The sequence below is a fragment of the Chenopodium quinoa genome, unplaced genomic scaffold (genome assembly GCF_001683475.1).
Source record: "Chenopodium quinoa cultivar QQ74 unplaced genomic scaffold, ASM168347v1, whole genome shotgun sequence".
Taxonomy (NCBI): domain Eukaryota; kingdom Viridiplantae; phylum Streptophyta; class Magnoliopsida; order Caryophyllales; family Amaranthaceae; genus Chenopodium; species Chenopodium quinoa.
The window spans coordinates 2843164-2914439 of NW_018744502.1; the positions used below are offsets into that span (position 1 = coordinate 2843164).

At 37.6% G+C, this 71276-nt stretch overlaps 7 protein-coding genes across 7 annotated transcripts in view; 4 read left to right on the forward strand and 3 right to left on the reverse strand.

Annotated features, from left to right (window-relative positions):
* Positions 1-3318: 3318 nt before the first annotated feature.
* Positions 3319-6314, forward strand: LOC110697994 (CSC1-like protein At4g35870). Its single transcript, XM_021875394.1, has one exon. It carries the CDS (start codon positions 3769-3771, stop codon positions 6169-6171), a length of 2403 nt encoding a protein of 800 aa, XP_021731086.1. The 5' UTR covers positions 3319-3768; the 3' UTR covers positions 6172-6314.
* A 114-nt stretch (positions 6315-6428) lies between these two features.
* On the forward strand, positions 6429-8658 carry LOC110697996. Its single transcript, XM_021875396.1, has 3 exons — positions 6429-7228; positions 7884-7944; positions 8042-8658. Exons 1-3 carry the CDS (start codon positions 7074-7076, stop codon positions 8189-8191), a joined length of 366 nt encoding a protein of 121 aa, XP_021731088.1. The 5' UTR covers positions 6429-7073; the 3' UTR covers positions 8192-8658.
* Positions 8659-10379: 1721 nt separating this feature from the next.
* Positions 10380-20875, forward strand: LOC110698223 (coiled-coil domain-containing protein 186-like). Its single transcript, XM_021875621.1, has 2 exons — positions 10380-10895; positions 19715-20875. Exons 1-2 carry the CDS (start codon positions 10380-10382, stop codon positions 20873-20875), a joined length of 1677 nt encoding a protein of 558 aa, XP_021731313.1.
* Positions 20876-22527: 1652 nt separating this feature from the next.
* On the forward strand, positions 22528-34723 carry LOC110698224 (probable rhamnogalacturonate lyase B). The gene is made up of 18 exons (XM_021875623.1): positions 22528-22656; positions 23316-23448; positions 23522-23940; positions 24048-24122; positions 30409-30530; positions 30620-30667; positions 31918-32031; positions 32207-32323; positions 32418-32553; positions 32644-32817; positions 32916-33074; positions 33159-33265; positions 33344-33434; positions 33530-33671; positions 33792-33951; positions 34052-34168; positions 34249-34375; positions 34487-34723. The coding sequence occupies exons 1-18, from the start codon at positions 22528-22530 to the stop codon at positions 34721-34723; spliced, it is 2607 nt and encodes an 868-aa protein (XP_021731315.1).
* A 121-nt stretch (positions 34724-34844) lies between these two features.
* Positions 34845-39856, reverse strand: LOC110698188 (rhamnogalacturonate lyase-like). Its single transcript, XM_021875590.1, has 15 exons — positions 39741-39856; positions 39101-39185; positions 38468-38589; positions 38209-38265; positions 37714-37818; positions 37497-37616; positions 37106-37412; positions 36855-37010; positions 36638-36744; positions 36453-36534; positions 36223-36364; positions 35968-36127; positions 35770-35886; positions 35550-35673; positions 34845-35455 (listed from the first exon to the last, which is right to left on the reverse strand). The coding sequence occupies exons 1-15, from the start codon at positions 39833-39835 to the stop codon at positions 35189-35191; spliced, it is 2046 nt and encodes a 681-aa protein (XP_021731282.1). The 5' UTR covers positions 39836-39856; the 3' UTR covers positions 34845-35188.
* Positions 39857-57946: 18090 nt separating this feature from the next.
* On the reverse strand, positions 57947-59731 carry LOC110698225 (uncharacterized mitochondrial protein AtMg00310-like). The gene is made up of 2 exons (XM_021875624.1): positions 58916-59731; positions 57947-57997 (listed from the first exon to the last, which is right to left on the reverse strand). The coding sequence occupies exons 1-2, from the start codon at positions 59729-59731 to the stop codon at positions 57947-57949; spliced, it is 867 nt and encodes a 288-aa protein (XP_021731316.1).
* Positions 59732-68217: 8486 nt separating this feature from the next.
* The window catches only part of LOC110697997 (probable mannitol dehydrogenase), an 8126-nt gene continuing 5067 nt past the window's right edge, over positions 68218-71276 (reverse strand). Inside the window, exon 5 of the mRNA XM_021875397.1 lies at positions 68218-68478. Within this exon, the coding sequence (XP_021731089.1) occupies positions 68264-68478 (215 nt within the window). The 3' untranslated portion in view covers positions 68218-68263. The remainder of the gene's footprint in view (positions 68479-71276) is intronic.

The window sequence follows — 71276 nt, forward strand, 5'->3', positions numbered from 1 at the left end:
ATGTTGAGATTGAATATGGACGGTTAGATCAACTGAAGTAAAACCTAAACCTAGAAAAAAAACCCACTCTCACTCTCTCAACCATTCTCATTCACTCATTCAGCCGTTTCTCTCTCAATCTCACAATCTGTCATAGTTTCTCTCTCTAACTTCTCAGTTTCTCACTCTTTCGTTCTGAAATTCTCAAGAATCTCAAGCTCAATTTCGTTTCATTTGTGTTTTGGATCTACATTTCTGATTTCTAGCTTTACATTCTCGTTTTTTTTGTTAATTTTTGTTGTTTTCGTTTTGATTTTTTTCGTTTTTGTTCCGGTTTGTTTATTTAGGGTTTTTGTTTTCGTTTCATTTGTGTTTTGGATCTACATTTCTGATTTCTCGCTTTACATTCTCGTTTTTTTGTTAATTTTTGTTGTTTTCGTTTTGATTTTTTTCGTTTTTGTTTCGGTTTGTTTATTTAGGGTTTTTGTTTTCGTTTCATTTTTGTTTTGGATCTAAGTTCTGATTTCTAATTTCTGATTTCAAATCTTCCTCTCCTTCAAGCCGTCAAACCCTAAGGTAATTTTTTTGTTAATTTATTCGATTTTTTTCGTTTTCGTTTCGGTTTTTTTTTTTTTTTATTTCAAGTTCTGATAATCTACATTCTTGATTTTTTCTTTTGATCTCCAGTTCAGGTAGTTCTCCATCTTCAAATCTCCTTCAAGCCGTCAAAGGTAATTACTTTTTCCTTTTTGTTTTTTTTAATACAGTTTTTCTGTTTTTGTATTTGATTATTGTTGTTGTTCTTGCTTGAATATAGTCGAAATATGCCTAAAATGAGTAAAATCTGTTGTTGATTGTATTTTTGTTTTTTACGGGAAAATGGTAGATTTGTGCTGTTTTGTTGTTTATTATGCTCGATTTAAAAGTAATGATGATGGGTTGTTCAGATTATGTGATTATTATTGTTGGAATACATGCATTGTTTATTTATTGGGATTTTAGCTTTATATTTTTAACCCATATTGTTGGAATACAAGCATTGTATATGATTGGCTTAAAGTTAGTACTTAAAATGTACACATATGTGACTGTATCGTATATAACTTTCTATATTCTGTTAGGATATATGTTGTAATAACGTTTGTTGTATAATTCTGAATTTTGAAACATTGACTAGTGCAAATAAAATTCTGAAATATGAACTATCTATTTAGTTGAATTTTGGTATTGAGTGAATAGGATTCACTGTCGTGACTTCAGTGTCAGTCACATGAGACAATGCATGCTTAATTGCTCACTATTAGTAGAATCTGTCACTTAATTTGGTACTTATAAGTTATAAATGCTATTTTTTTTATTTCAGTCATGTCTCGCGAGTATGATGAATTTGACTATGAGAGGCAATCAAATTTAGATACTGTTAGCTCTCAAGCTGCCTCTGTCTCGGTTGATGATGCTAGTAATACCGGCACTATCAATCCTTCTGTTAATAAACGTCAAAGAACCGCAGGTATATGGAAGCATTACACTTTTTTTGTAAAGACGATAGGTAATGAAAATGTAGATTATGCTCGTTGTAAATTGTGTGGCAAAGAATATAAAGCACCTGGTAAAGCGGGTACTTCAACTTGTAGAGCTCATATTAATGCATGTTTGGAAAAGCATGGTCTCCAGTCCGGTAACGAATCACAATTTGACCAAAAAACTTATTTACAAAAGTTTGCCCTTGTCATTTATTTTCAGACTTGCTGGCAGTATTTCTTAAGTTTTTGTTAAAATAACCATTGCTCGGTGATGTAAATCTGAGAGCAATTTTAAAAAACAAAAGCTATAATTTTGAAGTTGCTTGAACTTGTTATGAGCTGCTGCCTGCTGGTAGTGCTTTTGCCTTTTGGTTGTTGTCTCTGCTGAGTTGTTATTGCCTATATTGTTGCCTGCATGAGCTGGTTCCTGCCTCCTGCCAGCTTGAGGTGTTGTGTTGCTGCCTTTTGTGTTATGAATTTATGATAAGTTTTGTTGCTGCTGTTTCTTATGCTTGCTGTTTTAATTTTTCTTGAATCATCGTTGCCCTTGTCATTTATGTTGAGACTTCAATATATATGTACTTGCTGGCAGCATTTTTCAAGTTTTAAGTTAAAACAGCCATTGCTCAGTGATGATACGATAAACGTAAATCTGAGAGCAATTTTGAAAAACAAAAATAAGTTCCTGCTGAGTCCCTTCTGCTTATATTATTCCTTGCTTCGGATAAGTTGCTGATCTGTTATTGCGTGTGCTGGTTCCTGCTTGTTGCTGCTATTTCCTCTGCTCTTGGGTGCTGGGCTGCTGCTTCAAGATTCTGCTTCAAGAATCTGTTCCCAAATCACTCACATTCTCACTCCTCCCTTCATCTTATCATGTATCATTTTTTGCAACCCTAAACTTGATGATGTTTCAGTTGATAAATCTGAAATCTAATCTGGGTAGTAGTGATAGTAGTTTCATTATGTATTGGTATATGTATTGTGAATTTTAATCAATGAAAATGGTGACTTTTTTTAATTGCTTGTTGATATTACTCTAATTTTAATGTTATTTATCTCCAATCTTATGTTATCTTATTGGATGATCATGAATATCAAGGAACAATGAAGATAATTTGGGTGGACTTTATTACTGGAATGAAAAGATACAAATGATATATCTTGTAATTAAAATAAATAAGTAATCTAAAACGATATTAATAATGTCGTTGGCCTAGATCTAGGTGATATAAACCTTTGTATAAACCTAAGCCGTTTGATTAGATCTACATTTATTAACATTAATTATTTAATTGTATTTACTATTTAGCCATTTAGGTTGTAAATAATTCAATTTGAATTAAGCAGTTTGTAATTGGATAAGTTTAAACAGGTTGCGATTCGAAAACAGTTCGATTTTAACGGTTTAACGGGTTATGGCAGTTCTGTTTAGACGGTTAGCGGATTATAACGGTTCGGTTTATACGCGCGGTTTAAACGGTTTCGGTTCATAAACGGGTCGGTTTAAACAGTTAGCGGATTACAAATGGTTCGGTTTAAACGGTTTTTTTTTCGGTTTAAACGGTTTCGGTTTATAAACGGTTCGGGTCATTAACGGGTTTATAAACCATTCGGTTCGGTTTCGTTTCGGTTCGGATTTGCGCAGTTTGGTTTGTTATCGGTTTACGGTCCGTAACGGGTTGACATTGAGCGGTTCAATTCGGTTTCGGTTTGATATTGAACGGTTCAGTTCGGTTTTCGGTTTACATTTATCGGTTTATAAACGGATCGGTCCGTGATGGTTCGGTTCGGTAACGGGTGGTTTCACGGTTCGGTTTGAAAAGTCCCACCCCTAGCCAAAACTGTTTATTGTATGCCGGTGTTACTCGTTTTTGAGACTTTGAGTGTTTGAGTAATTGAGTTCGCTTTATACCTGCTATGCACTCGTAATTTGTAATTACTCGTATGTAAAGGTAAGTCTGTAGTTAGATTTTTTTATTTTTTTATTTTTTATTTTATGACAGGAAGTCTGTAGTTAGATTAGAAACACAAACATATTTGTTTACATCCTTTCCTCATCTAGCATCTCTCTCTGACTCTCCCATCTTCTAATTCAATCAAAATCACAAAACCCCTAATTTTTCTTTCCTGAATTCCCAATTCTACTACTTCTTCAATCAATCTTATGATTCCCTCTTTTCTTCTTCCCCAATTCAAACCCTAATCACTTTTCCACTCTCTCTCCCCCCCCAATTCACCATTCTTGGGAGGAGAGAACCTTTCAACAATGGTGGAAATTTCACCCTCTTTACCTCCTCCATCCTTCGACGACTTCACATGGTACGGCAACATCCAGTACCTTCTCAACATCTCCGCAATCGGAGCTCTTTCATGTCTTTGCATCTTCCTTCTTGTTAAGCTGCGCAGCGATCACCGCCGTATTCCCGGCCCTTTCTCTCTCCTGTCGAAGCTCCTCGCTGTTTGGCACGCCACTGCGCGCGAGATCGCGCTCCATTGTGGCGCTGATGCATCACAATTTCTCGTTATTGAAGGCGGTACCTTTGCCACCCTCTCTGCTACTTCTATTGTTGCTTTGTTTGCGATTTTGCTCAATATCTATGCAGGGAATGCGGCGATGGATGATGTTTTCTCGAAAACGACGATTACCCATATCGCGAAAGGTTCGTTTCCTTTGTGGGTTCATTTTGTTTTCATGGTTTGTATTGTGTATTTGGTGCATAGAGGTGTTTTTAAGATTGAGGAATGGTTGAAGTTCACTAGGTTTAGAGACGGTTATGGAAATCCTAGTGACCCTAGTGCGATTTCGAGTGCGATTTTTACTATTATGGTGCAGGGTGTGCCTAAGAGCTTGGCTACTGATAAGACTCCCTTTGAGGAGTATTTTCAGTTTAAGTATCCTGGGAAGGTTTATAGGGTGATTGTTCCTATGGATTTGTCTAATTTGGATGATTTAGTGGAGGATTTGGTTAGGGTTAGGGACGATATTTCAAAGTTAGTGGGAAAGATGGATGCTCGTTTCGTGTATGGTGAGGACGAAGAGGAGGGTGAGTATATGGGATATTATGAGGGAGGGGATGGTGTTTGGGGGAAGGTGAAGGGGCTGTGGGGGGAGGTGTGTGATAGATTGGGTTGGACCGATGAGAAGAGGTTGAGGAGGTTGCAGGAGTTGAGAGCTGATCTCGAGACTCAGGTGGCTGCGTATAAGGAAGGCGCAGGACCAGGAGCAGGGGTTGCTTTTGTGGTTTTTAAGGATGTGTATACTGCAAACAAGGCTGTTCAGGATTTTAGGACGGAGAAGCGAATGAGGATTGGGAGGTTCTTTTCGTTAACTGAGTTGCAGCTGCAAAGGAGTCAGTGGAGAGTGGAACGAGCGCCTTTGGCAACTGATATTTATTGGCGTCACTTAGGTTCAACAAAAGTATCTTTGAAATTACGGAGGGTTATTGTGAATACCCTTTTGTTATTGATGCTCTTGTTCTTCAGCTCCCCTCTTGCTGTGATATCTGCTTTACAGAGGGCAGGAAGGATTATCAATGCAGAAGCCATGGATAATGCTGAATCATGGTTATCTTGGCTGCAAAGCTCAAGTTGGATCGCAGCAATATTCCTTCAGTTCTTGCCTAATGTGCTTGTGTTTGTGAGCATGTATATATTAATCCCAGCAGCTTTGTCCTACCTCTCCAAGTTTGAAAAGCACCTTACAGTTTCAGGGGAACAAAAGGCAGCACTGATCAAAATGGTTTGCTTCTTTTTGGTAAACCTAATAGTTTTAAGGGGTTTGGTTGAGTCTTCTCTTGAGAGCACAATCCTGAGCATGGGGCGATGTTATTTGGATGGGGAAGATTGCAAGCGGATTGAGCAGTATATGAGTGCTTCCTTTTTGGCTAAATCATGCCTTTCGTCGCTTGCATTTCTGATTACTTGCACTTTCCTGGGTATATCTGTTGATTTACTTACGCCAATTCCATGGATAAAGAGGAATCTGCAGAAGTTTCGGAAGAATGACATGCTTCAACTAGTACCTGAACACACTGAAGACTATCCGCTAGAATCCGATGTAATTGATACCCTTCGCAGACCTTTGATCCCCGAAGAAGAATTTGAGCCTGCAGTTAGAAATGGTGGAAGGTTGAATGTGATTGATTTACAGGGACATGATCTCTCTGTCTATCCAGTTAGCGGAGCTTCATCCATGCCTAAGCAAAACTTCGATTTTGCTCTGTATTATGCTTTTAACCTCACCATATTTGCCCTTACAATGATCTACTCCTCATTTGCTCCTCTTGTGGTTCCAGTTGGTGCTATTTACTTTGGTTACAGGTACATGGTCGATAAGTACAACTTCTTATTTGTTTACCGAGTTCGGGGTTTTCCTGCTGGTAACGATGGTAAACTGATGGATACAGTATTATCAATCATGCGTTTCTGTGTGGATCTTTATCTGATCTCTATGCTCATCTTCTTTTCAATCCATGGGGACTTGATGAAGCTACAAGCAATATTCACTCTGGGCGTTATGGTGATGTATAAACTGTTACCATCAGTAAGTGATGGCTTTCAGCCTGCTATCTTACAAGATGTCCAAACTGTTGATCGTGTTTTGGAAGGGCCGATTGATTACGAGGTGTTCTCACAACCTAGGTTTGATTGGGATACAATTTATAGTTGATACGAGGTTTCAACACTTGCAGATTGAATTCCTCTTGTTCATAATGTGTAAATCTGTCACGGGTTTGCAAGTGAGTACACGGTTACTACTTTTTTGGTTCATGTACATAATTCTTATTGCTTATTCAGATATATTCTTTTTTACTTCAGTCGTGCATACATTTCTTTGTTTTCTGCTTTCGGTCATTTGCCTCCTTTAGAATACCAAATGCACAAAAAAAAAAGGGTTCCAGGAGAAAAGATTCTCCCCAGTCATTGGATTGGAAGAATGAAAGAAAAACACTTCATATTGTTAAACTCCTCCCATAAGGCATTAACTAGATCGTCCTGTTACTAGAGAGGATCTTGGTCTTTTCACTAATTCCGAAATGCATTGGATCTGTTTTTGGTATTCTATTCAATTATGCAGGGATTGCCAAGCCATCCATGTGAGATCTGAAGAAACTAGCTGTCTGAGATGGTTTTTTTTGGTAATATAAGGTGGCCGAGACATTTATACTGCGAATTTGTTAATGAAATTCATGTGCAGAACGAGTTTTAATATACTTATATATAAGTGAAAAAAAGGTGAAAAAGAAAATGAATAGAAGAGAAGAAAAACAGAAGTTTCCTACTATAAATGAGGATTTGGTCAATGCTTCTCCCTAAATCCACTCTCAACCAAGCAAAACATTCTACTCTTGTTGCTTTAAGAGACCATTATGGCCAACTCCTACTAATTCCGTACTTATAAAGCATAATTATCTCTCTAAAATGTGGCTAATTTTAAACTTCAACACTCCTGTTTATATATGGCACATGAATGTCTTATGAATAAAGGAGTTAAGTGGCATATAAAAGTCATCACCACAACGTTTTCGAGCTTCTTGAGGTGTGTTAAATTTTCAGAGGAGATCAAAGAGAATGAGAGGTAAAGTTACGAAGAACAGTCTTAGGGATTCAGTTGATTCAGAGCAGTCCAATGGTGGAAGCAAGAACCGGCCTGTTTGTCCGAAGCCACGTCGGCCTGTTACCTACATCCCTGAAGTTCTCAAGCCTCCCAGATGCACCAAAAACAGGTTCGTATCTCTAATTCTCTATATTTCGTTTGTTCGTATACATAAGATGCCCTGTTCACGTCAAAATAAGAATTCTCATTCAATTTTAGAATAAGGTGTTATGAGGATTTCTCGATTTATATGGATTCATCGCAGGATGTTCTTGAATGATTTAAATTTTATTGTTTGATCATGAAGTATGTTAATAGTAATTCAAAAATGAGACATAATATGATGAACGTAAGTTTCCGTTTGCTTTAAAATTACTTTGCAAATGATTTGGAACCTAAGCTTTCTAAAAATACAACTATCTATATATCCTATACAAATAATCCTAAAAGAGTAATTAAACTTTTATAAACTCTGTTATCCGAAACTTTAATTAAGGGCATTAAGGGGGTGATTAGAATTTAGAATTCTTAATACTAGTAGATAAATTAAAGAAGTTAAAAGATAAAGAAACTATTTTTATTTATTGAAAGATATTGTAGATAAACTTCGAATTTCAGAAGTTATCTATTTACTACTATACCATAATTATCTAATATATCACTTTTGAAGATCTTAGAACTCACATGAATTCTCAAGTCCAAATATGATTATGCTTTCATAATTGTTAATCTTTTATCACCCCAAAAAAGGGCAAAAGTTTCTTAGTTCTTATGTTGCATTATAGGCAAACAAATCAGTCAAATAGTGATGGAAAGAACGCAATTTTGAGCTTGCTTGATGAAAAGGTTAGTGATTTATGACTATTATCAAGTGATTAACATTCTTAATAAATTATAATAATCTTAAAATCTTATCATATCATGTTTAATTATATTTCTGCAGAGGTTAAATGAAGGATATGCGTCTACTTGTGGTGGTTGTTCTCCATCCTGTTCTGGATCTCCACCAGGAAGAACGGGTAACCCGATTATCCATGATGTACAGTTCATCCATCAAATGGAGCTTTTCTCTCCTTTGTACAAAGCTCTCTAAAATAAAAAGTTGGATTCAACTCTCTTTGCCTCACCAAATTGAACGGCATTTATACCATGATTTTGTTAGGGTAAATAATATAGATACACACACAAAAGTGGTACGTGTAGATGTGATTTGATCTCACATTTTAAGTATTACACTCTAAAGTTAATACTCGACAAGGTAAATTGGTAAATAATTAGTATAACAAGAAACTATTGTATTCTTGTAGTCTTATGACGAAGCCAATTTTTTATTTATTTTTTTATTTTTTATTTATTTTTTTTTTTATGTGTGTATATACAAAGTATATAATAAGGTTAATAAACTTTTTTTTAGATTACGCATGTGTTTTTATGTGTATAGTACAAGAAATATATAGTAATCTCTGCAATGTGTTGCAAATTGCAATTTATAACATAGCACAACTAAAACTGAGGATCATGTCGATCAAGGATTAATCTGCAGTAAACAAATTGAACAAATTTTGAGATGGAATTAAAACAGAAACTTTGAAGGTAACCAAGTATGAAGTAACTTTTTTACAGTAACTAAAATCAACACACAGACAACTTCGAACAGGGAAAGATAACCCAGGTTTTACGGTAATAGGCCTTGCTTGACCGTGCATGGAGCGCAACAGTACAATAGCTTTTTCACATGAACTCCATCGGCGTAAAGATCTAAAACCAGGATGTTAAAAATCGTATCATTGAGAGCACCATAAAACTGAACATCAAATCAGAATTACTTAAACGGAATTGAATCAAAGTTGCAATATAAGGATGGATCACTGCAATAAGTATCAGATTTATGAGCAGCATAATGGTTGAGGTCCAAGAATATGTTTTATACTCTATCACGCCTCATGTAGATGAGGCATGGGCCTCCCGCATACCCTGCGCGATGGCTCCAATACCACGTTAGAAGACTAAACAACTAAAAGCTTAAGCTTATGGTTGAGGCCCACGAATATGTTTTATACTCTATTGTTGAATTGACTACCTTAATATTTTGATGATTGACATACATAAAACAAACTCTGACTAATGATGTGTGTAAGTCTTGGTTGAACAGAAGATTCAGGTACAAAGCTAAATGTTCCGGAGTAGGAACAAAAGAGTTTGGAAATCTTGACGTAACAAGCAAGCTTTTAAGATATCCTCACAAGCTCCAATACTTAGAATATTTTTGTACGTACTTGAGAAACAAAGTGTTGGAAGGAACTAATAAGAAACTTGAAGTTCCTGAAGGAACCTGGAGTCCCTAAAGGAACTTAACGTATGACTCAGAAAAGATTTTTACGAAAGATTTTAAAACAGTTTTTGAAATCCTTAATTTAAGGAAACGATAAAAATCAGTGTGAAAAGATTTTGTTTTAGAAATAAATAAAAGTTAAATAATTCTTTAATTTAAAGATAAGTTTATTTTAAATTAAATAATTATTTGAATTATCTTTTTGTTATTATTCTTTCTTAAATAATTATCTTTTAATAAATATTCTTTTAAACTGATTTGACCGAGTATTTTTCGGTTGCCTAAAATTGTGGATTCACGTTGAACTTGGGAGACAAGTCAGTGAAGCATGTTTCTCCACTCCTTCAACGTACATCCTAACTCTCCAGTTAAGGTGAACGTGGGATAGAGGGGGAAGGGGGAACATGGTTGAGGCTTAACTAATCTCCCAAAAAAAGCATTCAACATTGCTGTTTTAAAGTGTGGAAAAACAACTTCAGTTTTCTGAGCGTAAAAAGTTTCTAAGCGTTTTAAAGTTGAGTTTCTTTCATCATTGAGTTCCTCGAGTGCATTAGGAAAATCCTGTAATTACTTTGTAATTGGGATTGGGGTTTGTGAGAGTTGTAAGTGTGAGGCTTGAGAGAGTTCTTCACATTGTACAAGTGATTCGGAGCAGAATAACAAAGAGTGAGAAACTGCGATTGAGGGATCGTAGTTGGGAAACTTGAGTTCCTCACGGAACTTGAGTCTAGGCAGAATATTAGCGATTGTAATTCATCTTTACATAGTGAAATTATTCATTGCCTATCTCGAGTGTCTTCTCTCTTAGTAGATAGTTTAATTCCGCAAAATTTTCTATAGTCTACAATTCACCCCCCCTCTTGTAGTAGACATTGTTCTCTCAATTGGTATCAGAGCAAGGAACTCCGTATAGCAGGAAGCCCTGTCGAGTCAAGTTCCTGGAGGAACGATGTCGAAAGATGAAAGATTAGCAAAAGGATACTCAACCCAACGACCTCCACTCTTCAATGGAAAGTACTACGCCTATTGGAAGACAAGAATGGAGATGTTTATTCAGTCTGAGAACTATCGAGTATGGCGTGCTATCGAAGTAGAAGATTATGAGGTAACAAAGACAAATGCAGAAAATGAGGTAATTCCTAAACCTATCTCTAAATACGATAGAAGCGATTTTGAGAAGAAAGAGATTAATGCCACTGCCAAAAAACTCCTAGTTTTGGGTTTAGGGCCAGATGAGCATACAAGTGTTATGGGATGTAAAACAACAAAAGAAATATGGGATTTACTCGAAATAACCCACGAAGGAACTCATGAAGTCAAACGTTCTAAAATTGATATACTTCTTTCTGAATATGAACGATTTGAAATGGGTTCAAAAGAAACTATTCAAGATATGTTTACTCGTTTTAAAAGTATTACTAATGAATTAGTTTCTCTTGGTAGAGTTATTCCTATGGATGAACAGGTACACAGAATTCTAAGGAGCCTTCCTGAAGACGAACGTTGGAGATCCAAGGTGGCGGCTTTACAGGAATCAAAGGACTTTACAACTTTTAATCTTGAACAACTTGCAGGTTCCTTGATAACTCATGAGCTTCACCTATCAAACAAAAGTCAAGAAAGCTCAAAGAGCCGGGAAATTGCTTGATATACGTGTTTTATACAATGGTTTTCCCCGGTTTGATTGCATGATTTTACATGGTTTTGAGCTCTACGGAGCTATTTCTTGCTAACAATCTCTTCTTTAGTGTATTCGATTGTTTTAGTAAGCTTTTCAGGAATATGAAGCGTTTCTAGGCAATTGGACGTGTTTTTAGTAGATTCGGAAGAGTTGATAGCCAAGAACTGCAATTTATGTGGAATGCCCGACCGGGCATGGCTTGCCCGGGCAGACCGGGCAATGAGGAGTTCACAGGAAGAAGCCCAATTCTGAACGGTGCAACGCGCGCCCGATCGGGCAGGCTTCGCCCGGTCAGACCGGGCGATGAAGAAATCAAGTTATGAGATGCAATTTTGGAAACGTGTTACGCGCGCCCGACCGGGCGAGGTTCGCCCGGTCAGACCGGGCAAAGAAGGAAAACTGTCGTATTTTACGCAGCCTTCCTCCGCCCGATCGGGCGAGGTCCGCCCGGTCAGACCGGGCAAAGCTCAAGAACGCGTATTTTCTTATTTTTCCGAAATATTATCTTTTGGGGGTATAAATACCCTTTTGTAATTAACTTTTAGACAGTTAGTTTTTCATTAGTTTTCTCCTTAAGCCCTAGAAAACTCTCAAGAACCCTAGTTTTATTTTCTTAAGCAATTTCAATCTTTAATCCTAGTTTTATTAATTGTTCCTCAAGAATTCAAGATCATCAATTGAAGTATTTGGTATTTCTTACTTTCCATCTCTTTTATTTATTTTATAGTTCTTTAATTATGTGTTCTCTATTAGATCTTGTTTTTGATTTAATTATGATTTGTGAGTAGTTTCCTTAATCCGGGATCTTGCTAAGCCCGATTATGATTGATGTATAAAGTAGATCTTTAAATTCCCCAATAATAATCCCAATTGACATGCTTAATTGATTGTGTTTATGCCAATACTAGATTAGGGATAATTAGTATTGTTATCATCCCTTTGTTCTTATTGCAACGGAAGTTGGGTATTAACGGGATTAGGTTATTTCAATTAAGGGTTTGAAGATCATCACGGAAGTAGATGATTGAATAATTAGGAATCTAGGCATGGTGTTTAATGTCCCTTATTCGCTTGATTCCACGGAAGTAGGCTTGATAGTTAATTTGGGAAGCCATTGATAACTCGGAAGAGACCTTTGGTATTATTATTAGGGATTGCTTTTCTTCTTGTCAATTGATTTATATATTGGGGGTAGATTTATTAGTTTATCAATCATAATCGTGGTGATGCTTGATCTTGGATGCTTTAGTTTATTGATTAATATTTCCTCTAGTTAATTGTGTTATTTAATAAATTAGTTGATTATTATCATCCATTATTGATTGGTCACGTGCTTAGTGATTAATTGAGTCTGATTAATTGAATGAACCATAGTCTCTTGGGATTCGATCCTTACTTGCCCTACTACACAGTTAGAAGGAATAGTTAGGTTATTTTTGTTAGGTACGCGATAAGCCTATCAAATTTTGGCGCCGTTGCCGGGGACTAACGGTTTCATATTGATTTTTCGTGATTCGTTTATACTAAGCGTTGTTTGTTGCTTCGGCTATTGTCTCCTGTGTTTTTGATGTTCTTTGCCTAGTTCTTTGTTGTATGCAAACACGTCACTCAGGGTCAGACGACTTAGTGCCTCTCGATTCAGAAATTGAAGCGACTGCAAGAAGACGAAGAGGTAGAAGAAGAGCAGGTAACAGAAATATGGAAGACCAAGCAACAAAGTCTCTTTTGGAGTACGGTATCCCTGACACAACAACCGGACTCCTTTCTAGCATTATTAGACCACCTATCACCGCTCAGAATTTTGAATTGAAACCGCAATTTATTCAATTCATATCCAATGATTCATTTGCTGGCACACCTCTTGATTGCCCAGTGAATCATATAGATGGTTTCTTGGAAAAGTGTGACACTATGAAGCTGAATGGTGTTACAGATGATGCTCTTAGACTTCGCCTTTTTCCATTCTCATTACGGGATAGGGCGAAGGAATGGTTAAGAGATGAGGGTTCTGGTTCCTTTGATACATGGGATAAACTAGTAAAAGCTTTTCTGGTCAAGTTCTTGGGACAAGAAAAGACTGCAAGATTAAGGAACGAGCTATCCACTTTCAGGCAATCAGATGAAGAATCCTTATATGACGCATGGAGGAGATTCAAGAGGTTACAGAGACAGTGCCCCCATCATGGCATACCTGAATGGATGTTAATCCAAACATTCTATAATGGTCTAACCCATGAGTTCCGGATCTATATCGACGCCGCATCTGGAGGCTCCCTTCTAACTAAAAATCCAACCGAAGCAAAGGAGCTGGTTGAGAAGATGTCAGCCAATGACAACTATCACCCAGGCGGCCGAAATAATGTCAAGAAAGGAGGTAAATTAGATGTTGATGCTCTAACTCTTTTAACTAGTTCTGTGCAGGCACTTTCAAGCAAGTTCGATAGACTACAAACTGGATCTTCCAATAATGTGCTAGAAACTTGTCAAATGTGTAATACTCAAGGTCACATCGCACCTAATTGCCCACGAAATTCGAATGAGGTATCAATTGAGGAAGCCAATGCCTTCTACAATTCCAACCCTAAAAGACCATACGATCCCCATTCTAATACTTATAATGAAGGTTGGAAGAATCACCCAAACTTCTCATACAAAAACACCCAAGCTCAGCAAAATCCACCTCCGCCCCCACCTCGAAACAACAATTATAATCCACCTGGTTTCCAACCAAGACCACCCCTAGTACAACAACCCATGCAACCCATGCAACCACCCCCTCAAAAATCCAATCTCGAACTAATGATGGAGAACTTCATCAACACCACAAATAATTCCATCCAACAGTTACAAGCCCAGAATAAGCTCATGGAAAATCAAATAAGCCAACTTGCTCATCAAGTCGGCCAATCTTCAAAAACACCGGGTACGTTTCCTGGCCAAACAGAGCAACCACAAAAGGGGCACATGAATGCTGTAATTTTAAGGAGTGGAAAACAGTTGGAAGGCCTTCCCGTAAGGGAACCATCAACGATAGATATTGAGGGAATGAGTGAAAAACAGGGAAATCGGCAAAGTTCTTCTTCGCCCGGTCAGACCGGGCAAGGTCGGCCCGATCGGGCGCGAGAAGCAGTCGACGAAAAACAGGGGAATGTGCGAATTTCTTCTTCGCCCGGTCAGACCGGGCAAAGTCCGCCCGATCGGGCGCACGAAGAAATTCCAGACAAACAAAAGAACATAAGCAGCTCTTCTTCGCCCGGTCAGACCGGGCAATCACTGCCCGACCGGGCGCGAGATCCAGACAGCCCAATTCCAAGGAATGATGTTCAAGAAAAGCCACGGGAATACATTCCAAGCGTCCCTTTTCCACAGAGGTTAGCCCAGGCTAAGTTAGAGAAAAAGTACGGTAAATTTCTAGACATCCTTAAGAAACTTCACATTAATATACCGTTCTTGGATGCAATTTCTGAAATGCCTTCTTATGCAAAGTTTTTGAAAGACATGCTATCTAACAAGAAAAAGCTTGCAGAGAATGCTACTGTTTCTCTAACTGCAGAATGTAGTGCCATTCTGCAAAACACTCTTCCTAAGAAACTAGGTGATCCAGGCAGCTATTCAATCCCAGTGAAGCTGGGAGATATAGAGATCAATAGAGCGCTATGCGATCTTGGTGCAAGTGTAAGCCTTATGCCGCTCTCCATCTGCGAAAAGCTTCAAATGGGTGAGCTAAAGCCTACAAGGATATCTCTGCAACTTGCAGACAGGTCAGTTAAATTTCCCCTCGGTATACTTGAAGATGTTCCATTGCGAGTTGGTAAATTCTTTATTCCATGTGATTTTGTTGTTATGGAAATGGAAGAAGATGCCCATGTCCCTATTATTCTTGGTAGACCATTCTTAGCTACTGCAGGTGCAATTATTGACATGAAGAATGGGAAAATAACATTTGAAGTAGGGGATGAGAAAATGGAGTATTCATTACTGAATGCTATGGGAAATCCGTCTATGGGTGAGACTATTTGTCAAGTGGATGTCCTCGATGATCTACAACAAGAACAACTTCCCCTGATCAAAAAGGAAGATGCTCTTGAAACGGTGTTGATAGGAAGTATCCATGATGAAGATTGGGAAGTAAGGGAGTACACGAGGCTACTAGAAGACGCAAAAGCTAATCCAATCATCGCTCCAGTCAAGGAAGTCCTTAGTACATCGAGTGTTGGGGAGAGTTCAACGCCTCCCGAGGTAGAGTTGAAACCCCTTCCATCTAATCTTAAATATGCATATCTTGGTCCCAAAAATACATACCCTGTTATTGTTAATGCTGAGCTTAATAACATTGAATTAGAGAAACTTCTCGCTGTTTTAAGAAAATATAGAAATGTTATTGGGTATACCATTGATGATATCAAGGGTATTAATCCCTCTTTTTGTATGCATAAGATCATTCTTGAGGACGATCATGCCTCCTCTAGAGAACCTCAAAGAAGACTAAACCCAACTATGATGGAGGTAGTCAAGAAAGAGGTTCTCAAATTGCTTGCTGCAGGAATAATCTACCCTATCTCAGATAGTAAGTGGGTTAGTCCTGTACAAGTAGTACCAAAGAAAGGAGGTATGACAGTTGTCAAGAATGACAAAGGCGAGCCTGTTGCCACAAGAACTGTTACAGGGTGGCGGATGTGCATTGATTACAGAAAATTAAATAAAGCCACCCGTAAAGATCATTTCCCCTTGCCTTTCATTGATCAAATGCTCGAACGATTGGCTAACCATTCCTTTTTCTGTTACTTGGATGGATATTCCGGTTTTTTTCAAATCCCCATCCGCCCTTGTGATCAGGAAAAGACTACATTCACATGTCCATATGGCACCTTCGCATATCGCAGAATGCCATTTGGACTGTGTAATGCCCCAGCCACGTTCCAACGGTGTATGATGGCTATTTTCTCAGGTCTCATAGAAAATTCTATGGAAGTTTTTATGGATGATTTTTCTGTTTATGGTTCATCTTTCGATATTTGCCTTGATAATCTAACAAAGGTGCTCCATAGATGCCAGGATGTCAATCTGATATTGAACTGGGAGAAGTGCCATTTTATGGTACAACAGGGAATCGTTTTAGGCCATGTAGTTTCAAACAAAGGGATTGAGGTGGACAAAGCCAAAGTAGAGGTAATAGAGAAACTTCCCCCTCCAAATTCTGTGAAAGAAGGAGAGCAAGTCCTTCTATTCAATTCAAGGTTGAAACTATTTCCAGGGAAACTCAGGTCAAGATGGTCGGGCCCTTTCACGGTCTACAAAGCATACCCTTATGGCACCATTGAATTATGGAACAACACCGGGGGCACCTTCAAAGTCAATGGACAAAGGGTGAAGCACTATCGAGCGGGAGATCCTATTGAAGAAAAGTCAGATATCACATTCTCTTCCTCACCACAAACTCAATGAGGATGAATACGGTCAAGCTAATGACCTTCTAAACAAGCGCTTGCGGGAGGCAACCCGATTCTTTTTGAGGAGCCGTCGAGATTCCTATGCTCTCCTTACGCTGCAATGAGGCCATTGCCGCATTTAGCTTGGGGGAGTTGCTTCGTACATGTGGTACTCTCTCTCTCCTTATCTCTCTTATCTTTCTTGTTTTATTTTAGTGTAGTTATTTTAGTTGTTTTTTAAAAAAAAAAAAAAAAAAAAAAAAACATACAAAAAATACGATCCAATGAATAATAAATCATGCTTCCCTGTGCCCCATTCATGAAAATTGTTTTAATTCTTGGTATATGATGACGAGTATTGTGGATAGGTTAGCCATGATTTGATGTTTGATTACTTGGATGTCTTAACATGAGTCAATTTTGCCCAACTACTTGTAAATATAGTGCTTGACTAGTTGATTTGGTTAGGAATGTGTGTTAGTTCCTGGTATGTCAATGAAGTTGAGTATTGGTTTATAACTTTGAGTAATGTTTGCATGACTCATTAATATGCACATTGAGGAGGACGAAGGCATTTGTTCCTCTAGGTGGCTTTCAGACGATATTAGATACATTTGTTCCCTTCTTGCTACCCATGTTGTTGCTTGTGCCCTTTTATTGTTTATTTTGCCACATTACAAGCCTATTTAAGCCCCATTGGTTACTAGTCCCAAGCTTAGCTTGGGGGAGCTAATAGTGAGTGAGGCGAGGGAGTTGTAGTGTGCATGTAATTTGCACAATTTTGGGTGGATTTGAGAAGTTTCTTATTTGTTCTTATTGTTGTGGATTGAAAAAAAGAAAAAAAAATTGAAAATTTATTGTGCAAAGAAAAAAAAAAAAATTCCAATGTGAGAGAAAAGAAAAAGAAAGAGCAAAGGAAAAAAAAAATTGTTTCAATGTTCAAGTGTTCTAATTGAAGGCTGCTCAAGAAAAAAAAGGAGAGTTCAAAGTTTGTTTGTTTACTCAAGTTCTATAATTTTATATTTTGTATATATGAGTGAAATTTTAAGTGTTGGAAATTTTTAATATAATTGGATGTTTGGTGAATTTTTGGTAGAGTTGAGTTGTGTTGGAGATGATTTGGTCATTAATTCATTTTGACCTTGGTTTTATTTATTAGGATTTTGGCTCCCTTAAGCATAGCTTTACTCTTACATTTTCCCAAATATTTCCTACCTTTTATCCTAGCCTTACATTACAAGCTTTGAAGACCTTCTGACCTTTGTGCATAGAGTTGTGTGAATGTGAAATTAGTTGTTTTCCAATGCAAAGAATGATTTGATATATTTCGAGTCGACTGCTAGGTTGAGTGCTTGTTTTCTTTAAACACACGAGTGCGTGAGTTTGGGAGGGCATTGTTCACATTTAAAGGAGTTGGATGGAGAGCGATCGAGTATATCTTTTACTCGCCACATAAATGAGAGTTGAGTGTGTGAACACTAGTCTTGAATTCTATATGCTCTTGTGGTTTGCTCTATGTGACTATTGTCAGACAGGATGAGTAGTCAGATGGATTTGATTGGTTGACTTTGATGCATAACTGTCGAGTTTACCTTTAATCGTATTTATTGATTTGAATTGCTTTTGGGGTGAAGTATTGATTTATTTATTCATTGCTTTGCTTAGGGACAAGCAAAGGTTTAGCTTGGGGGAATTTGATATACGTGTTTTATACAATGGTTTTCCCCGGTTTGATTGCATGATTTTACATGGTTTTGAGCTCTACGGAGCTATTTCTTGCTAACAATCTCTTCTTTAGTGTATTCGATTGTTTTAGTAAGCTTTTCAGGAATATGAAGCGTTTCTAGGCAATTGGACGTGTTTTTAGTAGATTCGGAAGAGTTGATAGCCAAGAACTGCAATTTATGTGGAATGCCCGACCGGGCATGGCTTGCCCGGGCAGACCGGGCAATGAGGAGTTCACAGGAAGAAGCCCAATTCTGAACGGTGCAACGCGCGCCCGATCGGGCAGGCTTCGCCCGGTCAGACCGGGCGATGAAGAAATCAAGTTATGAGATGCAATTTTGGAAACGTGTTACGCGCGCCCGACCGGGCGAGGTTCGCCCGGTCAGACCGGGCAAAGAAGGAAAACTGTCGTATTTTACGCAGCCTTCCTCCGCCCGATCGGGCGAGGTCCGCCCGGTCAGACCGGGCAAAGCTCAAGAACGCGTATTTTCTTATTTTTCCGAAATATTATCTTTTGGGGGTATAAATACCCTTTTGTAATTAACTTTTAGACAGTTAGTTTTTCATTAGTTTTCTCCTTAAGCCCTAGAAAACTCTCAAGAACCCTAGTTTTATTTTCTTAAGCAATTTCAATCTTTAATCCTAGTTTTATTAATTGTTCCTCAAGAATTCAAGATCATCAATTGAAGTATTTGGTATTTCTTACTTTCCATCTCTTTTATTTATTTTATAGTTCTTTAATTATGTGTTCTCTATTAGATCTTGTTTTTGATTTAATTATGATTTGTGAGTAGTTTCCTTAATCCGGGATCTTGCTAAGCCCGATTATGATTGATGTATAAAGTAGATCTTTAAATTCCCCAATAATAATCCCAATTGACATGCTTAATTGATTGTGTTTATGCCAATACTAGATTAGGGATAATTAGTATTGTTATCATCCCTTTGTTCTTATTGCAACGGAAGTTGGGTATTAACGGGATTAGGTTATTTCAATTAAGGGTTTGAAGATCATCACGGAAGTAGATGATTGAATAATTAGGAATCTAGGCATGGTGTTTAATGTCCCTTATTCGCTTGATTCCACGGAAGTAGGCTTGATAGTTAATTTGGGAAGCCATTGATAACTCGGAAGAGACCTTTGGTATTATTATTAGGGATTGCTTTTCTTCTTGTCAATTGATTTATATATTGGGGGTAGATTTATTAGTTTATCAATCATAATCGTGGTGATGCTTGATCTTGGATGCTTTAGTTTATTGATTAATATTTCCTCTAGTTAATTGTGTTATTTAATAAATTAGTTGATTATTATCATCCATTATTGATTGGTCACGTGCTTAGTGATTAATTGAGTCTGATTAATTGAATGAACCATAGTCTCTTGGGATTCGATCCTTACTTGCCCTACTACACAGTTAGAAGGAATAGTTAGGTTATTTTTGTTAGGTACGCGATAAGCCTATCATTGCTCTAAAAGATGCCCAACCAAGTGAAGAGGATTCTGAGTCTGAAGAGGAAAAAGCTGCTATGCTAGTCAGGAGGTTAAAGAAGTTGTACCGCAACAAAAAGTTTGGAGACCAAAGGAAAAGGAACTTCAAGAAGAACCAGTATTCCAAGGAAACAGGAGGATGCCATAAATGTGGAAATACTGATCATTTTATCAAGGAATGTCCCCTTTGGGAGTCAGAAAAAGGAAAGGGAAAGATGAAGGAACAAGGAAAAACCTATACTCCTAACTTCTCCAAATATTATTACAGGAAAGCTATGATAGCAGCGTGGGGAGACACAAGTTCCGAGGATGAAGAGGAACCCACGGAAGAAGAGACGAAAAACCTTTGCTTGATGGCTAAGCACAGTGAGTCTGCTAAAAAGTCTGATGAGGTAAATCTCAAACCAAAATTTCTGAAATCTCTTTCAAAAGACAAACTAATCTCTTTGCTTATAGAGACTTTAGATGAATACAAAGAAATGTGTCTTAAGCTCGGACAAAATGAAAAAGCACTAGAAATCTATAAGGATCATATGAAATATTTAAACAGCTCAAGAACCGATGTTCAGGGAAGATTTTTCGATCTACTTGATAAAAATACCATGTTAAAAGATTCTCTAGAAAGAGTCAAAAATGAAAATATTATATTGAATGTTGAATTGACTCAATATAAATTGTTATGCACTAATATTGATTCTAACAATGCTCTTCAATTGTCTTTAGTAACTTTTAATGATGACCTTGAAAATTTGAAGAAAGAATTACAGATTACTAAAGATAAAAATGAATCCCTTGAAAAGGATCTAGAAAGAGCTAGAAACAACAAAAGTGCAATCCACATGGGAGTTCCAAAGTGGATATTCGAAGCTCAAACCAGAAGGACAGAGGGTTTGGGTTTCAACCACAAAAAGAAGAGTAGTAGTAAAAAGAAAAAATATGTGGAACTTCCTAGTGAGACTGTGTGTTCCTTTTGTGGCAAGTCAGGACACAAAGACACTGAATGTAAAAGAAAGGAACTAAAGTCTACTAAAAATATGACATATGTATGGAAAAAGAAAGAGTCTGCTGTATCAACGCAGGAACCCATGAAAGATGGGGTTCCTGAATCTAACCCTTAGTTTCTTTTGCAGGTCCTAGTGAGGGGGAACAACCAATGGTACCTCGATAGTGGTTGTTCCAAGCACATGACAGGAGATGAATAAAGATTTCTCTCACTAACGGCCTATACTGGAGGAACTGTGACCTCTGGAGATAAAAAGAAAGGAAACATCATTGTTATCGGCAAAGTTGGAAGGTCAAGTTCCCAAGCTATTGATAATGTTTTTCTAGTCGAGGGCCTCAAACATAGTTTATTGAGTATATCACAATTCTGTGATAAAGGTAACTCTATAAGTTTTTATTCTGAGAAATGTAGCATCATTCAGAATGACACTGAGAAAGTTTTGCTGGAAGGAACTCGGAAAGGAAACACTTATACAATGGATCTTAATATAGTTCCAAGGAACAACTTAACCTGCCTCAGTGTCATTGAGGATGATCCTTTGCTTTGGCATAAATGTTTTGGTCATGCAAGTTTTTCACTAATTGATAAATTGAGAACAAGGAACTTGGTAGAAGGACTTCCTTCAATTAAGTTCCTATGTGATAAAATATGTGATGCTTGTGTAAAAGGGAAGCAGGTTCGATCATCCTTTAAATCCAAGAAGATGGTGAGTTCCACGAAACCTTTAGAATTAATTCATATGGATTTGTGTGGTCCAATGAAAATTCAAAGTAGAAGTGGAAAGAAATATGTCTTAGTCATGGTTGATGATAAATCTAGATTCACATGGGTTATTTTTCTATCTAGTAAAGATGAGACTATTGACGAGTTTGTTACATTTTCCAGGAGAATTCAAAAGTCCACAGGTCATCAACTGATACATCTTAGATCCTATCATGGCACTGAATTTGAAAATTTTAAATTTGATGTTTTATGCAGGGAGGCTTGAGTCATAATTTCTCGGCTCCTATAACTCCACAGCAAAATGGAGTTGTTGAAAGGAAAAACAGAACCTTAGAAGACATGGCTCGAACCATGTTAATAGCCAGTGATCTTCCAAGGAACTTCTGGGCAGAAGCCGTGAATACAACCTTTTATATTATTAATCGTGTCATGCTAAGGCCTTTATTAAATAAGACACCCTATGAGTTATTAAAAGGAAGGAAACCAAATATATCTCACCTGAGAGCGTTTGGTTGTACCTGTTTTGATCATAATAATGGAAAAAGGAACATAGGGAATTTTGATGAAAGGAGTGAAGAAGCTATATTTCTTGGCTATGCTATTAACAGTAAAGCTTATAGAGTTTACAATAAACGTACTATGTGTGTTGAGGAAAGTGTACATATAATTTTTGATGAAACTAACCCTTTTCCATGTACATAGGAACATGAAGACTATGACTTTGAGATTGGTCTAGTTTGCTCTCAAGATCAAGAAGAAGATGCAGTACTACCAAATAAGCAGCCAACTTGAGTAATTAAAAATCAGGAGGAGGAACTCGATGTACATACTGAAGTTCCTACACCTGAAAATCCTCAAAATGAAGAAACTACAGAGAACCAGAATCAAGAAGAAAATGAAGCAGAAGAATCAGAAGCCTCAGAAAATAACATTAATCGAGTTCTCGCTCAAACCTTCTAGCCCAAACCTTGGAAGCACCAAAAGTCACATCCACTGGACAAAATCATAAGTGACTTGAGCAAAGGAACTCAGACGAGATCGCAAATGAGGAACTTCTGTGCCTTCAACGCTTTTCTATCAACTCTGGAGCCTCGCAATCACAAAGAAGCCTTAGAAGACTCTGACTGGATCATTGACATGCAAGAGGAACTCAAAGAATTTGAAAGAAATCAGGTATAGCATCTTGAACCTAAACCATTAGATAAAAAGGTTATAGGTTTAAAATGGGTCTTTAGAAACAAACTTGATGAATATGGAACTATTGTTAGAAACAAGGCTAGATTGGTTGTAAAGGGCTATAGCCAACAAGAAGGAATAGATTTTGAAGAGACTTTTTCTCTTGTTGCTAGACTTGAAGCTATTAGAATTCTAATCTCGTTTGCTCCTTTCATGGGTTTTAAACTGTATCAGATGGACGTAAAGTGCGCTTTTCTAAATGGTTTATTAAAAGAAACGGTTTACGTCGATCAAACCCCTGGATTCGAAAATCCAAACTTTCCTGACCATGTTTTTAAACTTGACATAACAAGACTCTCTACGGGCTAAAACAGGCTCCAAGAGTATGGTATGAAAGACTATCCAAGTTCCTTCTTGAAAATGATTTTAAACGAGGAAAAATTGATAAAACTTTGTTTTTAAAATCCAAAGGAACTCATCTTTTAGTTGTACAGATTTATGTTGATGATATAATATTTGGTGCAACTAACGAATCTTTGTGCAAGTATTTTGCTGAGTTGATGTGTAGCGAGTTCCAAATGAGTATGATGGGGGAACTCAATTTCTTTCTCGGTTTGCAAATCAAACAAACTGAAATAGGCATATATATCCATCAGCAAAAATACGTCAAGGAACTTCTGAAGAAGTACAACCTTGATACAGCAAAGATTAACCACACTCCCATGGGAACAAACTCTAGACTAGATGAAGATCCCTTGGGAACTTGTGTGGATCAAACTAAATACAGAGGTATGATTGGTTCCTTATTATATTTAACTACGAGTAGGCCTGATATTTCTTTTAGTGTTGGTCTTTGTGGTAGGTTCCAATTTAATCCTAAAGTCGCATCTCACTGCCGTCAAAAGAATACCGAGATATCTTAAAGGGACGGATGACTTGAGTTTATTCTACCCAAGAAGTGATACATTTGACCTTTATGGATTTGCTGATGCTGACTATGCTCGGGATTTGGTAAATCGCAAGAGCACTTCACGTATGGTTCAATTCTTAGGCTCTTGTTTAGTTTCTTGGAGTTCCAAGAAACAAAATACTGTTGCTCTATCCACAGCCGAAGCAGAGTATGTAGCTGCTGCTGCATGTTGCTCACAATTGTTGTGGATAAAACAACATCTGCGTGACTTAGGCATAGTTTTAGAATGTGTTCCTATATACTGTGATAATACTAGTGCAATTTTCATATCAAAAGATCCAGTACATCACTCTCGTGTTAAACACATTCATGTAAGGCATCATTTCCTAAAGGATAATGTAGAAAAGGGCTCAATAAGATTAGATTTTGTTCAAACTGAATATCAAATTGCTGACATTCTTACTAAGCCCTTGAGTAGAGAAAAATTCGAGAAGATGCGATTGGAACTCGGAATGATAAAGCTAAACTGAGCAGTTCTTCATGGAACCCCAAGGTATGTCTTAGTAAAACGACTGAGCATTTCTATATATAACCTTGGTGTGAAAATCATAATCTTGAATCTTGCAATGAAAGAGTGTGCAATTCTATTTTGTGTGTGATCATATGATTATGTCGATGAAGAAGACAAATTGAGCCATGTTGTTTCCAAGTTCCTTTTTCTAAAGTAACAAACCTCTGTACATGTTAACCAGTAAATTACCTCACGTAATTTCCTGGCAAACTATTTAATTTTTTTTATCCTATTATTCTTTATCTTTTTCTTATTTTTTTATCATCATTAATTTTCTTTTTATTTCCGTAATTTTCTTATTCTTTTTATTATCATTAATCCTATACTCAAAAATACAAAAAGATTTTTTTTCTTCCTCCATTAGAATTTTTTTATTTTCTTTTTAATTTTTAATTTTATCATTGTTCAATAAAATTACAAATTAAAAACCTAAAACCCCTCCACTCAACCCTCAACCGTCATATCCTTTCACCCCACTCACACACTTACCCAAATTCATTCCACCTAAAAACCGTCACTTCACCATCGATCCATCTTCACCTTTTCAATTACCACCCAAACCACCATAAAAACTCCCACCATACCACCACTCCACCTACATTGTCCCTGATGTGCCTGCAAACTTTCCTACTGCTCATGTTTCTTTTGAACAGGAACCTACCTTTGTTTCAAATACACCATACCATATGGCCCCTTACTTTATTTCGTATTTCAGTGTTTTGGAATTAATCTTGCAACATCCCACCATATATCTCTGAAACTGAAAATACTTTAAGTGAAAGGGCACTGTTTGAATTGAATCTTAAAGTAGAAAATGGTGTAACTATTTTTGTTGGAAAACCGAGGGAACAAACTGAGGGGGAATCAAATATTGTTGAAGAAGATGAGGCCAAAAGTGTGGCTGATCTTTTTGAGGGAGAAGATGAGTTAGAAGAGGAAGTTGATGGTATATATATATATATGTATATATATATATGTGTATATATATATGTATATATATATATATAAAACGAAATACAGAGGAGGAATTGAGAGAAAAAGTTTAAGGGAGACTGAGGAACACAAGGAGACAAAGAATATGATGGAGACGAAGGGGTGAATTTCATATAAACTAAATTCATCAATCTGACTCAGAGGACAAAAATCCCAATGAAATTCTAACCACCATGTTCCTTTTTCGAAAGAAACATCCCCAAGTTCCTTATCCTGACCTACCTTACTGCATTTCGTGAAAATCTACCCTTGCCTAAACCTGAACAACCTCCACAACACCCTCAGTCTAACCCTACATCACTTAGCCTCTTTTGCAATTTATATTGAACAGTGATGTTTTGTTTTAGTTTTTATTTTCTATTTTATCTTGCACAATTTTTTTTTCTTTCGGTTTGTACTTAATGGAACTGGCTCTGTTTTTCTATGAATTAGATGTCTTCATTTTGGTTGCATATGATCTGTGTGCGCATGCTTGATTGTTCATGAATTCGGATTTACTACTCCCTCCGTAATTTAGTACTATATATAGCATGCTTTTTCTTTTATTTTGATAATGCCAAAAGGGGGAAAACGGAGAGCAAACTCAGAAAGCCAGACTCAAATCGATTCCATTCAAGTCTTCATCGTTTAAGAAAAGGTATAAATTTCACAATTTATTATTTTCATGAATGATGCAGACTTCTTTAAACTTAGTTTGTTTTATTTCTTTAATAATTTAACTGTTTTACTTAGTTATTGGTTACTCTGATTGCCTGGATGTTTTTTTTTAGTTTAACCGAGTTTGTTTTTGTTTGTCATCATCAAAAAGGGGGAATATTGTTGAATTGACTACCTTAATATTTTGATGATTGACATACATATAACAAACTCTGACTAATGATGTGTGTAAGTGTTAGTTGAACAGAAGATTCAGGTACAAAGCTAAATGTTCCGGAGTAGGAACAAAAGAGTTTGGAAGTCTTGACGTAACAAGCAAGCTTTTAAGATATCCTCACAAGCTCCAATACTCAGAATATTCTTGTACGTACTTGAGAAGCAAAGTGTTGGAAGGAACTAATAAGAAACTTGAAGTTCCTGAAGGAACCTGGAGTTCCTAAAGGAACTTAACGTATGACTCAGAAAAGATTTTTACGAAAGATTTTAAAATAATTTTTGAAATCCTTAATTTAAGGAAACGATAAAAATCAGTGTGAAAAGATTTTGTTTTAGAAATAAATTAAAGTTAAATAATTCTTTAATTTAAAGATAAGTTTATTTTAAATTAAATAATTATTTGAATTATCTTTTTGTTATTATTCTTTTTTAAATAATTATCTTTTAATAAATATTCTTTTAATAAATAAGTTTATCGGTTGCCTAAAATTGTGGATTCACGTTGAACTTGGGAGACAAGTCAGTGAAGCATGTTTCTCCACTCCCTCAACGTACATCCTAACTCTCCAGTTAAGGTGAACGTGGGATTGAGGGGGAAGGGGGAACATGGTTGAGGCTTAACTAATCTCCCTATAAAAGCATTCAACGTTGCTGTTTTAAAGTGTGGAAAAACAACTTCAGTTTTCTGAGCGTAAAAAGTTTCTAAGTGTTTTAAAGCTGAGTTCCTTCCATCATTGAGTTCTTTGAGTGCATTAGAAAAATCCTGTAATTACTTTGTGATTGGGATTGGGGTTTGTGAGAGTTGTAAGTGTGAGGCTTGAGAGAGTTCTTCACATTGTACAAGTGATTCGGAGCAGAATCACAAAGAGTGAGAAACTGCGATTGAGGGATCGTAGTTGGGAAACTTGAGTTCCTCACGGAACTTGAGTCTAGGCAGAATATTAGCGATTGTAATTCATCTTTACATAGTGAAATTATTCATTGCCTATCTCGAGTGTCTTCTCTCTTAGTAGATAGTTTAATTCCCCAAAATTTTCTATAGTCTACAATTCACCCCCCCTCTTGTAGTAGACATTGTTCTCTCATCTATCAATTTAGACCATTATTAAATCAAATTTATACAATTCACAAGTATCAAAGTTGTGAGTAGAATATTTAGGGGGCTTTTGGTATGAAAATTGGAAATGGAGTGGAAAAGAATTAAATAAGGAGAAGGAAATGAATCATTTAACAGTTACCTTTTCATTTGTTTGGTTTAAACATGGAAAGGAATCACTTAAACCTAACTCTCTTTATTTTTGTTTGAGGAGGGTAAAGATATTTGTTACCTTAGCTTTTAGAGAGTTAACTAATGGGTGGAAATCATTACCCTTAGGTAATGATAATTGTTACATAAGCATTCTAACTAAACACTTGATAACGGTAATGGTTTAATTGAATCCGTTCTAAACATACCCTTACCAAACATGGTCTTACAGTAATTTTGGCAATGAAATAGAAATGTCAGCTGAGAATAGGGCGGATTTTGACGAGCACAAACATAAGCATAATCAATTATTTTGGCTTAGAATAATTAATGGAGGAAAATAAAGAAATCATGAGCACAAAAAAAAAAAAAAAAAAAAAAAAGATAAAACAATGTTTGACCGATTAGTCTAAGATAAAACTTTTGAAGTCAATAATGGTTTGGACTTTCCAAAATTACACATTATTTCCTCTTTCGTCTTATTTAGCTCCACAATACCAATTAGATAGATTTCTTGCCTCAATATTTTACACGAGTAAAAATATAAAGATATCCTAATTAACTTCTACTTAATCATTAACACAAACTAATAAGATAAAATTATTATAAATCTCATAAACTAAAGTGGTTTTCTGTTAGGATTGGGAAACACCCTAATATGATTTATGTTATACTGTAAATTATCTAATACGAAGTAGGCGTTATTACTTAACAGACATAACAATTCAAGAAACACAATTTACACAAGTATTTATCAATCTAGCCTTGTATACTTTAGTCATCACTAGCCTTTTCTTCAACGTAAACACCTTTGAGGTACGTACGTGTATGTCCCCTCTATTGTTGATTTTTTTTTTTTCCCTTGACATTGTCCATATCTTTTTTACGTAAAATATGAAGATCATAATTTTTGTGAAAATAGTTAAGAACATTCTCAATCATATACTTTGTATAATACTAAGACGAAAGTTTTTGATCACCATCGACCAATAAATAAGAGGTTTTTTTTTTTTTTTTTTTTTTTTTTTTTTTTTTTTTTTTTGAGTATAAAATAAGACGGACAAATTTTGTTTTGTACTAAAAATAAATTATAATCACCAAAAAGACATTGTAAATTTGTGGTGAATGTCTTGATTAGCATTGTCAAGTTGGACAAGTGTATGAACCCATCTCTATAAAACCTTATCAACGTATGGATTATTAAGTTATTAGCAACCCTATTTCAATATATATATAAATAACGCAACCTCTTATGGGAGAAAAGAAAAAAGATAATTTCAGTTGAATTAGCAATACCTAAAAATTTGCACAGTTAAATCTAACTAAAAAAATCACACCATAACTAAATCCAGGTGAAATAGTAGCTTAATATCTTTAGCAATTAAATTAAAAATGCTCTAAAATCTTAAGATAAAATTTCAAGCGTCCTAAGTTGTGTAGCTACTTCTGTTTTTTTTTTTACTTGATCGGTTTCTTTTATCACACTTACCAATGTAAAACTTTAAAATTATTAAGACGAATTCAAAAAGATTTCATATGAACATGTTTTTCCTTACATATTATTCACAAAAGACAGTCAAATGAGGGGTGATGAATAGTGTAAAAGTCAAAGCGGGTCAAGTAAAAAAGAACGGAGGAAGTATATGATTATTTGGCTGCATACTTTGTGCATTTTTTAATTTTTTCTTTTTTTTTTCTCTGTAGTTGAACAATTGTAAGATAACTAAAATCATATTATAGCAAAATTTGTAAGGTAAAGCTCTTACATGTTTATATTTCATGCTTGAATAGAAGCTCTTCAAAGAGAGAATTTTTTTTTTTTTTTACAATTAGACTAAAATTTTTAGTCTTTTGTCAAAAAGATTTTTTTTATTTTTTTTATTTTTAAATTACGAAATTTATCCCTAGAGGCTTAGATTTTAAAAGCAAAATCTCACAATTTTGATTTACTCTTCTTTGGTAAATAAATTTAAATCTTTTTTATTCATTTTTTTGTTCTTTACTACTATTTATACGTATTTGGTGAGGGTTGATAAATTATGTACAAAATTTAAGCTTTAAACAACATATTAAAAAAAAAGTTATTACTGGTGTTTATTTGGCAGTAACTTTTTTTTTTTTTTTTTTTTTTTTTTTTTTTTTTTGTGTGTATCAGAATTTGCATGTTCTTAATATTTTGTAATGGAGCTTCCAAAGAATACGACCATCTTTTTCATATTTCTTTTAATGGTGCTTGGAAATACCAATGCAAGAAAACTTCGGTACGTTACTTTGTTTATTTTCATGATAATAATAATAATTGTTAAGCTTAATTGTCACTGCAAAATTGTTTTTAATATAATCAATTTGTCTAAATATCTGTTTCTTAATGTTTCAAAAAAAAAAAAAAAATCAGTTTCTTAATTGTCACTGCAAAATTGTTTATATATATATAATAAATTTGTCTAAAAATCTGTTTCTTTTTTCATTCATTAAAGAAAAAAAAAAAATCAATGTTAAACATTTTATGAAAACAATCAATATTTTTTTTTTTTTTTTATCTATTAAAAGAGTGATTTTGTCCTTTATACTCATCTCTTTAGTGCATCTAGTTGTATTTGGACCTCGTGGCAAACCTGAATATCTATAATGAAAAAAAATTCTTCACATAATTTTACTTATATTATTCTACCTCTTTAATTAGCAATTAATTAACTTTACCTATGTTATCCTTCTTTTTTTATTATTGAATGCAGTGATATGCCGAAGAAAATCAATGACAATGAAGGAACAAAAGACATTGCCCAACCCGTTACCTTAAGCGTTAATCAACAATATGTACGTCATAATATCTATATCTTCTTTTTTTTTGGTCTTTAATCAACTAATCAACCATATGTACGTTATATATCCAAATCATTAGACTTTAAATATTTTTCACTCCAAAAAAAAGTAAAAATAAAGATAAAAACAAGACAAAGAACTGTTGTAATACTTAATTTCAAATATAAATTTTGCGTCCATCATGTAATTAATGTTTGATGAGTTAAATTCATATTTTGACTTTTGATGATTTTTACATGTCATAAAAATATAATGTATCTGTTATTAAAAAATAAATATTAAATAATTTATTACATTAATTTGAAGCCTAATTTAATATTATTATTGATTTAGGTTGTTATGGATAACGGAATTGTCCAAGTAACTATAGCAATTCCGGGAGGCCACGTGGCTGAAATTCAGTATGGTGGAATGAAAAATGTGCTGGATTCCAGTCGCAAAGTAAACAGTAGAGGGTGAGTTTTTCGCAAATAATTTTCAATAATATAGAAATTTCATCATTTTAATTATTTTTAATTATATTGGAATTTGATATACTATTCAGGTACTGGAATATTTTTTGGACAACAGAAGATACCAAAGGAGAGGATTGGTATGCTTAATTATGCTAATAATTGATGTTTTATTATTTTCACAATAATAATTTTTTTTTCATTTATGTAAATATCACAATTTGAAATAATATATTTTTGAAGTGAAATTTTAGGATTATTGAATTGAGAACGCATGCAGCGGAATTAAATTAATGATGTAAGAGATTGAGTAGTAACAATAAAGAGAAATAAAGTCAAGATAAATAGTAGAAAGGAAATGAACACAAGATATCGACGAGCACTCGAAAAATAATCCATTATATAAATATAAGAGAATATAAAGAGAATATAAGAACAAGCACTTGAAAAATAATCCATTATATAAATATAAGAGAATATAAAGAGAATACAAGAACACTCGATTGATACAAGCAAACTTTCACTATAACTCGTAAAGGAGTATTACAAAATAAGAATTGTGGAATTTACAAGGATGGTAGATAGGGAGGAAGTTTTGTGTATAGGTATGACTTCTTGCGTGTATGCCTCGGTTGAATGCCCATGACCTATATTTATACTTGAAGATGGAGCTTGGAAGAAATGGCCGGAAGCTTTCTTCATCATACATGTAGTCATAATATTCTAGAATGCTCACAAGCCATATTTCTAGTTGCTTTCAATGTCAAGAATTCTTTAGATACTTTAAGTAGATAATTTTAGAGAAAAAATGAGCTAGTACTAACCTTGTTTGATTTTTTGGAAACTTTTAGAATATATACAAATACTCCAGCAAATAATTTATAGGACACAAAATTTCATATACTCGTATTTAGAGGTGGTTTTTGAGAATTTAGGAGCATAGGCAAAAAAAAAAAAAAAAAAAAAAAAAAAAATTTACGTAGGAGCTCTTTCATACAAGCATTGATATGTTATTCCCTCCATTCCATGATTTTTTTTCTAACATTTTGTACTTTTTCGCTTTTTTATTTTTATTAGCCATTCGGCACTTATGGTAAATTTTTCACTTGTTAAAACACAACTTTGAATATTAATTTCTATATATTCATCATTAATAAACAATTATAGAAAAAATATTTGGAGTAACCAACCCAACATATTATACATATTATTCAAATTTCATTCATATATGAGTGAAAAATGTAATTAAAACGAAAAGTTGATAATTAAATAGTGTAAAAAGTCAAAATAATGCATATATTATGCAACGAAGTAGGAGTAGTGTATATGATGTGCTTTGCTATAACAAAAGAATTACAAATCAAATTCTCATAATTATTTGATGATGCAGGTTACATATGGAAAATTTCAAAGTGATAACAGAAGATGACGATAAAGTAGAACTTTCGTTTTCAACACAATGGAGTGGAGATCAAAATTCGATTCCAATCAATATAGACAAGAGGTATACGGAGTAATGCTTTTAATAAAAAAAATTGGTTTGTTTTGGTTCATAATTTTGAAGCAGTCATTAATTTTATTGACTAATGTACTATAAACTTATCAAATGTACCAACTGATAATTAAAAATCGACAAAGGATTAGCTATACTAATTCTGTGTAATGCTCGGATGTTGTAGATTTGTAATGCTTCGAGGTTCCTCCGGCTTATACAATTATGTCGTCTTAGATCATGATCAAAGTTTTCCCGCTACAACACTTTCTCAAATAAGAGTAGCCTACAAACTTCCAAACAAGTAAGAAGATTTAATTTAATTTTTTTCTATCACTAATTTGAACAAGTATTTTGTTGCATTCTTCCTAATCATAATTATACACGTTTGATCTTAGGTTCAATTACATGGCTATTTCGGACGACATACAAAAATTCATGCCAATGGAACAAGATTACAAGAATGGTCAACCTCTTGCTTACAGAGAAGCCATTATATGGACAAATAGTTCTGATCCAACAATGAAAACCGCGGTACATATGTATATTTGTTGTTGGTACATATACAAATTCTAATATGGTTTCGAGAATTATGGTTAATTAATATCTTATCTAATTAATCAGGTCGAGGACAAATATCAGTACTCACAAGACATGAAAGATCAACAAGTACATGGATGGATATCCTCTGGAGAATTTCCGGTTGGATTTTGGCTCATCAAAGCGAGTACTGAGTTTTATTCAGCTGGTCCTTTCAAGCAAGAGCTCACTTCTCATATGGGTCCAGTTAGCCTTATTGTATGTACACAAACCTTTTGTAAATTATACCGAAAAATACAAAGTTTATGATATCATTAACTTGTTGGGTTATTAACTATATTGTTGATAATTTTCAGGACTTTTTCAGTGGACATTATGCTGGCCAAAATTTCCTACTATCAGTTCAGGATAGAGAACGTTGGCAAAAGGTTATCGGTCCTTATTTTGTTTACTTGAACAAAGCTTCTACTTCGAATGATCCTTATGCACAACTTTGGAGCGATGCAAAACAACAGGTAGTATAAAAAGTTCCTAAAACTTTATAATTCACGTTTATGTGTTATTTATGGAAAAATATCCTAACAAATTTTACGCATCAGTTGCAAAAAGAAATTGAGAAATGGCCCTATGACTTTCCATCATCCGAGATTTATGCAAAAGTTCATCAACGAGGATCTGTTGGAGGTCAATTGCTCATTCGTGATAGGTATTTAATGATTTTGTTGTCACTTTCTCTTAGAATCATACTTCGTATAGGCTAACTTATCATAATTTGTGGTTGTAGATATTTGAGTAACGAATTGATACCTGCAAGTTCTGCTTGGGTGGGGTTAACCGCGCCTGGTGAACAGGGTTCATGGCAAACGGAAACAAAAGTGAGAAAAATTGAAACAACATAGTTCTTTACTGTGTAATGTGTATAGTACTCTTTTTACCTTTGATGAACATCTTTTGAATGATGATATAACAGGGCTATCAGTTTTGGACTAAGGCAGATAATGATGGAAATTTTATTATTAAAGGAGTTCATGAAGGGGAATATAGTCTCTTTGCATGGGTTCCTGGTTTCTTAGGAGAACATAAACATAATTCAAACATTTTTGTTCATCCAGGTTTGATTTCTTCCTACACTAAGTCTGTATTTGTATGATCAAAATTAAGCTCGAGTATAGTAAGTTCATAAGAAAACTACTACAGAATGTTTATGATTGATTTGTTATGTTAATGTATAGGCGACCAAATCAATATGAACGAGATTGTGTATGAGCCACCACGAAATGGACCTACGCTTTGGGAAATAGGGATACCTGATCGTACAGCAGCAGAGTTTTTTGTGCCTGATCCAAGTCCTGAATACATAAATCCTGCTCTCCTCAGCAATGAGAAGAATAAGTATATATAACATCTTCTACTAATATTACTTATACTATCATGCTAGATACTTTTAAAATAGTTGTACTAATTTTAAAGTCTGAATTTTATACAATAACAGGTACAGACAATATGGTTTATGGGACAGATACACCGATCTATATCCTGATAATGATCTGGTTTACACGGTTGGTGTTAGCAATTCTACAAAAGACTGGTTCTTTGCTCATGTACCAAGGTAATAATCTTCCACTTCTGTATGTTGATGTTTAACAATTTTACGGGTGTAACAATCTAAAATCATATATTATAATGCAGGCGAACAGAGAATAAGAATTTACAGCCAGCAACATGGCAGATTCAATTCCCACTTAACAATGTAAACCCTTATGGAAGTTATACATTAAGAATATCATTAGCATCAGCAAGTGCTGCTCAACTTCGAGTAAGTATGCTGTCAGTTTGACAGTCCTCAGACTTATACAAGTAAAACAAATTAAATAAATTATATTTTCTATGGAATTTCGTTTGATGTAGTGATCATATGATTTTGAAGGTTCGATTCAATGTTAATCCTACATCTAGACCACACTTTACAACAAGCAAGATAGGACTTGATAACGCGATTGCAAGGCATGGAATTCACGGCTTGTATTGGCAGTTCAGCTTTGATGTTTCAGGCACATTGCTTCAGAATGGAATGAACACTCTGTACCTCACCCAATCGATTGCTAGTAGTCCTTTCTGTGGTGTTATGTATGATTACTTACGTTTAGAGGGTCCTAGTTCTTAGTCTAAGTACGAGGTTTAATTTGTAAATAACATTGATTTGTTTTCACAGAACCATCATTTTTTGAACTCTTTTGTATAATGATAATTATAATTATTATACACAACTAATTAATATCATTTTTCACAGAGCAATATGAATTTCTACCATTGTCATGTACGGAATCTAGTAAACTATTTCTAGGAAACATACACGATTTTTCAGAAATTTGGACACAAAAAAAAAAAAAACCAAAAACCTGTAAACTTGAAAGCCAGAAATAGTGATAAAAGCCACTATGAATTGATATTATTAAAACTATCAATTTAGGGCTAAGGGATGTATTTATATTTGGTGATAAGTTTAGCTCGCCAATGTTATTATATTACATCTTCCTATTAAAAGTGCCACGACAAATTTGGGCACTTTTTAGGAAATGAAGCTGTGTTTAGAAATTACAATGTCCTACATCTAACTATGAAGAACCACTTAAAGTTCTTGCAACAATTTCCTAGGAGACGCCGAGGGTCCTTCTAATCGTATGTAGTCATACATAACTCCGCGGAACATTTCCTTGTTCCTGGACTGAGTCAGAAAAATTGTATTGTCTCCAGTCTTAAGAGAGTCACTCTTTATGCCTATGCTATATAACCGATAGATTCCGTGTATCCCATGCCTTGCAATCGCGTTATCCCTGCCTATAAGCAGTGTTGTAAAAACAGGACGGGACTTCACGTCTGGGTTGTTGACTCTAACCTGAAAAGCACAAAACAATATTTACACTATTTGTAGCAAAACAATGTACATATCAAAATTTTGTTGATTATATTATATGAACTATGTTTCTCACCTGTAATTCAGATTGAGTTGCACCTGCTAGCGCGATATGTAATGTATAGTTACCGCTAGGCACAACTTCCTTTAAGGGGAATACAATCTGCCATGTAGCTGGTTCATACATTTGTCCTACCCTCCTACAACACGAACTTTCACCTCAGTAAAGCCGACAAATAGAAAAGAATACACAACTATGAAGTTCAGAGGTTATAGCAAGCTGAATCATGAAATACCTGAGTACATGAGCAAAAAACCAGTGCTTTTTATAGTCACTGACACCAACAGTGTAAACAAGATCTTGTTTCGGGTAAAGATCGGTGTATCGATCCCACAGACCATATTGTCTGTACCTGTTAATATAACAGAACTGACTGTCAGTATAACAATCCATAGTTATACAAAGAAATGGAAAAATGAGTGGAAAAACTAACTTGTTCTCATTATCGTGTAAAAACAATGGGTTGGTGAGGTCTGGTCTAGGGTCAGGGACAAAGAATTCTGCTGCAGTACGGTCAGGGATTCCGATTTCCCACATTGTCTGTCCGCTTCGTGGAGGTGTAAAAACTTGATCAGCCAAACTAACTTGTTTCCCTGCAAAATAAGCAGCCATAGAGTAGCATAACATGAGAAATCAACCTTTTGATTTGTCAATTAGAGTGAGCATTTCAGGACATCAGGGTCAATACCTGGTGCAACAGTGACAGTTGATGTAGATTTATAGTCCCCTATGAATCCTGGAACCCATGCATATAAATTATAAGTGCCAGGATGAACATTTTTTATCACGAACTTTCCATCGCGATCAGTCTGAGTCCAGAACTGATAACCCTGCAGCAGTAACAAATAATTAGTTCTCTGTTTCACATTGTGTGGTTTACCTTACAGCAGTCATACACAATTGTTATTTCTTTCTTACTTTCATTTCATATTGCCACGAGCCTGCGTCACCAGGTAGAGCCAAACCAACCCACCCAATATTTGCTGGTATAGCTTTTGCTCTATGATACATAAAACGAAAAATTATCACCTTAAGAACATGTATATACTCTGCTGGATTTCAAGTTTAGGGGTTACAAGAAAAGATTTAGGGAATTGAAATACCCATCATTGACGAGCAATCTTCCTGCGACAGATCCACGTTGATTAGCCTTAGGAAAATCTAATGACATTGGGAATTCATAAGGCCAACTCTCAGTTTCTCTGAGCATCTGAAACAACCAAAAGTTGCAGGGCATATGACATGAAACTGATTAACTAATAAAGTTCGCTTGCATAAGAATATAAATAAAAACCATATGGTAATTTTTTGTATATATACCTGATCTTTTGCATGTTGCCATAGCATATTAGGATCTCCTTTGCCAGGTAGGGAATTTAAGTGCACATAGTACGGTCCAAATACCTTTTTCCATGGCTCTCCGTCCTTGAACTTCATTATCAGATCGGGACCAGCATAATGAGTACTATGAAACATCTGTCAAACATGATAATAACGGATCATATCTTGCTTGCACAATTAGCAGTAAAAAAATATAGGAAATTGTTGAAAGTTCTGGCTTGAATACGTACAGCAAGCATGGTCGGACCAACATGAGATGTAAGGTCTTGTTTAAGAGGACCTCCCATTCGGAATTCATCAGTTGGTGTTATCATCCACACTCCAATTCCATGATCAGTGCTAATCCACCCATGTACCTTGTTATCTTTGTCATCACAAGCATATTGGTACTTATCGTCAACTTGTCCTTTGATCTTAGGATTGGTTGGTCTTGTCAAGAGAACAGCTTCTTTGTAGGCTAAAGGTTGTCCGGTCTCACGGTCTTGTAGCATTGGCATTAACCTTTGTAGCTTATCTGAAACTGCCATGTAACGGAACCTAACAAAAAAGTTGATGTCACCTCAATAAGACATAACAGTTACATAAAAACTATTGTATACAAGGTACAGAAGATTATAATACTTGTCAGGTTGAAGCTTGTAAACAGTCCTGATCTGATCCACGTTCAAAGGCGGTGATCCCTTTTGACGCTCAAAAATAGCATAAGCATAGAACCCTGAGCTACCTTGAAGCATCACATACCTACATAATCAACAATCAAATAATTTTTAAGCCTCAACTATCATTAAATTGCATCTTAATCTTGTTCATACATCGTAAATTTGTTCACATACAATACCTAATATCTGCTTGTAGTGGAAGTGATTTAGTCTGCGGACATACAAATGAAATTTCTGCCTTATCCGGAGTTTGGCTTATGATTTTGAAACTGGCTCCTACGACACTGTAAATCAAAGTAACTTGTTAGATTATTGCATAAGTGCATTAATTTGATATATACGAAGTATAAATTTAATAACACACTCAATCAGTAGCACAGCTAGCAATCTTTTCAAATCAATTTTAACTAATTTTGAACAAGCTAAATATGTTTACTTGTAAAAATAATTGAAGAATATAATTAAAAATATATTTGTCAAATATTTAATAAATTATATTTGAAATATAACAGTACAAATTTATCTCATAGCTCATAATTTATTGTACATATGTTGCACTTATACATCAATTGATCCATATAAGTTTGTGTATGTTAAATTTTTAGATTGAACAAACATAAATTTAACTGATTTGAACATTTCTCTACTCATGCTTGAATAGTAGTCGAAATTACCTTATTTCATCCGAGTCATCATTGTCTGGGTTACTGGCTGATGCTATATCCCAGTACCTGTATAGATTAACCATATATGAATTAGAAAAATATTACATGTCACGCGCAATCCAAAATACTAGTTATGTCAGCTAATTTCTACGAAATAGTTGCATCGAAATATAAGCAGTTGTAAAATATTATGCAACATTATATTCCATATTAGGATATCTACACAACTTAAAGCTGAATTAATCATGTTAAACGAAGTAGTATGTACCCTCTATCAGATATCCTATTAGTGACATCAAGTATATTGTCTAGGCCACCAAATCGGATCCCAGTAACGTATCCCTCCGGAACAGCAAAGGTGACTTGAATCATGCCATTGTCCAACACAACCTACAATAAAATGTTGCAGTTAATCATAATCTCAGTTCACATGTAATTAATATCATTGACGTATAGTCCAATAATAATTTCTTGGACAAACGAGAAAATATTTAAGCAAGAATTGCAGTGGATTTGTATAAGCTAATTTGTTTTGTGTTTTTTTTAAAAAAAAAAAAAAATTAAATAAAAATAAAAAATCTGTTTGTTGAGCTTATTTTGAATCTATTGATATGCATACCTTACAATACAATTTTACTCAAAATACCTTACAAAAATACAAGTAATATTTTGTATGTTCAAAATTCTTGAGTTTATCAAGTTCATTACTTAGGCCAAGCCCATTGGATTCAAGGCCTCAAATCTTGGTCTAGTCCATCTTAAATGCTGTTTGGCTTGTGGGTCTATTATATACATTACCTACTTATTGTATTAACATCGAACACTTAATACTCTTTCAATTTTATTTTTTTATTTTATTCTATTTTTGAAGTGCATCACTTTTCTACATCAATAGTCTTACCTGATTGCCTGTTGCATTGACCCGTACACCAGTGGCTAGCCCCGGATTTGGGCTGGGTGCCTCTACTTTCGATTTTCCTTCTCCACTGCAATTTAGTTTATTTTTATTAAATAATTTATAAATACAGAGTAACATGTACGAATAAAATAACGGTTATGTTATGATGTTGCATGGGTTGAGAATAATTGAATTTTTAGGCTATAAAATTGCATGTATACATGTTTTTTATTGCCTCATTGATTTCTCTTCATTCAATTACATTTATGCATCATTAGAAGTTGATCATTGATCAAAATCTTCTTATTTAGCTAGCTAGGTGACTAAACTCTTCCTAAGTCCGGCCTTACTATAAAGGCTGGGTGTTTTCGGTCAATCTCAATAACTTGAAGATGAGAAGAGAGTAAGGGTAATTAAGGAAATCTTTCCTCAAAGTGTTCCGTAACTACACACATAAAATCTTGCAAACTTACTTTCTCAAAAGAAAAAAAAAAAAAAAAAAATCTAGCAAACTTAACAACTCGTCTAACTCTCTATTTGAAAAATATAACCTATACACAAATTAATATTATAAGCATTCTCAAATTATTTGGACGCATGAAGAATAAACATAATTAGTAAAGCACAAAATTGAAGAACTTACTGCATTCTCCCCCTACAATCTCCTGCAAATAATGATTGAACAAAAATTGTTGACCAAAGTAGAGTCTTCCATTTCGTGACCTTGTCAATCTTCATTTTTGTATTTTTGAGCCTGGATTTTTTCAATAAAATTTAATGTTGAATTATATATTAAGAAGCCAAGAACAACACTAATGCAATCACATTTGATTATTTGTTTTAATTAGCCCAAGATGGAAATAAAGTCCGAATTATATTCGATTTCATTCATATTTATGTGATCATAAACTGGATTTAAATCAGGTAGATAATCAAATCTTTGCTGAAAAAGAAATGTTTTATTCTCCAAATTCACGTCCAAATCTACCCTACAAACATAGGATTTCTCTGAAAAAGATACCATGCAAAATATGCATACATTTTCCTTAAACAGAAATAACCTCTATAAAGTGTCATACCAATAAATGTAATACCAAGTATTACCTCCGTTTCATATTATTTGCAACGATTTAACATAAAGTGTGAGTACAAAATGTTTAATCGTTGCAAATAATTTGAAACAGAGGAAGTAATAAATTTCCTACATGACTTTGATGTATGCATTCATACTTCCAACAGAAGCAACACAAGTTCTTTTATCTACTGTCGTGTGATTTTTAACATATGCACTTGTATTCTTTTGTTAAATAAGTATCAAACACATATGCTCATGTACTTCCTTCATCCCACATTATAGTTCATGTTTTCCTATTTTGGAGACTCAAAATGTTGTTTCTATTTTTATTTTTAGATAGTATGTAAAGACCATTATATTCTCGTTTATTGAACTTCCTAAATTACCCTTGAAGTTTCCACTCGCCTTGTACTTTTTTTTACTTTCTCTCTATAACTTTTGTCTATAATTTTTTTATTGGTTATTTGCACAATCATTTAAAATTAATGTATCGTATTGAAATCCCCAACCCAAGGGCATCATTTCAAGCTAGTTTAGGTTAGGTTGTTAATGCAAGGAAAACTAGCCCTCATTTTTGGGTTACAATACTGTAATAAAATATAAATTAAATATTAACGTCATAGAATAATACTTAGTGCATAAAAAATATATATATAAAAAATAGTCTTACTTATATTGAATCTGTTATTACATTCAATCCATTTTGCTACCACATCAAAAGAGAACCCAAAGCAAAAAAAATATACACCAGTGTAAGTGTGTAACTAGGGGCTATAAATCTATAATAATCAACCCTGTCAACAAAGATTTTAAAATATTAAAATAACCTTTTTGATATGATCTATTATAATTAACTCAGACATATTTTATTGTCAAAATCTCGAACGTTAATCATTTCACTATATGTGACATATGTATGTAGAAGAAATGTCAATTGACTTCACATATCACGAATTGTAATTTCTACCAGTCATACAATTACATGGAATTATCAACAAGGATGATGGACAGATGGAGCAATTCTGTAATTCTGTTTATACAAGATGAAATACTGTCATGGAAGTACATACATCCATAATTATGTTTTCGAACTAAAGTATTTTGCTTATTTGCTTTAGGACCATAATATACAGTATAAATTTAACATAAGAAATATATTGTTTCAATCTTTTCACATGAATAATTCAGAATGAGGCAGGCATTCTAAATCTTCATGTTTAAGCTCAAACATATACTAACTTCCAAGTAAAATTGGTATTAATCTTAAAATGAGAATCACATATATGTATGCATACAAATCAAAGCATCAAATAGTATATGTATTTTTTTATATACATAAAAACATTATAAAAAAAAAGGATAAATGATCTTACCTGAAATCTCAATGTATCAAATTGGTAGAGACGACTTCTCTAAAAAAATTTTGTTCATGTGAATTAAGAATTACCATGTTTTCATAGCTTAAATAGAGAGATTAAGGGTAGAAAAACAGCTTTTTAATTTATTGGTGTAAATTGCTTAATTACTATTAATCACCCTTTTTATTGTTAAAATATTTCCTTTCATTTGATGGATAATTAAGTTTCCTTAATTTAACCGAAGACTAGGTCAAATGTTTTCAAGGAAGGTCTTTTATTTTCTAGTCTTTCTGGCAGGTAATTAATTTTACTATAGTAACTCGAATTAATTTACATTCCTCTTAAGGAAATTACATTCCTTATAAAAAAGATCTAATTTTTTTTTTTTTTTTTTTATTGTAGAAATAATTGTTCCATAAGATATTGCTTCTTTTTATAATATTAGGTTCTAGGTACACAATAATTTCTTTTACAATCATCCTTTACATTAAAATAAAATATATAAAGCCCTCTAGTTAATACTACTATCGTAATAATTAAGGAATATAGTATGTATAAACATGTATCTTACTTTATAATATAGTATATATCTATAAACATAAAAAAGTTATGGACTAAAATGTTATTACGTTCTCTTTAACGTGTAATTTAAAAATATATGATGTTTATAAATTTTAATAGTCTAAAATGAAACTAAATTACAAATATTAATAATATACGTAGTTCTAAAAGGTCTACATTAAAAATTGGACAAAATACATATGAGAGGATTATTTTACCATACATAGGGAGTAGTTTTTTTTTGCCAGTAAATATTCCGTGTGTCTGACATCTAGGTTGTACCGACACGGGCACGGACACAGGTACGATACGGACACGGCAAAACGGCAATCCTAAAATAGGGGACACGGGTACGGAAAATAACAAGACAAATATTATATCAAAAAAACAAGATTTTGACTACCTATTCAACAAAACACTAAATAATTAACCTTAAAACAAGTCATTTACCGTAGCTAATAATATTCTCCTAATTCACATACAATAATGTGCTATAAAATGTGTTTTGAAGGCGCTCGTATTATAACTCTTACCTTTTTCTCTCATACTTTACCTTAACTTTCTAATTAAAAAGGTTAAAAAATGAGGTGACATATCAAAATGCAAACCGGATCGTATCATAGTAAGATATGATTCGTCTCAAAGTGTCTAAATATATTAAAAAACCGGATGCAGTTTTTATGTGTGTCCGTTGTGTGTCGAACGAGTGTCGGTGTCCGACACGGACATGGCTGTTGGACGAAGTGTCCGTGCATCCTAGTCTGACATGCGTGGCAGAGTTTTAAAATGAAAATGATGAAGAAAATACGTATATATTTGTTGAGTTATTTGCATGATTAATTATTAATACTACGTATAACTTCTTTTGTCACTAATTTATAAGTCTTATGCATTTTGCTAAAAGGTGAATAAAAAAAACCAGGAAAAATTAGAAATAATAATCCCAACTTTCATGAATTTTGTTAGAATAATCCCAATTTTAGATTATTCTAAAATAATCCGAACTTTGGGGGTTCTTTTTTTTTTCTTCAATCCCTAACGGTCAACAAAAGTCAATGACCTATTATATCAGGTCACATGACACGTGTCAAAACCTGATTGGTCCATATATTAAAAAATAAAAAATAAAAAAAATCAGCAAAATCCAGCCAGCCTCTCCTCCCCCACCGTCCCACCCTAACCTCCACCACCACAGAAAGCTCGCCGCCTCTTCATCGTTGGACCTCCATTCTTCCCTCGGTTGACCGCCGCTCTTCCCTCGCCGTTTTCCCCCTTCCCCGAAATCCCCTCCAATCCCCCCACACAACCACCGCAGAAAGCCCTGTCCCACTCCCGAAAATCACCAAACACTCCTCCCCCACCCCGAAACCCTAGCAGCTAGGGTTTTCGATGGTGGGGGAGGGGTTTTTGGTGGTTTTCGGGAGTGGGTAAGGTGGTTTTGAGGGATTTTCGAGTGGGGCTGGTGGTTTTTGGGGATTTTCAAGTGGGGCTGGTGGCTTTGAGGGATTTTCGAGAGTGGGGCTGGTGGTTTTTGGGGTTTGGCTAGTGGCGTGGGAGTTTCGGGGAGAGGGGATGGTGGTTTGGCTCGGAGCGGCAACTCTAGTAGTGGGAGGGCTGGCAGTCCGACTAGGGAGTTGGCTGGCTGGCGGGGTGCCGGATCTTTTAAGGTGGTTAGGGTTTTGGCTGGGTGGTTTTTTTTTTTTTAAATTTTGGTTTTTTTTATATTTATTTAACCAATTAATTTGTGACACGTGTCACTTTAACCCAAAAAAAACCATTCAACCGCTAACCGGTATTTGGGATTGAAGAAAAAAAAGAATTCCCAAAGTTGGGATTATTCTAGCAGAATTCATGAAAGTTGGGATTATTATTTCTAAATTTTCCTAAAAAAAAATAGCAGGGATTCGTTTTTTAGGACAAGAAAGCTTGTCATTAAGAGATGGACATAGCGTCCGAGAGTACATACAGAGAAATAGCAGGCGTGCAATGATTAACCCACACTTGCTCTACACCAAAAGGACGAAGCTTTGCAAGATGATGAGCAACATTATTGCCATCTCTTTTTTACATGGTTCCAACAAATAGAGGAAAAGAAATTACTCAAAGCTAATATATCACCAAGCACACCATCAAGACTAGAATAGTAAACCAGACCCTTTGATAACCTGTTGATGAGCACTTGATTATCAGACTCCAAGATGACATTATTACACCCAAACCTCTTTGCCAAACGCACAACCATGCAAATTGCTTTTCCCTCAGCTATTTCAATTCAGGAGGCCACCGCGCACGAATTCTTCTAGTTGTAGAGAAGATCACCTTTTCCTCATGGTCACGAGCTGCAACACCCAGACCAACCTAACCTTCTTGTGCCAAAGAAGCCTCAAAATTTACCTTTATAAAGCCCTCAGGGGGAGCAACCCAGCGTTTACTGCTAGGTTTGCAACGAGTAGCTATTGGAAATGAGTAAATATGCTACTGTATTTGCCGTACTCCTCTTCAAGCCTAAAAACTCTAGCTAGTAGCACTGAGTTCGGAGTGCTCTTACCTTCGAAGACCTGCAAGTTCCTGTCTCCCCAAATACACCAAGCTAAATAGGAAGCTCGCTGACACAGCTTTGCCTCCCCTTCCTTCTAGTACGCTAACAGGCTACAAGGGTCCTGAACCCCCTTCTTCAAAAGCTTCATACACCCAATCTCCTCTCTTAATTCTTTAACTTTGATGCATTCAAAAATAGCATGGGTACTTGTAATACCCTAGAAATTCCTATCCTTTAAAATACCTTTTTTGCTCTTTCAAAATACGAACTAGGAAATTCTAAAACATTACCATCACTGTGAAAACGGCTAAGGCAAATATCAAAGACACACAGCGGGAGACTAATTTTAAAACCCATTCAAAACAAGTCAACTTAAAAAGTCAAATCCAACGAAAGTAAAGTCAAATCAAAGTAAAAAAAAAAAAAATCAACCTACAGCTTGGAACCATTGTAGGCCTTTATCAAAACCAAAATAAATAATTAAAAAACCATTGAGTTAGTCTCACAAGCAAAATATATAATAATCAAAGCGATAAACCACATCATATTCTTATGGAAACTAAACATGATTCGCTCCTCACTCATGCCCATCATGAATATGTTTCATCACCTGAAAAACTCCTCTTTACTTTGTCCCCACTACTCTCCATTAGAAATGGGTCGTCTCGGATAAGACAAAGACAAGGTCAAACAAACATACAACACACAATCAGCAATGCTGAGTACATTACCGTAAACAGTACATACTAACATGCTTTAATCCTATCAACACACAACTTAACTTGTTGTACTTGTTTTCAAGCACACAACATAACCAGCAAAGACATGGATAAATAAATTTCTTATTTAATTTGACTACGCATCGAACGGGTTTTCCACCAATTCCCTGCCCCAAATAAATTGAGGTAAACTACACCGGGAGCTAACCGGTTAGGCAAATGTCACATGAAGTGACAGGACGTCCTGCGCATAATAATAATAATAATAATAATAATAATAATAATAATAATAATAATAATAATAATAATAATAATAATAATAATAATAATAATAATAATAATAATAATAATAATAATAATAATGATAATAATTATTTCGGGGTTTTCTGATGTCCTGCGGGAGAGTTACAATTCCGAGACTGGAACCGGACGCCTGTACCTGCAAAACAAACGGATGCTCCGGATGATTGGAGATCCGCCTCCGACGGTCAAGTTAGTACTTGATTAAGGAGTAATTAATGCGGAAATAAAAGTGATTGAGTCTCTCTAGGTGAGAGTGCTTAATGTGCGTAATCCCCTTTAATGAGGATTAAGGGAGGTATTTATAACCTTGGGAAACGTGCCAATCCTAGGTTTAGGTTAACCTAGGGCTGATTGGGCTTCCCTTGGAAGTTGGGCCTAGGTGGCCGGTTTCTCCATTAGGCATGGAGGATGCCACGTGTCATGACATAATAGGTCCAGGGTGGACGAATAGGCGTGTGCCACGTGGCAAGCCCTGACAGTTCCAACTGGGGGACACTTGGCAGGACCTGATTGGCCCACGTGGCGCATTCCGATTGGTGGGAGCAAAATCCCCTAATCATTTGCCCCTCACAGGTGGCACGTGACTGGTCACGTGTTACCTGTGACAGGTGTCGCACTGTAACAGGCGACGGCCTGCTACAGGTGTCACTCGGCGAAAGGCCGAGAGATTCTCCCGCCCAAATTTTGAATTTTGGAAGTGACCCTTCGCCTTCTCACTTCGCCTATATAAGGGAGTGTTGACTTTAGTGATTTTCACATTTGAGAACTTTTTAGAGAGAACATTTGGACCCCTGAACTTGCTCTGACATTTCGGACCTTTTCTGCCTACCGCCTGCTCTGACAAGCCGACTGCACAGGATTTTCAGAACTCCATCAACTTCACTCGTTCAGGTAACCGTCGGTTCTCTTACTCTTAATTTTCTCTTTATTTTATTCTTTTTTGAAATGGCACCACGGAAGCACACGACACGACCTAGGTTAGTGATCAGCCGGTCACCGGGGACGGCTGAATCTAGGACTAGGAGTGCCGCCTGCCCTTTTCCGGACCCATCTTTGCCCTTTATACAAAGTCCAACTGTCTCTATGTCTCTGCAGAACATGATGGCCAGAACAAAAAGAACTGCTAGGATTTCGAACTCAGACGGCTCCTCCCACAGGGTGCCGATTAGTGAAACATCTGACCAGGCGCCAGATGTGGAAGTGAACCAAAGCAGCGTGAAAGCCGACAGTTCTGAGGGAGGAGTCAAAGTGACCCCTTCCAATTTTACAATTGACAAGTCTACATTCTCTCCTGCTCCTTTTAAAGGAGAGGAGGCGGGCCCCTCTGGGAGAGGGGGGAGTCGTCCTCTTCGGACTCGTCAGAGGACGAGTCCGAATCTAGCTCTTCTGGTCATGCTTCTCTGGACACAGAAGAGAAAAACAGTCGCCTACAAGAGGCGAGGCTTTCTCACGCAGTTGAGAAGGGGGACAATTGGGCGGAGCCATCCGCCTCTTACCGAGAGCAAAATACCCCCTACTACTGCACTGTCCCACGAGGCCGGATCACGGCCATGCAAGAGAAAGTGGGGAGCTTTATTGCGAACCACACAATGGGCCCCGACTTTTTAGTGTTCGTGCCGGATCCAGAAGACACAGTCGTCTGGCCGGCTGGTACTAGTTATGATGGCGCCTGCTTTGGCTGCTACGAGGCGGCCATCAAGGTTGGGCTGCGCTTCCCACTACATCTGGCTGTTCAGCGGATCTTGGATGGGTATGAGTTGGGGTTATGGCAGTTAGCCCCGAACTCCTGGGTCAACGTACTCGGCTATGTGGCCGGGTGCGAACTGCACGGGGTGAAGCCAAACTTCGAGGCTTTCGCCCACATGAACTACCTCAGCCGGACCCCTAAGCAGGCGGTACCGGTTGGTATCAATTGACAAGCCACAGAGGCTACCTCATGACAAGAAGTAAAGCAAACAAGTGGAAGGACTGGCGAAGCACCTTCCTTATCATTGAGAGTTCAGACACAGAGCTGAACAAGCGCTTCAACAGGTGGAACAGGAATCCGCCTCTTCTTGCAGGCGGCCGCAGCATGCCGCCTGTTCCCCCCAAAGCTAAGAAAGAGATCCTGGATAAAGGACTCTTTAAAGTAGAGTCGAGGGTCGACTCTACTTCAGGGGTACGAGAGCAAGTACCCCTGCACTGCGTCCCGAGCTTCAAATGGCTCTACGACGAGTACTTTTTGGCCGCTTGTGGCCTCAGCAGTCGGTGCTCAAGAGGTAGCCGGCCTGTCGAATACTCTGTTTTTCCATGCATTACTGTTATGACTTTTTGTTAACTTTGTCATTTGTTTTTGCAGCGGACGCCATGAGCAAAATTACCGCCTCCAAAACTGCGGCGGCCATGTTGCGGGCCTCCATCATGCAACAGTCATCAACCGACTCCCCCAACAAGGGGGCGCCCTTGGTGAGATTCGAACCTTTCACTCTCTTTTTAGAGTTGGGTTTATGCATATACTGACCGAGTGTTGTTTTGTTTTTGTTTTTTTTTTTTAGACGGGCACTCCAAGAGCCTCTTCTTCCCAACAGCCGGACTCCAAGACCCGGAGGACGACTGTTGCGAGCTCTCCTGGTTCTGCCAGGAAACATGCGGCGGCTGAGAAACTGCCGTCCATTCCTTCTAAAACTCCAGTCGGGCCACCTAGAAGTATGAAGTTGTCCTTGGGAATTTTAGACTTGCTCCCTTCTTTACTAGGTCTAACCCGTTTGTTTATGCTTGATGCAGCCGGCCCTCAGGAGCCAGACTTGGTCGAGGTGGCTAAGTCTATGATCAAAGCCGTCCCTCCGGCTGAGAGGGAGGCGGTCAGGGGTGTCGGCACCCTTGACCTAGACGGGATTGCAGGGGTCCTTGCTAAGGTATACTTAGCATATTTTTGGTTATTTAAATTCCAGGACGCCTGTTTTTTTGTTTGAAAACTGACGCCTGTTCCCTTTTACTTAGGCCCTGCTCCGAGTGAACGGCCTTCGCAAGCCGCTTGACAGGAAGAACAAAGAGGTAAAGGCTGCAAAAGATATGGCCGCCTTTGACTGTGATAAGGCAATGTTTCAAATTGCCCAAAATGAAGTTATGACAATTGACATTCTTTATTATCAGGCGCAGGATACTTCTGCTATCCGGGCTCAGTTAGAGGCGGCCCTGAAGAAAAATAGCGAGCTGGAGGCGACCATCAACAATCTCAACGCCGAGCTGAGACCTCTTCGCCAAAAAATGTCCTCATACGACACCTTGGAGAAATCCTTGGCCGCACGTTAAGGAACGCCTGGTGACCCAAGAGAAGAGTCTTACTCAGGAGCTCTCGGAAAAGGCCGAGCAAGAAAAGAAGGAGCTGGTCCGGGAGATGATGGAACACTCTGCTCAAATCCAGCGCATGACTTGGGGCCGCCTCTTCCCCAATGCCGACTTTTCCTCCTGGGAAAAAACGTACCGCCAGTGTTCTGATAGATATAATCAAGAGATCCTGGCGGCTGCTGAGGACGAGGCGTTGGAGGAGGAGGAGCCGGTAGTGGCGCTTGTGCCGCTTGGGGGTGATGCATCGAAGAAGGATGCAGCTGAAGCCGAGTCCAGCAAAAAGAGTGCTGACCAGGTGGCAGCTGCTATTATTGAAGATCTGCCCCCTTCCTAAGCTTTATGTCTTCTTTTCACGGCCTGCGTGCCGTTTGTTTCTATTTACCCGGCCAGGGGGCCGGGGTTCTGAATATTTGGCCGGTCTTTAATGACCGGCTTCTTTTTATGCCAAAATATTTCGTTTTTGTTTTGTTTCAAATTTGTTTAAGTATCGAATACTCTGATATCCAATTGCACACTATACCGACTGTTTTGCATGGCCGATAGTTGCGGACAGGTACGAGATAGTTAGTCACGCCACCTATGCCCCTGGACGACTGGTTGTCTGTTTCCAGGCTAAGCGATCAGTCGACCACTTTAAAGAATGGATTTCCTTCAACCAAGTAGGAAGGTGGTTTCCTACCTGCCTTGTTTGTTTTTTTTGTTTTTAAAGCTAGAGACTCTAGTCGGTCCAGGCCGACTGTTCCCTGCCACATTTAATTTAGTGTGAACAGGCGCTGTATGAGCATCTTTTTAGTTTCATACTAAATTTTTAAGGAGTGACCAAGTGAACATAATTGTTATCTAGTCGCCAAGTGACTGAGTAGTAGAGGTATCAAGCGGTGGGTACCGAATGTTCCCCTTTATTCGCCAATGTTTGTTGGCTATTAACTCTTAAGAGACCGACTGTTCTTATCCCAAGTAGTTCAGTCGGTTGGTTGACACGGATGGTTACTGCGAACACTTGTTTGACCTGATTAGTCAGTTAAGTGAGAGGTATCCTTGTCCGGGAAACGGCTACGTGGTTGTCTTGGTTAGACAGTCGTATAGGTGCCGTGTAATGATTTTATAGAACAATGTTCCACCCAAAAGGAAGCTGCTCTCTGCGACGAATTTCATCCGGATGGATGCCGTCGGACGCTTGCTATAATGTTGGGACAGGTCGAATTGAATTTATATTTGGATCAGTTGGCTTGGCGCCTGGTCTGATCATTTTAGCCATGAGTATTTGATAGTTCTTGGTGAACTGTGTTATGGGAGAGTAACCGGTTGTGTGGAACAAGCGGCGTGCCCCTCTTAAGTAAGAATAAAAATTAAACAGGAGAGTAGCCGACTGTTTGTCAGTAGGCATGCCCCTCTTAGGTAAAAATGATAATTAAACATGGAGAGTAGCCGACTGTTTGTCAGTAGGCATGCCCCTCTTAGTACAATATTGAATGAAACATCAAACTTTTATTAAGTAGCCCTCGACTATTTACATCATTCAAAAGAAATATTTCTTAAGATTATCTACATTCCAGGTTCGAGGCAACGGTTGGCCGTCTGGTGTTTCCAGACGGTAGGTACCGTCCCTGACCTCTTCATAGATTCGGTAGGGTCCTTCCCAGTTGGGAGTTAATTTGCCAGACTCATTAGCCCTACCAACTGCTTCCATTTTTCTAAGTACAAAGTCCCCCACTTTGAGTGGACGCCTGTGTACTTTTTTGTTGTATGATCTAGTCATTCTCAGGCGGTAAATTTCATGGTGCAAGACAGAATTGCCCCTCCTTTCTGGGAGTGAGTCTAATGCCAGGCGCATGGCTTCCCAGTTTGCCTCTTCGTCATATAGCATTACTCGAAGAGTCGGCTCGTAGTGTTCTATTGGAAGAACAACTTCCGCACAATAAGTTAGGAGGAATGGAGTTTCTCCAATCGCCCCTTTTTCAGTCGTCCTAATGGCCCAGAGAACATGTGGTAATTCATCCGCCCATAGGCCTCCTGCTCGTTCAATCTTTTTCTTGAGACCGTCTGAGATGATTTTATTAAAGGCTTCTACCTGGCCGTTTGCTTGTGGACGGCCGACTGATGCAAAGTGGTGTGCAATTCCTTGGTCACTCAACCAACTTTTGAGAACAGGCGTCTCAAATTGGGGACCATTATCAAAAACCATAGACATGGGAACCCCGAACCGAGTGATGACATTTTTTCAAATGAATGAAATTACATCCTTCGTCTTGATTCCCTTTACAGCCTCCGCCTCTACCCATTTAGTGAAGTAGTCGACTGCAACAAGTATGTACCTCCTTCCGCCTGTAGCAGGCGTATATGGACCCATAATATCCATGCCCCACTTAGCAAACGGTAGTGGGCTATGAATGGTAGTGAGGTCAGTAGCCGGACGGTGAATTAGTTTGCCAAACCTTTGGCACTTGTCACATTTTTTCACCATCTCCATTGCATCTGCTTCTAAAGTAGGCCAAAAGTAGCCCTGCCGCCTTGTCCGTTGAGCAAGCGACCTACCGCCTATATGGGAAGCGCAGTAACCAGAGTGAAGATCGTCTAGTATCTCTCGTCCCTTTTCTGGAGTAACCCACTTTAAGTAGGGTTGAAGGTACCCTCTTTTGTGAAGTTCTCCCTTTATCATTTCAAAACTGGCTGCCCGTTTTTTTCAGCGCTGCCGCCTGATGATGATCATTCGGCAGGGTACCGTCTGTCAGATATGCCCTGATTGGATCCATCCAGGTTGAGCTTCTGTCTAAGATTCCAATAGGGTCTTCCTCAATGCTTCTCTTCTCCATTACTTCCCAAAAAACAGTTCGAGGAGTATCACAAGAGGCGGATGATGCTAATTTTGAAAGCGCATCCGCCTGGTTGTTTTCTGATCTCGGCACTTGAGTCAGATGAAAATCTTCAAGGGATCCGACTGCCTGTCGTACCGCCTGTAAATACTTGATCATGGCCGGATGGGTTGCTTCGTATTCGCCATTATATTGACTCACTATCAATTGTGAATCGGAACAGGCGTTTATCTTTCGTGCCCCTGCCGCCTTGCACATGCGGATTCCGGCTAGTAAAGCTTCATATTCTGCCTCATTGTTTGAGGCCTGAAAACTGAAGCGTAGAGCATACTCGTACCTTTCGCCCTCTGGCGACTGACATATGACGCCTGCTCCACAACCATTTGAAGTAGAGCTTCCATCTACATATACCTTCCAGACTTGGTCTGGATCTCGAGAATCAGGGAGACGAGTCATCTCAACAATAAAGTCAACAAAGGCTTGCCCCTTCACTGCTTTTCTAGGCTCGAAGGTAACTTCGAGGCTCTGTATTTCTATGGCCCATTTGATCATCCGGCCTGACGACTCCATGGTGGTCAGTGGCCGCTTGATAGGTTGATCTGTATACACGACGACTGCATGTGCCAAAAAGTAGGGCTTCAATTTTTTAACAGCCATGAAGAGTGCAAGACCAAATTTCTCCACTAAGGGATACCTCAACTCGGCATTTTTCAATACATGACTGACAAAGTAGACCGGGAGCTGACAGCCGTCTCTTTCAGCAAGAAGAACAGCGCTTAACGCATGATCAGAGACGGCCAGGTACATGTAGAGTACTTCTTTGGGCAAAGGGCTAACTAGCCTTGGCAAGGAATGCAAGTGAACTTTCAATTTCTGGAAGGTCGCCTCAGCATCCGGCCCCCATTCAAACTTTGCCTTCTTCTTAATGGCTTGGAAGAAGTATAAGCATTTGTCGCCCGATCGGCTTAGAAATCTTCCCAAGGCCGCCAGACAACCTGTTAACTTCTGAACCTCTCGGACGGTACGAGGCGACTGCATATCGATGACCGCCTGCACCTTCTCAGGGTTCGCCTCTATTCCTCTCTGATTGATAAGGAATCCAAGAAATTTCCCAGACTCAACTCCAAATACACATTTCTTGGGATTGAGCATGACATGGTGCCGCCTGAGTGTGGCGAAAGTTTCTCGGAGGATTGACAGATGATATGTCTGAAGCTTAGACTTGACAATCATATCATCAATGTATGCCTCGACGTTTCTCCCGATCTGATCAAAGAACACAGTGTTTATCATTCGCTGGAAGGTGGCCGGGGCATTCTTAAGACCGAACGACATGACCGTGTAACAGTATAACCCTTGATTAGTGACGAAGGCCGTCTTCTCCTGATCTTTCTTCCATAAAGGAATTTGATGGAAACCAGAGTAGGCGTCCATAAAGCTCATCAAAGCATGGTCGGCTGTTGAGTTGACCAGGTTATCAATTTTAGGCAGCGGGTAACTGTCTTTGGGGCACGCCTTGTTTAAGTCTGTGTAGTCTACACACATTCGCCAGGTGCCATTCGGCTTTTTAACAAGCACCACATTTGCAACCCAGTCTGGGAAGTAACATTGCCGAATGAACCATGCATCAAGTAGTTTTTTAACTTCGGCGGCTGCCGCCTGACTTCTTTCTTCGCCATGGTTCCATTTTTTCTGCCTTACCGGCTTCTTTTTCGGATCCACAGCCAGTTTATGTACCGCCAGGTCAGGACTAATGCCTGGCATTTCGTGGACTTCGAATGCAAAGATGTCCTTGTATTCTTTCAATAGTTTGTGCAAATCGTCACCAAGGACTCTCAGAGCAGTCGTCCCAACTTTGACTGTTCGATCAGGACGTGAGTCGTCTAAGATCAGGTTCGTATGCTCACCGGCCGGCTGAGGGCGGAATTCGTCCGACCGCTCCTCTGCCAATGATTGCTATTTTCTGTCTTTTCTTGCGGCCCCCGTCTAGTCTCCTTTCTCTTCTTGCTGCCTGCTTCTTGAACAGGCGCACTCTCCTTGACATTGTCAAGGTCTGTTTTTCCACCACTTGACCCAGCGGTCATAACAGTGGGCTTGATATCCGAGAGATAGCACTCTCGGGCCATCCTCTGATCTCCCCTTAGGGACCCGACTGTTCCATTATCCCTCTCAAACTTGAGCAACATAAGAGATGGGATTATAACAGCTTTGGAATTATTCAGGGTTGGTCGTCCCAGAATCATGTTGTAGGCCGAGAGTTCTTCTACTACCAGGAACCGGACTACCATGTGTCGTCCTTCCCTTTTTCACCCAGGCGGATGGGTAAATCCACTCGTCCCACTAGGTGGACGACTCCTCCTCCAAACCCTACTAAAGGGTGGGATGCCGGATGTATGCAATCAGTGTGATATTTTAATTTTGACAAACATTTGCTACTGATAAGATCTGAGGAGCTTCCAGTATCTATAAGGATTCGGCCAACTCTCCGGTTGGCTACTTTACACTCAATAACGATAGGGTCGTCATGCGTCCCCCTTACCCCTCCTAGATCTTCTTCAGTGATGACAATCTCAGGAAATGAATATTTGGAGGGCCGTTCTTAGTGAACGGAATTTACGTCTAGCCGCCTGATATTGTCTTTGTTGCCCCTAATAGTGGGGCCGCCTCCTGAGAAGCCGCCAACAATGGTGTAGACGAATGCATCATCTATATCAGAGCTGTCGGCCTGTTGACTCTTTTAGGCCGACTGCTTTTTTGAGGAAGTGTTCCCCGTAGATTTCTTGACATAAGTGTCAAGATCACCCTGCTCAGCCAAGCGGTCCAGATACCGCATGAGACTGATGCATTCGTTGGTGTGATGACCAACATCTTCATGATAATCACAGAATTTTTCTTGGTTCCGGTTGCTTGCAGAACCCTTCATGGGGACCGGCTTCTCAATTGAGATCCGTCCCTTGATTTCCTTTAGGATAGCTTGGCTATCCTTGTTAAACGCATACTTTGGGGAGTATGGTTTGAATTCTTTTTTCTTCTTCTGGGCCGGCTGTTTAGAGGAATCTGCCGCCCAGACCTCTTTTCTTTTCTTCTCATCTTTGTTCGACAACTAATTCTGTCGCCCTTCTTTTTTGTCGAACCTTTTCCCGTCCGACTGTTTTGTACTACAAAGATCAGTCGCCTGTATATAGGCTTCCGCTTCAATCAAGGCCTCTTGAAGAGTCGCCACCCTCTTTCGGACCAAATCAAATTTGAATGTCGATCCGTCTTTGAGGCCTCTGAAAAAGTCAGTATAGGCTACCTCATCCGGTAACCCTTGGATCTGTATTCTCATCAGGTTAAACCGCCTGATGTAAGAACAAAGCCCCTCCTTCTCGCCCTGCTGAATCGTTCCTAAATCAAGGGTCGTCTTCTTCGCAGGTATGTTCATGGCAAAGTTGGAGGTGAATAAGTAAGCAAGCGTCCTAAAGTTATTCACACAACCAGTCGGCAGGTTGCCGAACCATTGTTGTGCGATTCCTTTGAGAGTCGCAGGAAAACACTTGCACCAAGTGGGATCATCCAACCCTTGAAGGTACATCAGGTTGGTGAATGCCATCAAATGGTCTTCTGGGTTAGTAGTGCCGTCATAGGCGCCTACTAATACATTTTTCACTTTGGCCGGCTGAGCGGCTTCAGCAATTTCCTTGGAGAAGGCCGATGGCTGTTCCCCAAGTCTAAGCAACCGTAGCTGCCAGTCCATAGGTTGGACATTATTTGCTGCATGCCCACCAAACAGAGGTGGCTGCAAAAAATATTGTTGTTGCGGTACAAATGGTAAGTTTGGTACCGCCTGGTCACTATGAAAGCCGGACTGACGGGAGGTGCCGCCTGACTAACTCTCATGATACGACTGAGTATACTTCATCGAGGTATTGCGTAGACTGTCTTGGAAGTTTGAAGTAGAGGCCGACTCTGACAATCGGTCATTCTTCTTCTGTTCTAGCAATAGCCGAGCATCTGTGTATGTTTTCTTCGACCCGTCCGCCTGAATATGACGAATAGGTTTCCTCTTTCCTAGAGTAGGAAAGCGGTACTTTGTGAAATCAAGGGCAGACGGCTCCCACTTCCTAGAGTTAGGATGAGGGGTCGCCTCTCGCCCTTGAACTGGCTTCCTCTTCCCTGAAGTGGAAGGTTTCTTAGCCGACTGCTCCTTGGCCAGGGCAGGCTTCTTGTTGAGCAACTCTTGAATCTCTCCCTTGAAGCCCCTCATGAAGGTCATGAGTTCGTTCCTTTTAATGGGAGCAGACCCATCAGCCGGCTGCTGCTGAACAGGCGGAGCGCCTGCTGGATCACTGAGTCTAGTTTGAAGATGTTCCCGTTCCCTCCTTTCGGTATGGCGGGTGCGTCGGGCCCTTAGGGTCCCGTCTGAAGCTGTGTGAGCTTCAACTTCAAATTCTTCCTCAGTATCATGGTCCGACTGAACTTGAGGGTCGTCCAGGGGACGCCTTTCTTCAGGAGTCGGTACAGACGTTGATGCCATCTCAGAAGTACTCTCCCCACAGACGGCGCCAAGATATTTCGGGGTTTTCTGATGTCTTGCGGGAGAGTTACAATTCCGAGACTGGAACCGGACGCCTGTACCTGCAAAACAAACGGATGCTCCGGATGATTGGAGATCCGCCTCCGACGGTCAAGTTAGTACTTGATTAAGGAGTAATTAATGCGGAAATAAAAGTGATTGAGTCTCTCTAGGTGAGAGTGTTTAATGTGCGTAATCCCCTTTAATGAGGATTAAGGGAGGTATTTATAACCTTGGGAAACGTGCCAATCCTAGGTTTAGGTTAACCTAGGGCTGATTGGGCTTCCCTTGGAAGTTGGGCCTAGGTGGCCGGTTTCTCCATTAGGCATGGAGGATGCCACGTTTCATGACATAATAGGTCCAGGGTGGACGAATAGGCGTGTGCCACGTGGCAAGCCCTAACAGTTCCAACTGGGGGACACTTGGCAGGACCTGATTGGCCCACGTGGCGCATTCCGATTGGTGGGAGCAAAATCCCCTAATCAATAATAATAATAATAATAATAATAATAATAATAATAATAATAATAATAATAATAATAATAATAATAATAATAATATAATAATAATAATAATATTAATAATAATAATAAGGAAAATACAACGTCCTGTATTCCCAGTAGAAGTCATGGTTAAATATAAAACCCCATAACTCCCTCCATATGTTCATACTCAAGGTATATACGTTCCAAGAGTTTTGGTGCGTAATCTCTTTCAGTTTACGTTGTTTACATATTTTTAAACTTGATGACGACTCTTAAACCATAACACAATCAATCATAATAAATCATTATTCAAGCAATCAAACATACAAATTTAATTCTTGAATAATTAGTGACCGCATAATTTAATGTTGAATCATTTTTAAACCACCTCGGTGTTAAATAACACCTTAAGTGCATAGAGCACCGCAGATCCTATCCCTCGGTGTTTAGAACACCTTAAGTGCACATAGGCACCGCATAATATTTTATTCTTGTGTACTAAGACACTTGTAGCTCAATCCTCATGCTTGAAAGCACCAATAAAAATTATATGAACCATAATAAAATTCTCTTTTTATATTCCAAACCAAATTAAACATTTAGTTTAATTAAACATGCTCTCAATCATGCCAATAATAAAAATATAGTTCATATTCAACATGCCAATATGACTAATTCCAATCATTAATCCATCATAAATAATTCATACATCACAAATCAATCACCAACATCAATCCAATCACCAATTCCAATTCACACTTATCATGATACTACCATGGAATTAATTATACAAAGCCTAGCATGCTTCTATACACTTAAATAATTACCGAGTACGTGAACGTACCTTGAATATGATCTCAAAATCGCCTCGACTACACAAAATCACTCACTTGGAAATCTCCTACAACCCAAAATTACAAAGAGACATTTATACATATTCAATATAAATTTCCAGCAATATATACACTCTTTAAATCACTCATAAACCCTCTAAAACAAGCTGAAAATTAATTTAAAACCTTTACTTTTATTCCCAATTAATGGATACTTAAAAATCCATTCAAGAAACATAATTATAACCTTTATATAAAATTTTCAGCTTTATAAAAACATTTTAAATTGTTGTAATTATGTTAAAAACATCTAATTTAATAGTTTCAATCACCTACAATCAATTTCCATCAATATACATTAATTTAGAAACCTAGGGTTTTCAATTTGGGCTTTTTAATTCAAAAACTAAATCTGAAAATTATATACATAGTAATTATAATCAAACATCATAAAAATCATCACACAACCCAAAAACAATAATTAAATCAAGGCTAGATTAGGAATAAGACAAAAAGAATTATTTTTTTAAAAAAAAAAAACTTGCGCACAATAGGGGAAAAGAGGGGAGAGTGGTCGGTGCCACCTCTTCACGGCTGCTACTGCTGCCGGACTGTCCTGGCGGAAGCCGACTGTGGTGGTGGTGGTAGCCGGCCACTGATGGTGGTGGTGGTGTGCGTGTGATGTGTGTAAATTAAAAGGGGAGGGAAAAAATTAAAGGAGAGAGAAAAATAAGAGGAGAGAGAGAGAAAGTTTACCTTTGGGTTATTCTCCACCTTGGGCAAGATCTAACTTGCTCATAAGATGGGTATTTATACCCCCTCTCAAAACCCTCCAAAGCTTAAATTCTCTTCCTACCCTTAATGATCACTTCTCCTATTCAAATTAGTTATTTGACTTTTTAAAAATCCCATTGACTTTAAAACTTTCTTTTATAAAATCATTTGCCCCAAAGTTTCTAAATCATGAAATAAAATATTTCCAAAACTATTAAAATAAATAAAAATGGACCTTTTATTAAAATAATTATTTTTAAATTAATAAAATACCATAAATAATTCGTTTTGAATTATTTAAATACTTTATGAAATACATATTTAAATTAAAATATAAAAATACGGGGTATTACAGCACTGGTTTCTTCCGCCACTCCACACCAAGGACAAGAAGAGTTATCAAGTAGATGTCTCGACATAAGCAGAGATTTGGTAGGCAAGGTACTCGTACAAAATCTCCATAAGAAATGTCTAACCTTTGGTGACACCTCTATGCCCCAAATAGAGACCCAAGCTTGATGAAACTCCTCAAAATTACATCCTTTTCCAAGCATATATGATGTCTTGGTAGAGTAAATACCATCGTTTGAGAAAGCCCAAGTAAGAGAGTCACGAGGTTTTCTCCAATTCAAGGGAATGGAGAGAATGCATTTTTTATCCCTCTCATTGAAGCATTCCGAGATCAAATCTACATTCCATTCCATCTTATCCCAATCAATAAGGTCACTCACCAAAGAAATCTCACTAATCTCAACCGAAGTGACAAACCGGCCATGTTCAACCGCGAGCCAAGGATCCTTCCAAACATTCACAAGAGAACCCGTACCAATAGTCCATGTCACCCCTTCTTTTACTAAAGCTTTGGAACTCCATATACTCCTCCATGAGTAGCTTCCGCCATACCCAAGAGCTGACTCCAAGAAAGAGCAATTTGGGTAATATTTTGCCTTCATTACCTTCCCAAGTAGAGAATTTTCTTTATGAACTAACCTCCACGCTTGCCTACCAAGAAGAGCATCATTAATATCTGATAAATCTCGAAAACCCATGCCTCCTAAGCACTTAGGAGTACATAAAGATGCCCAACTTTTCCAGTGAATTTTCCTCCTAGTACCCTTTTGACCCCAGAAAGACCTTGCCATAGCCGATTCGATTCTATCAATAACAGAGCTAGGGAATTTATAGACCCCCATCAGATAAGTTGGAATAGCTTGGATCACGGATTTTAGGAGCACCTCCTTTCTGGCCCAAGAAAGAAGCTTTTCCTTCCAACCCTGCAACTTTTTCCACATTCGATCCAAAAGAGCCTAAAAAAATAGTAGTAGAGTTTGATTGGTGGAAAGTGAATGAAGAAATAAGATAGTGAAACTTTTGTTGATTAAAATTAAATACATAATTAGATATAGGCAGTATAAAACTTTTTATTTTTTTGAATACGTATAAAACTTATATATAGGGAATAGATTTTTAAGGAAAAATTAGAATTTTAATTAAGGTTGTGACATTTTGATTTTTGTAAGCTTGACACATGCTACTAGAGATTTTTGGTTTTAAATGGTAAGGAGAGGTATAAAAACCTAACCATTGATAGTCAATCTTTACATTTATTATAATTTTCATTGCCTCAACTGGTGTTATAAATTACCTTTAATTTTATTTAACACTACTAGAAAATAGTCAAATTTCGATAGAACAGTTCCGACGTACACGAAAATCCGTTGGAAAGTACAAAAGTTTCGACGAATTTTATTTCCATTAAACATCAGTCGGAAATTTCCGATGGAATTTTAATCCTTCGGAAAATTCTTTATTTCCCGCAGAAATGTTATATTTTCCGACAGAAATTAATTCCATCGAAAATTTCCGACGGAAATTAATTCCATCGAAAATTTCCGACGGAAATTAATTCCATCGAAAATTTCAGACGAAAATTAATTCCATCGGAAATTTCTGAAGGAATTAAACCACTTCCAACAGAATTATGATTAAAAAAACAAAAAACAAAACCCCCAAAACCCTAATTAAAACGGCGTCCCTCCTCCCCCTTTCATTTCTCATTTCTCTCTCCTCGTCTATTCTCTCTCTCCGCCTCTCTTCTGTTTCTCTCTCCTCTCATCTTCTCTTTATCTATCCTCTCCTCCTCTTCTCTTCTCACGCCCTTTCTCTTCTCAGATTTTTTCTCACGCCCCTCTCCTTTTCTTCTCTTCTTTGATATTTTCTCATGCCCCTCTCCTCTTTTCTAGTTTTTCTCACGCCCCTCTTTCTCTGGTGGTGGGTTAAAGACGATAATGGTGATGGTTTAAAACAAGTTAATGGTTTTTAAGGTTAAATTCGACCATGAAAATTCTAGATCTAGAGTTTTAATGGTCGAATTTGGCCTTATTAGACCAAGTTTAAGGTGAAATTCGAAGCTAATTCGATTTTTAAGGTATGTTTTAATGTTTTTAATTTTTGTTTTTGATTTTTTTTATTAATTTTTGGGTTGTGGTGGTTGGTTTGGCCGTTTGTGTTGATGGTTTTAGGTGGGTGGCTTTAGGTGTGGGTTCGGTCAAGGTTTGGGTTAGGGTTTGGGTGTTTTAGGTGGGTGGATTTGGGTTTGGGTTTGGTGGGGTTTGGTTAGGGTTCGATCAAGGTTTGGGTTAGGTGGGTCTAGGTTAGGGTTCGGTGGTGGTGGTGGTGGGTGTGGCTGATGTGTTTGCATGTGTGATGTGTGTGTGTGTGGTGGGTTTAAGGTTAAGGTGGGGATAGTTTAGATATGGGCTTAGGGTTAGTTTGGGGCGAGTGGTGGTCTAATGTGGGGGTAGTGGTGGTGGTGGTCTGATGTTGGGGTTGGATTTGTTAGGGGTTGAAGGTGGTGATACGCCGTGCCGATGGTGGTGCGGCGTGTTTTATTTTTTTATTTTTTTTATTTCACTGAAGCATTTTTCGACGGAAATTTCTGGCGGAAATGTGTCCGTTGGAAATTTCCGACGGACTTTTCGGGGCCGAAAAATCTCTTCAGACGAAAGAATTCCGTCGGAAAAGTGTTTCTGACATAATTTTCATCGGAAAAGGTCATATTTCCTACAAAATCTATTCCGACAACTGGTTCCGCCGGAATTTCTGTCGAAAACAGGTTTTCTGACGGAATTTAGGGTGTTTCTGACGGAATTTTTCCGTCGAAAATGGCCTGTTTTCTAGTAGTGTAATGGATTTCATGCTTACATCTATAGTCATGGTGGCATGCTGTTAATTGCAATAATAATATCAATTGGAGCTATTTAATTCAATTGGTAAATTCACAAAATTAACTTGATTGTTAAGCTAATTAAGTTTTTTCATCAAGCCACCAGAAATTCTTTCAATAAGACTACATTCATTGTACCCGATCTGACTTAATAACTAGTTTTGGTTGGATAGGATAATTAGGCCCTGTTCTCATAAGCTTTTGAGCAGAGCAGAGCAGGTGTCAGCAGAGTAGTAGTTGTTGTATAACAAAAACCTACAAAGTCAATCGATTTACAAGAAATTATTAGGGAGCCGAGATAGAATCTGGCCCCCACCCCTCTAGCTATAGCGAACCCGATCCTGTTGAAGATGTGAGCAGCTACATGAGCACCAATATCCTGAGTCCTAGTGAACGTCTGAACCCGCTTCAGCAACGCAACAACATCATTCTCTAATTCCCCAAATGAAGAAAAGGAGAAAGAAAGAAAACCATAGCCAATAGCCCTGCAACGCGCCCCATACTTGTCTCGCTTCCGCTGAGCCACAGCCGACACAACACAACCAGTCACGAAGTCAGACAACCCACATTGTGTCAAAGGAGAAGACCCCGTCAAGTTAACACATATATCAAGGCCTCTGTCCCACAAATAAAGCAACACATCTGCTGGTCGAAGAGCCCCATCGTTCCCTCCAGTCAACCCAACGTTAACCTCCTTTCTTGCAGAAATCCCAGAGCGAAAACAAATATCAACAAGGGTATCATGAACCGAGATATAATTCCGATATTGGGGCAGCAACCTCACTAGGGTTACTCATAAGGTCAGTCTCCACAGTCCTATCAAAAAGACTAAGAGCATCATCGAAGGCCGGTACTGGACCAACAATACCAGAATCGCAAAGAAGCGTAGCCTGAAGACCAATAGACTGCAAACGCAACGCAAGGAAAACATAGTGTCAAACATCACCCGTTGAATAAACACCCAGTCCATCATAAGCAAAAGGCAAGGTGGCAAGTCGCCATTGCCAATCAAGAAAACCAAGCCCCGAAGCAGTAACAATGCGCTCTAAAGAAGCCCGAAGGGCCACATCAAAAGAAATATGGGTCGCTTCAAAAAGACGAGGGGGCAAGTGCGCATAGCAAAGTAGAGTTTTGAAACCTCAGTACACGCACGAAGTAGTAACAACTCATATTGGGGATCATCAAGCTTAGCAACAACATCCATTAGAAAAATGGTCTTCGACAATCTCTGCAAAACAACCTCACCACAGAAAGAGGAATCTGCACTGATAGGACCACCAAGCAACTTAACACCCTGCACAATACGAGCAATATCTGGAGGAAAGACACCGATGAGATGGCTACATGGGTCCTCCGTGGGCCAGAAAACTTTTGTTTTCTCAACGTTTACATGGAGGCCGAGACGAGGTCCCTCCACCAAAATCAACTCCATAACCTTTCCAACCACCAAGGTATCACCAATAATAGTGTCGTCATCTAAATACCAAGCCTTCAAACATAAGTCAAAAGAATCCCTTATTCGAAATACCAACGATGGAGCACCAAAGCAAAAGGCAAAGGGCCAAGAGGATCACCCTGCTACATTCCTTGACATGACCATAAGATATGCTCCCCATAGAACAGCCTGACTGGAGTAGAGTAACAGAATTCAACCTAGCACGAGAGAGCTAGACAACGGAGACGAACTTCATGCAACAAAGTCGTACGGTCAACCAAATTAAAGGCATTCTGGAAATCCACCAGCACCATAGAGAGGCCAACATCACCACCACGAGCCTCAACCAAACGATTAACTACAAGAATAGCCTCACCACCTGCCGGCACCCCAACACCAAACTGAAGACCTCCTAAATAGTTTCCCATACGTGGACCAATTAAAGCAGCCCCAACCTTTGAAACCAAGCGCCTCCAAATGGTACCCACAGCAATAGGCCGAATACCACTTCCAAGCTTTACAAGCGGCGTGAAAGGAGCACTAGCAATATATTCTCCCAGCTCAGCAGGACATTTCCCAACGTGAAAGAGATTAACCACCTGCGTAATAGATTCCACCATCTCATCTGAAACAACAACTACAGCACCACTCAAGCAATCCATAAGGTGTTGAGCATGCAAGTCGTCTCTACCGCATGCCGTACCACGAGGAAAACCCCTAACCTGGTCCTAAACAACAACAAGTTTAGCAATAAGGGGATGATCAACGGGGATATCCAGTAAGATAGGAGCCGGAAAGGAAGGAGGCTTAGCTTGTAAATCCGCAAGAGTAGCATCATTGTAAGGGGCAAGACCAGAAGACAAAAAAACCCTAACCGCAGCAGTGTAATGTGCGTCATAAATCTTTCTCCTACATTGCTTAATATTACGCTTAGAAAAATCACGGTCCTCATCAGCATCCACCAAAGGAAAAGACACATCAGCCAACGCGTCCCGCACAAGATTCACAGAACCACCAGGCTCACACCAAGAACGAATAGCAACGTTGATAATTTCTTCCTGTCGTTGCCGCCTGACACCCGAAGAACACTCACGACTACTCTTGGGAGAAATGGTTTTAAGGCCACAGAGAGACAACACAAACAATTGAACCAAACAAGAGATGTCATCAGGCTTGCAAATCACCTTATCAAGCGCTCCTTTGAGAACCCGAGAAAAACCCAAGCGACACTTAGGAGGGATAGACTTCACCGAACAAAACCGCTTAGATAGCAAACTATCAAGGAGAGAAACATCAAATGCAAAATGAGGTTCACGAGGCACACTAGAAACAAGATCAGATACCTACGAAGAAGAACCTACGGTTTAGGAAAACCATAAAGAACAAACCGAGCAACACCATCCCCATATCATCAGAACTAGGACCATGTCGACACTTCGTACAAAGAGTATGTGTCTTGAAACACTCCCCACAAAGCCAAATTCCCATACGACGAAAGGTTGACTCCACCTCTAAGAAAATAGCTAAATCAGAACTAAGAGAGTTTTGGGTCATATCCCGCACATCCGCACAACAATGACGGTCACGAAGATAAGTGATCAAATATGCTTTAGAGAGCCCATTCCCCTCACCATCAAGACACCCATTAAGACCCACAAACGGGCAATGAAAGCGAACTAAAGGAGGCATAACACCCACCACAACTTGCCACGAGAAGATCACAATACCGCACACCACAAACTACACATGAAACGACCCAATATCGCACCAAAACTACACACCCAAATAACACCAACACCACACCAAAAAAACAGCACCAAATCCACACCGAAACTGCACAAAAAACAGCACCAAAAACACACCCAAACTGCACCAAACTGACCGCTTGAAAACTGCCCCAACTGACTAAAAACAACACTAATATTCGAGAGGATTACTGCCCGCAAAACTGGCCTAATAATTGCCTGAAAATTGCACCAAAAACGCACCCAAAAAATAGAGTAGAACCACGCCTGAAAACCTAGCAGAATTACACCTTGATTTCACCGAAAAACGCACCTGAAAGCTGCCTGAAAACGCACCAAAACCGCCCAGAAACAACCGATCAAGAAGACGCCCAAAAACTGCACCAAATTATTGAGCAAATCGCACCAATAAAAACGCCAAGAAACCTCTTGAGTTTCACTTGAAAGTCGCCTGACCTGAACGTACAACACGCAAACCGCCGGGAACTGCTTCCCGACTTGAACACGCCTAAAGACAAACACGCAAACCGCCTGAAAATCGCCATGAAATAGCCGCTTGAGACCGCTGGAGTCTGCCAGAAATAGCAGTTGCCGCAGTGGAAGCCGCCTGATCATGGAAGTCGCCGGAACTTGGACGTGGAAGCAGCCCTAATCACCCATAAAGATCGCCGTTATTATTATTATTATTATTATTATTATTATTATTATTATTATTATTTTTCAAAAACTATCAAAGTCATACAACCTATAATAAATTAGTGGAAGCCGAGAAACAATGTGGGCCCCCACTCCTCTAGCTATAGCAAAGTCTATCCTAGTGAAAATATGAGCAGCAGCACGAGTCCATATGTCTTGAGTTATCGAGAACTTCTGAATCTACTTCAGCAATGCAACATCCTCCTTCTCTAATTCCCCAAGTGAAGAAACTGAGAAGGGAAGGAAACAATATCCAATTGCCAGACAACTAGATTCGTACTTGACCCGTTTTTGATAAGCCGCGTCAGCCACAACGCGTCCAGGAACAACGTCAGATAACCTATATTGTGTCAAAGGAGAAGACCCTGTCAAGTCAACATAAACATCACGGCCACGATCCCAGGAATAAACAAACACATCTACAGGTCTGAGGGCCTTGTCGTTCCCTCAAGACAACCCAATGTAAACCTCCTTTCTTGCTGAAATCCCAAATCGATAGCAAACTTCAACGAGGGTATTTCGAACAACATTATGACGATGTTTAATACCCACAATTCTAGCACCCGACACCGCATGATCACTGAAAATATCCCCAGTAAAAACCCTTGAACAAGCAGAGCACGGCGTCGAGACAGTGAACATTGGAATACCCAACCGGTAGCATAACACACCCGGTAAGTCTTTGGGTTCATCATCTGACCCAACCCCGAAATAGGAATCAGCCAAAGCCAAGCAGAGGTGTGATCTCCCTGCTACGATTTCCACAATGCTGATAGTCGAGGAGATAAAGAAAAGGTAGATTTTGTAGAAGCGGTAACCTTTTTGAAATATATATCTGCCAAATTTTTCATGAGTTTAGGGGCAGCGACCTCACTAGAATTACTCAAAATGTCAGACTCCATTGTTCTATTAAACAGACTCAACGAATCCTCATCAAAGGCACAACCAAGACCAACAATGCTAGCATGCAGCGGAAGCATTGTCTGCAACCCAGCAGACTATAACCGAGAAGCAAGAAAAGCATAATGACGAACATCACCTGCAGAATAAACACTAAGCCCTCCAAAGGCAAATTGTAAGGTGGCAAGCCGCCACTGCCAACCGCCAAACCTAGGCCCCAAAGTAGTAACAATATGCTCCAAGGAAGATGAAAAAGCCTCATCCAATGTGCGCTGAGCTACCTCAAAAGTACTAGCTAGGAGCACAAGTACGCAAAGCAAAGTAGAGTTTACAAACTCAGGCACATGCCCTAAGCAACAACAGCTCGCACTGAGGATCATCGAGCTTAGCAACCCTATCAATAAGCGCAATAGAGGTATCACCATTATCATCATCATTATTATTATTATTAGTATTATTATTTAACGTATTTCTTATCATTATGCTTATTCGCTTAATAATTTTTTTAATATTTTTAATTGTTTTTATTATCAATAAAATAATTATCTCTTTTTTTAACGCTACAATTATAATATTTTATTTTCACTTTTAAACATCTCTTTATTTATTAGTAATTATTAATTATGATCTATTATTTATTAATGCTACTAAATATTATTTATTACCAATTGGTTGTTGGTGAAGTGGTGATTGGGACTACACTTGATAGGGAGTACCGCGTGTTCGATCCCCCACAACAACAATTGGGAGGGGACTGAAACCTAAGCACCCTAAACTGATCCCCGAATCCGGATTATCCCAAAGGGTGAACCGGGTGGAACACCAAAAAACAAATTATTTATTAATTATTAAATAATAACTATATATTATTAATTTTATTATTTATTAATTATTAATTATTAATTTTGTTAATTATTAATACTAAGCAGAGCATATTTCAGCAGAGTAAAGAAGGCCCAGTAAAGAAGACCAAAGCAGTTCAAAAGAATAGGGCCTTAATTAACAACTATGTTAACAAATTGTAAAATTATTTTTACTAGATGAAGCCCGTGCGATGCAAGGTTTCTTTATATTTTTTCAAATAAAATATTTTACTAATTTATATTTATCTAATAAACTTTGTGATATTTTCTTGCTTAGTACTTGAATTTTTAATTATAAATTAAATTATTAACTTTGTTTCTCATATTTAGATAAAATTCGTAATATAAAGAGATAATATTTTATTTCACAAAGTTTCATATTTGGCTGGTCACACCGTGTGGTCGGGGTTACTTGGTCAGGAGTAACTTGGTTGGTCAAGGGTTACTCAATCGATCAGGGGTTACTCGGATGGTCAGGGGTTACTCGGTCAGTGTTTGGGTGTGTCTTTGCCAGCCACACGATATGGCCAGCCACAAAAAAAAAAAGCGTTGATTTTATTTTTATAATAAATATAAAAATTTTGATCTAAAATAAATTGCAATTCTTTTTTTATTGGCTAAAATATAACATTTTCTTATGTGACGCTATAAAATTAATCATATGTGGCATAATCCTATTGTAGTGTTTTAAAATTGTTAATCTTATGTGGCGATTTTTTATTATAATCCTACGTAGCGCTTTAAAAAAACTAATCTTGCGTGACAATATCCTATTGTACAGTTTTAAAAATATTAATGCTAAGTGGCGCTCTAATAATTTTTTAAAATTAAAATCCTACATAGCTATATATATATATATATATATATATATATATATATATATATATATATATATATATATATATATCGAAATACACGAAAATATGGTTCACCAAATCAAGCATGAGCTTAAGATAATCCTAAACTGAAGACATTGTTTTATGTAATGTGTTGCCAACATCAACAACGAACCGATATCTAACATGACCCTTAGAAAGACGATCCATGGCCGTGTTTATGTAATCCATTGGAATCACTTCAACATCTGCCTTAATGTTATGTTTTGCTGCAAAATCCAACATTTCTTGTGTTTCTTTCATCCCTCCAATTCCACTTCCAGCTATCATCTTCCTTCCTGTTAATTTGGAATTAACCACATTAGTTAGTTGTATTTAATTTTAGGAATAATTGCTTAGAATACTCTAACTTTGCCCCATTCGCTCAAAATAATCCCAACTTTATACCCTTTTAATTTTAAACAGTTCCAAGTGACTTGGAACCAGCTAAACAGGTAATAAAATAAATAAATAAATGAAATCAATGATCACAAAAAAAGAGTAAAATCAAATGAAAAAAAAAAACCCACCACCACCTTAGTCACACCAGCTCAGCCACCAATATCTCCACCCCACCCAAACCTAGACCCCGGAACCACCACTCCCACCTCCACCTTGACTCGAAACCACCACCCCCCACCCAACCAGACCCTCATCCTATCCTAAAATACCACACCTTTGAAAACCAAACAATCCCCATTACTTGTTCTTCATCTTCATCTTCAAAATTTGAGGTTGCAAATTGGAAATTTTGGGAATGGGAAGTAGGAAAGGCATGGCATGCAGAAGACAATAAGACATTGGAAAAGAGAGAATTGAGTGGTGAGGGTGGTTGCGGTTCAGGTCGGGGTTAGGGTTTCGGGTTTGGGTGGGTGAGGGTGGTTTCGGTTGAGGGAGGGAATAGGGGGCCAGAAACTTGGCGGGGGAACGGGAGGGGGGCCGGAAATGGGACGGGGAAGGGGAAGGGGAAGAGATGCCGGCGGCAGCAGCCTCCCGGCGGTGGTAGCGGCTGCCGGCTAGGTTTGGGTTTTTTTTTTTTTAAAAAAAAAACTTTTTGAAATGTTTTTTTAATTTAATTTTTTTTATTTAATTTTTTTGACCTATTACATGCCAACACGTGTTAGATAACTTGCTATAACAAGTTAGATGACTGATTGGGACCATTTAAAGCGAATGTATATTAAAGTTCGAATTATTAAAAAATATTCAAAAGTTGGGATTATTTTGGACGAATGAGGCAAAGTTCGGATTATTTTGGGCAATTTTTTCTTAATTTTGCGTAGGAGAACTAATTTTCTGTTTTTTTTTTTTTTTTTTTTTTTTTTTTTTACAAAGATTTACTTCCATTGCATTATTGCTTAACCTATGTTCCCTTCACATTACGTAAAATAAAAAACAATAAAGTCTATTTTATTTACTACTGTAATACAAATGTACGGAGTTATTAAAATCTTCTTGTTTAAAAATAGGGTAACAATATATGCAGCCCTAAGAGATATAAATAAGCATTTTTTTTATATTCTTTTTCTTCAAAAAAAAAAAAAAAAAAAAAAAGAGAGAAGCATTTTATATATTCTTAAATGGATGTCAATAACTTAGAAATGGATGACTAATTATGTGTTAATTGATGAAATTTATGTTTTACTTGTTATTTCCACTTTTATTAGGACTTTATATAATACACGAAGTATCTTTTCCCAAAAAAAAAAAAAAATTAATTAATTGCGTAATAAGTTTCAATTTGTAAACTTTATTTTTCAATAAAATTTATCTAATCAGTAAACAATACGGAGTAGTTGTAATAAAATATTATCTTATGACATCAATACGGAATAATATGTTATTGTAATTTTGAACATTAATTGAGTCATGTAAAGTAAATGATCTTCACCCCAAAAAAAAAAATGTAAAATAAATGGAGCCTTTATAGCTAGGGATGTCAGTGGGGCGGGTCAAATAGGAGACCCGCCCCATCCCCGCCCCAACGGGGCGGGGATGGGTCTTGGTTTGGCGGGTGATGGGACAAGGATGGGGATAAAAACCATACCCGCCATGGGTGATGGGGCGGGGGTGGATTTTAGGTTGTACCCGCCCCATCCCCGCCCCGCCCCACCCGCCCCACTTCGTACCCGCCCCATCCCCACCTACCCCATTTCGTACCCGCCCCATCCCCACATTCATATATTTTTAAAAACAAAATTATATACTTTTATACTATTTTATAAAAAAATTATGTAAAATAAAATAGTAAATATAATACTTTGTAATACACTTATATTATAAACAAATAAATGTGTAATATTAACAATAATTTTTTTCTTTTTGCAACCTTTATTAATTATGAAGGATTGTGTATTTGGGAGGCGGGGATTAGGCGGGTCTTAGGTGGGGATTAGGTGGGGGTGGATATCCAAGTGGGGGTTGGGGCGGGGATGGTTTTGGAATTGTACCCGCCGGGGCGAGGATGGGGATGAATTTTAGACCTGCCGCTGGGATGGGGATGAAAATTTTAGATGGGAATGGGGATGGGAAGGCCAACATCCGTCCCGCCCCGCCCCATTGACATCTCTATTTATAGCACTCATTTCTTTAATTTTTTCCATAATTGACTTAAATAACAGACAAGACGATATAGATAATAAAGTGGGCTAATGGGCTATGCATTTTTATCAATGGAACAATACTTACTAGTACAGTCTAGTACACCTAATTGGTAAATTATCCAATTAATTAACGTGAAATATTGTTGAGAATCCAACTTTTTTACCACTCTATTTTATATGAGTAACTAGTGTGTGGCTCGGGCGAATTACTAGTTTGTAATTAGCGTTTGATTATTTTGCTTAATGTATTAGGAGAAACATATTCAATATTTTGTGTGTTACTTTCAAAGATATTCAACTATTGACTATTTAACAAAAAGTTCTTATTTTTCATCAAATCGTAAAATACAATTTTTTGAAGTTGTTAAATTATCCTATGATATGTAACAAATAGTACAATTAAGGAGTAATCATCTTATCCAAGTTAACTATAATTTTGTATATACATTTTAATTCATGTTGTGGAGGTGACGTGACATGTTTATAGTATTTAA

Excerpts from the sequence above, each read along its gene's own strand:
- LOC110698225 (XM_021875624.1), bottom strand. The coding sequence starts at position 59,731 with ATGTGGAAAAAGTTGCAGGGTTGGAAGGAAAAGCTTCTTTCTTGGGCC. Across the intron at positions 57,998-58,915 it reads GCATAGAGGTGTCACCAAAG|GTGATTGAAACTATTAAATT; the intron begins GTTAGACATTTC and ends AATTGATTGTAG.
- LOC110698223 (XM_021875621.1), top strand. The coding sequence starts at position 10,380 with ATGTCGAAAGATGAAAGATTAGCAAAAGGATACTCAACCCAACGACCT. Across the intron at positions 10,896-19,714 it reads TTATTCCTATGGATGAACAG|GTACGCGATAAGCCTATCAT; the intron begins GTACACAGAATT and ends TATTTTTGTTAG.
- LOC110698224 (XM_021875623.1), top strand. The coding sequence starts at position 22,528 with ATGAGGAACTTCTGTGCCTTCAACGCTTTTCTATCAACTCTGGAGCCT. Across the intron at positions 32,032-32,206 it reads CCAATCAATATAGACAAGAG|ATTTGTAATGCTTCGAGGTT; the intron begins GTATACGGAGTA and ends CGGATGTTGTAG. Across the intron at positions 34,169-34,248 it reads TTCTTTGCTCATGTACCAAG|GCGAACAGAGAATAAGAATT; the intron begins GTAATAATCTTC and ends ATTATAATGCAG.
- LOC110697994 (XM_021875394.1), top strand. The coding sequence starts at position 3,769 with ATGGTGGAAATTTCACCCTCTTTACCTCCTCCATCCTTCGACGACTTC.
- LOC110697996 (XM_021875396.1), top strand. The coding sequence starts at position 7,074 with ATGAGAGGTAAAGTTACGAAGAACAGTCTTAGGGATTCAGTTGATTCA. Across the intron at positions 7,229-7,883 it reads CCCAGATGCACCAAAAACAG|GCAAACAAATCAGTCAAATA; the intron begins GTTCGTATCTCT and ends GTTGCATTATAG. Across the intron at positions 7,945-8,041 it reads TGAGCTTGCTTGATGAAAAG|AGGTTAAATGAAGGATATGC; the intron begins GTTAGTGATTTA and ends ATATTTCTGCAG.
- LOC110698188 (XM_021875590.1), bottom strand. The coding sequence starts at position 39,835 with ATGAAGATTGACAAGGTCACGAAATGGAAGACTCTACTTTGGTCAACA. Across the intron at positions 37,011-37,105 it reads TTGGTCCGACCATGCTTGCT|ATGTTTCATAGTACTCATTA; the intron begins GTACGTATTCAA and ends CATGTTTGACAG. Across the intron at positions 36,128-36,222 it reads AACTGTCACTGTTGCACCAG|GGAAACAAGTTAGTTTGGCT; the intron begins GTATTGACCCTG and ends CTTATTTTGCAG.